The sequence below is a fragment of the Pogona vitticeps genome, chromosome 1, assembly GCF_051106095.1.
Source record: "Pogona vitticeps strain Pit_001003342236 chromosome 1, PviZW2.1, whole genome shotgun sequence".
Taxonomy (NCBI): Eukaryota; Metazoa; Chordata; class Lepidosauria; order Squamata; family Agamidae; genus Pogona; species Pogona vitticeps.
This window is the reverse complement of record NC_135783.1, coordinates 29,291,437-29,348,734: the sequence shown is the minus strand read 5'-3', so window position 1 is coordinate 29,348,734 and position 57,298 is coordinate 29,291,437. Positions and strand designations below refer to the sequence as shown.

The 57,298-nt window shown below is 42.7% G+C and overlaps 1 protein-coding gene across 1 annotated transcript; it reads right to left on the bottom strand.

Annotated features, from left to right (window-relative positions):
- Positions 1-29,919: 29,919 nt before the first annotated feature.
- ATF3 (activating transcription factor 3) lies at positions 29,920-46,416 on the bottom strand. The gene is made up of 4 exons (XM_020794653.3): positions 46,118-46,416; positions 38,668-38,911; positions 37,485-37,592; positions 29,920-35,552 (listed from the first exon to the last, which is right to left on the bottom strand). Exons 2-4 carry the CDS (start codon positions 38,905-38,907, stop codon positions 35,355-35,357), a joined length of 546 nt encoding a protein of 181 aa, XP_020650312.3. The 5' UTR covers positions 38,908-38,911; positions 46,118-46,416; the 3' UTR covers positions 29,920-35,354.
- Positions 46,417-57,298: the final 10,882 nt, after the last annotated feature.

The window sequence follows — 57,298 nt, the reverse complement described above, 5'->3', positions numbered from 1 at the left end:
CAATTGCTCCCTATTGCACCAAGGGTGATCTCTATGAAGAAAACCGACACTGCACTTGCACAAGAGCAGCCCTCACACAAGTAGGTGTTTCAGAGCTTTGAATTTCTGGTTAGAATTCATTTTGCAATGTAGCAGAAGTACAGAGACTCACAGAATAGCTACAAGCTCCCAGACAGCCCACCCCTTTCTCATTAACCGACACTTACAGTCTCAGTATACATTCTGAGACATTAGTAGTAGAAAGAATAAACATTTTTCATCATGTACAGTTGGGAACAGATAATAGTAAACTAACAATCAACTGATTTCCAACAGACAAAAGAAAGGGAAAGAGAAGAGCAAAAAGGTGGGAATCTTTTTGAATTGAGAGTCGGGAAGGAATGATTGATGAGTGTTATATACCGTATTTTTTGCACCATAAGACGCACTTTTCCCCCCTCCAAAAGGGGGGTAGAAACTCTGTGCGTCTTATGGTGCGAAGGTGGTGACTTCGCCCCCACTGGCCCTGTGGGGGGGAGCGTCGCAAGGGTCCGAGGGAGCCTTCCAGGACCCTTGCCAGGCTGCCCCATCCCCCCCATGGGGCCAGCGCAGGCGAAATCGCCAGCTTCCAGGTGGGGGGGAACGTCGCAAGGGTCCTGGAAGGCTTCCCAAGCCTCCAAACACTCCCAGAAGCTGGCGATTTTACCCCCCCTGGCCCCGTGGGGGGGTGGGAGGAGGGTGGCAAGGGTCCAAGGGAGCCTCCCAGGACCCTTGCCAGGCTGCCTCCACCTCCCCACAGGGCCAGCCCTGGCGAAATCGCCAGGTTCTGGGAGTGTTTGGAGGCTTGGGGAGCCTCCAAACACTCCCAGAAGCTGGCGATTTTACCCCCCCCTGGCCCTGTGGGGGGGTAGCGTGGCAAGGGTCCAAGGGAGCCTCCCAGGACCCTTACCAGGCTGCCCCCCCCACGGGGCCAGCCCTGGCGAAATCGCCAGCTCCCAGGACCTTTTGAGAGGCTGGAAAGCTCAAAAGGTCCTGGAAGGTCGCTATTTCGCCCATGCTGGCGCCGGGGGGGGGGGGTAGCGTGACAAGGGTCTGGAAGGCCCCCTCGGACCCTTGCCACGCTACCCCCACCCCCCCAAGGGTCCAGGGGGGGCAAAATCGCCACCTTCTGGGGCTCTTTTGAAGCTTCCCAAGCCTTAAAAGAGCCCAGAAGGTGGCGATTTTGCCCCCTCTGACCCCCGGGGGGGCAGGGTGAGTCTCTAAAGGGTCCTGGAACACACTCTAGAACCCTTTGGAGGCTCACCCTGCCCCCCCACCAGGCTAGAGGGGGCGAAATTGCCACCTTCTGGTGCTCTTCTGAAGCTTTCCAAGCCTCAAAAGAGCCCCAGAAGGTGGTGATTTTGCCCCCTCTGGCCTTCGGGGGGGGGCTGGGTGAGCCTCCAAAGGGTCCTAGGTTGTGTTCCATAAGACAGACCTCTCCATAAGGCTCACCAATTTTTAGGAGAAGAAAACAGATTTTTTTCCTGTTTTCTTCTCCTAAAAATTTGGTGCGTCTTATGGAGAGGTGCGTCTTATGGAGCGAAAAATACGTAGATTGCCAGTCACCCCAGCCCAGAAAGGTCCCTCGCAGCCAAACCAACTACAGGCAGCATGCAAGGTTGAAAGAAACTCCAATAGCAAGGTGATACTGCATGACTGCACTAGTGAGACTTTGCTGTCAATGGAAGATCAATACAATCCTTGCCTATGTATGACTTTTAATCTAGACAATTGTTGAGATTTCTGCTTCTTGGCTGGCTGGCTGGCTTCATTGTTTTTGGTTTTTGCTACCTAGTTATTTCTGAACTGCGGCACTTGAGGTGGCCTGCGTGGGAGGAACTACATGTTTTCAGATAACTTGCAGTAAGCTTTTTACCGTGGGCTATCTGCAAATAGGCACAAAACCACAAGAAGAACACATCCTTGCACTAAAGCAGGATGTGTGGAGCAGCCATGGGCCAGCCAGTTCTGGGAGCCTTCCTAGCTACTTACAGCACCAGGGTTAGGACAGCAGCTAACCCACTTGATATGTGGCAAAAATGGAGCCCCAAGAGCTGCCCATTCCCCAGAAAGATCAGTCTTACTGGCCAGCCAGTGATGTGGTTTTATCCCAAGGGGCAGCTCTAGAAGCTCCATTTTCACCACGTGTCAAGCAGCTGAGGAATTTGTTGCCCCAACTCCCAGCACTGTTGACAGAAGACATACTGCAACTTAAAAAATATATGGATTGGTGCTATTTCTGCAACGACAGAAGTTGCTATGAACCCAACTTAGGTTGAAGAAAGTTTGTAGTTTACATTGTCCTCATAGCAACCCGATGAGGTGGGTTCAACTGAAAAATGACATGTTCAAGGTCATCTCAGCAAAGTTCATAGCCAGGTAAGAATTGGAATCTGGGTGTCTCCCGAGCTCCCAGTCTGATACTGTAACCTCAATGCTACGGTTACTGTTATGAACACTGTGTGCAGTGTAATTAATAGGCCTTGTGCTAACCTTGTACAAATGGCAGCAGTTAGGGTGACCGCCGAAGAATTGATGCTTTTGAATTGTGGTGTTGGAGGAGGCTCTTGAGAGTCCCCTGGACTGCAAGGAGAACAAACCTATCAATTCTAAAGGAAATCAACCCTGAGTGCTCACTGGAAGGACAGATCCTGAAGCTGAGGCGCCAATACTTTGGCCATCTCATGAGAAGAGAAGACTCCTTGGAAAAGACCTTGATGTTAGGAAAGTGTGAAGGCAAGAGGAGAAGGGGACGACAGAGGATGAGATTGTTGGACAGTGTCATCGAAGCTACCAGAATGAATTTGACCCAACTCCGGGAGGCAGTGGAAGATAGGAGGGCCTGCCGTGCTCTGGTCCATGGGGTCACGAAGAGTCGGACATGACTAAACGACGATGAGGGTTTTCCTGTTGCCACATCCGTCCTTGGAGCAGTTTGGGGGTGAGGGTTGGACCACAGAAATCCCTAAATGGCATGGAATTTGTCATCCAAAATTATTTTTTTTCCAAGTTCTGGGATTCAGAGCAATTTTCCAAATGGAAAGAGCTATACTTTTAATGCACTAGTATGATGGTAATGAACATCTCATGTTCTCCATCCCTGTATAATGGAAGAAGAAATTGATAAGTAGGTGTTGCCCTGTGGTCGAGGTTTCCTGCTGGCAGAGAGCCTCTTCCCTTTAAAATAAATACACCAGCCAACCAAGCAACTATTGTTAGAGGCTGCATACCTTAGTGTGGAAAAGCAGGAAAAAATCTACCCCCTCTTGGAAAAGACAAATGCATGGAGGTGTGGGTGGGAAGCCCAAGTGCTATTTGGTTTTCCTGCTTCTCAAGAAGTAGGCTGCAGACCACAGAAGATTACACCAAGTAAAAAATGATTAGTCTAAAAAAGATGTTGCAAGGCTCTTGGTTGGTTTTGCTGAAGAGGGAAAAGAGAAGAGTGGATCAATAGAGTCAGAAGACTGGATGTCAGGACCATCTTGCACAGTCAGAAAAATATAGACCTCTGGTGCAATTGAGTGCATGTCAGTAAGCGTCTTTGTGTTTGGTGGAGCTTAGTCTCGGAAAGGCAGGCAGTTTTGCCGCATCGAATACTTGTAGAGGAGTAAGAACCATTGAATTAACTTCTTAATTCCACAAGCAGAAGATAAGGACAGTAGCAATCTCTTACTCTCATAGCCCAGTGGCGAGTATTGTGAGGCACATTGCTTCTGATCCTGGAATACAACCATCAAGAGCAGTCATAGACACCTTTCTCCTCCATTAATTAAATTAATATCCTTTTAAAGCTATCTAGACTGATGGCTACTTTGCAGACATCTCCCATGGCTGAATAAACATCTGCCTGTATATGTGATTCTGTTAGTTACACATTGTACCAAGTGCTTCATTTGTGGACATCCTATAGTTCATAGAAGGAGATCGGGGGGGGGGGGTAGAGGAAACCAAGGTGTTTTCACCAACTCTAACTTCAGATGATATACTAAGCAAAAAGCAGGCTGTTTTCACCCTCGTTGTAGGGGTTTCAAACTAACTGGGACTTTTAAAAAGAGGATACAGTAATGTTTAAGTATAATAGCTAAGCAGGTGCGGGTAGAGACTCTAGAATTTAACATACTTCTGCTTTCTGTTTACCAGAAATGTTTGCAGTTTGAATCATGCTGTATCAGTTCAACACTACAGCTATGGTGTTAACCAAGGACAAATATATGTTTTAAAATGTGATTTATTATACATTCCACTTTGGACACACCCAACAACTTCCCCAAAGGACTGATACTGTATAGGCTATCAGACATGCCAAAAGCAAGACAAAGTAATCAAAGTGGAAACACATAGAACATACACAAATTCAGTCCCTGCCAGTTGAACAAATATACCTACCACAAGTGCCAGGCCTCCTCTGTAGTAGCCCCTTCTTCATGGAATGCTCTGTTTGTGGAAATGCACCAGGCCCCTTCCTCCCAAATATTCAGGAAACATGTAAGAACGATGCTTTTCATGGAGGCGTTTCAGGATATCCTCCCTTCATAACTATTGATCATTTAGTTTTATTTTGATGATTATAACCTGTATCCTTTATTTTGTCCATGGCCAGTATCTTGATTTTTAGATCTCCTGTTTTGTAATATAGATGTATCTTATTTGATATTTTTGGTTTGGTTGGGGTTTGGCTTTGTATGGTTATTTTACTGCTGGAAAGCACCCAAAGTAGTGGCAAGGCTACTAAATGGTGTGGTATAAAAATATAATAAATAAATAAATAAATAAATAGATAGATAGATAGATAGATAGATAGATAGATAGATAGATAGATAGATAGATAGATAGATAGATAGATAGATAGATAGATAGATAGATAGACAGACAGACAGACAGACAGACAGACAGACAGACAGACAGACAGACAGACAGACAGACAGACAGACAGACAGACAGACAGACAGATAGATAGATAGATAGATAGATAGATAGATAGATAGATAGATAGATAGATAGATAGATAGATAGATACTATGCTATGCTATGCTATGCTATGCTATGCTATGCTATGCTAAGCTATGCTATACTATACTATACTATACAAACAAACAAACAAATACTAGACACTCATGCCAAAAGATTAGCTGTACCTACTATTAATGTTAACATTGTAAATATTGAAAGTAATGATGAAGAACACAAGACAAATTATTGCTGCCTTATTTGCCCTGTTTATTTCAATGGCTGTACTCTAAATACAACTAAGATCTAACCCAATATCTAAAACTTTATGATAATCATTAAAATAATTTGCCTGAATTCTTAGAAATAAAACATTAATGCAGTAACTCTGTTAATGAAACTTTAAAAACCTAATTAGTAATATCTATCTTTTAGTATCAATGTTACTAATACGACTATTACAGCTAAAACCACTTGACACTGACAAAGGAACACAATGACAAGCCAAGCATCTGTATGTGCAAAAAGATACAAGGGGCTTTTTATTGAAGTAAGAAATGGATCAATATGATTAATTGTCATGTAACCGTACAAAGAATAAAAAACATTTATTTACAAACAGTTGCTTGAAATTACAGACTTGCATATGCTGCTTTCTTTACTGCACACATACTTAACAACCAACTGAAGAGATCAACATCAGACAAACAACTGCCTCCAATAGAGGAAAGAGAAAGGAAAGAGAACACTCAGTAGAGAGGCAGGGCTCTCTTTGAATTCAAAAGTTGGAAGGAATGATTGGTTAATATTGGATAATCACCCCAGCCCAGATAAGTCACTCCCAGCCACACAAACCACAGATAGCATGTGAAGCTGCAAATAAAAATTTCTGTTTATATACTAAAACTCTGGCTGATTTCCAGACTCAAAAAGGGGGTTTAGTTCTCAATTTTTAATCAAAAGGGGTGGAAAGGAAAGGAAAGTGTGCTGTTTATATACCACCCCACAGCGCTTAAAGCAACAGCAGCCACTAAAAAGTCCCCTCACTTTCCTAAATTAAGACGCTGAAAAAGAACCCTTGGGAAAAGGCCATCTCAAGACATTCAACTGCCTGAAGAAAAAGATAGTGTCCCTCCCCATTCCACATGTAGATACTCAATGGAGTGGAAACCAAACTTACCTTTCGGTCTGGCATGGTGATAAGGGTCTTCCACCCCATCTGAGGGTAGGAGGACTGGTACAGCCGGAAAGGCTTCCACTGTTGTCCTCTAGCCCTGATACCTGAGGCAGTTGCCCCACGCTGCCTATTAGTCAGGCCTTCCTCTCAGCTAGTATTTTTTTTTCTTATTTCTTTCCATCTTGAATAACTCTATTACTGATGTTTAAATGTTGTTATATTTTATATTGTTATTATATGTGTTGGAAACTGCCAGAGTAGTTGGTTGACTAGATGGGCAGGGTATAAATGCAATAAATAAATAGTAGGGCCACCCTATTTGGGGGTGGGGGGGAACAGGAGAGGCTTTTCATGTGAAAGGCCTTATTCTTGGCACAGGTTTTGCTGCCAAAATGGTTTTTGACATTTCCACCTTCCCTCTGTGTCCTTTTCAGAAATACCTTCAAACAAAGAACATGCCAGTTATTAAAATGTGAATGTCAGAGTTTCTATGCCTCTCGGAAGAGCTTGGACAAGTTAATTAAACAAAACGTTAGACACTGTAGGCATGACCACACAGAAGGCTATTCTGGGCCGATGCAAGCTTCTTTCTTTCTTTCTTTCTTTCTTTCTTTCTTTCTTTCTTTCTTTCTTTCTTTCTTTCTTTCTTTCTTTCTTTCTTTCTTTCTCCTGCCTTTTGCCTTGAAAAGAACCCAAGATGGCTTACATCATTAAAAAGACAACATGTAGAAGCTAAAAACAGTAAGTATACAAATATTTTAGAAAGAATTAAGCAGGTACACATTCAAAACAGTAATAAAATCAATATTAAAACACATTTAAAACAACAGAGCCCAACCATTCATTTAAGAACCCCTCTCAGACTATGAGGGTAAGGGAAAATCTGCCTGAACAGAAAGGTATTTGCCTCACTATGGATAGGGCCAGCCAAGCTTCTTGTGGGAGGGAGTTCCAGAGTCTGGGAGCAGCAACAGAGAAGGCCTACTCCCGTGTCTCCACCAAGCGAACCGGAGGGTGGTGGCACAGAGAGAAAGGTCTCCCCTGACAATCTTATAAGCCCCGGTGGTCTCATGGGGGAGATGCAGTCATTTAGATAGCTTAGACCCAAGTTGTTTAGGGCTTTATAGGTTAAGACCAGTACTTTGAATTGGGCCTGGAAACTGATCAGCAGCCAGTGGAGCTGCTGTAGCAGTTCTCTGTAACTCTATAATCTCTATACTGTGCGCTGGCATTTAAATACTTGCTACAGTTGACACCGAAATGTTTAATCATTCCAGGAAAGTGCACTGCAAGTGTCCAAACAGCGCACAGTTTCCTTGCTCCTTCCTTGCTTCCTTCCATCTCATCCCCAGGAACCATGCACAAGGAAAACATCTGTGGGCGGTATAACAGGTGTTCCCTCAACATCTTTGGTCAGTAGCCTGGCTTGCTTAGATGTGCCCATGCACTGCCTAGCCCAAATCAGAGTGCTGTGAGGGCAAAGGTAGCCCCTAGCACTACGTTGACCTGTCCAGTCAAGGCTGCACAAGACATTCAGTCATCTATACGCACACACATGTTTGATCCTAGTGCAATAAAGATTCAGTGTAGCTACTTAAAAAAAAAAAACAAGAAAATTCTAGAGTGCGGCCAGTCTAATAAGAAACATAACCCACTTTCTTTGCCATACCTAGATGCAAAACATCTTGGTTGGGGCGATGGGGAATGAAAAGTCATCTGAGTTCTGTGGTTGCAGTTTTCAATTGAAGTTTTGGCTTTCATTGGCAGTTTAGCTGTGAACTTCCTGCTTTAGTGCTTCCTTCTTTTGTTACAGCAACTGGTGCCAGTTTAATTTTTTTTCTCTCTCTCCGCCAAGGTACAAATTTCCTGATTTACCTCATTTGAATATTTTTTTTCTGAAGCCAGTGCTTACCCAAGTAAAAATGATACTGTACAAGAAATTAAAGAATCAACATTTTGTTGCCCTTTTAAAAATTTATTTATTTATTTTCTGTACCACCCATCTGGCAACCCAGGCCACTCTGGGCAGTTTACACAGAAGAATAAAACAAAATATAAAGACAAAATAATACAATAACAGGAAAATAATATAAAATAGTTAAGACTATATAGACAAATGAAAATAATATCAGTAAGACATTAAAATAAAATAATGAAAGCATCACAGGGATTGAACATTAGTAAATATCTGGTTATTTAAGCACTGTTGTATCAAGGTATAACAGAGTTCAGGAAGACCTGTCTAAATAAAAATGTTTTTAGTAATCACTTAAAAATTTCCAGTGAAGGCACCAGGCAGATTTCAGACAGGAGAGCATTCCACAATTGCAGGGCTACCCCCGAGAAGATCTGGTTTCTGGACACTGTTTTCTGAGCCTCTCTTAGGATCAAAACTCTCAACCATCCAGCCTGCAAAGATTTTACAGGATGGGCAGATCCGGTCAGAAAGAGGCATACTGCCAGATAATGAGGTCTCAAACTGTTTAGGGCTTTGTATGTTAACACCATTACCTTGAAGCTGGCATGGAAACAAACAGGTAAACCAGCATAGAGCATCCAGGGTGGGGGAGATAAGTTGATGTCTTCTCATCCCACTTAGTAATCTGGCAGTCGAGTTCTGGACCTGGTGAAATCTCCATGACAATACCAAGAGCAGCCCCATGTAGAGAGAATTGCAGTAGTATAATCTCAAGACTACCACTGCATGAACCACCATAGTGAGGGACGTGGCATCAAGGTCGGGACACAGCTGAGCGATCTGCCCTAGATGGAAATAGGCGGTGTGGAGCACATACACTATCCAAGATTCCATTTACAGTGTTGGGTCCTTTGCGGAGTGACCTCCCCAAAAGAAAGGGAAGTGCCCAGACAGGAAACACTAGAGGTGCCCACCCACAGGATTTCCACCTTGTCCGGGTTCAGCATCAGTCTATTATCCCTCATCCACCCCAGCATGGTGTCCAGGCAGCGCTCAAAGGAAAGGACAGTATCCACTGTAGAAGGGTGGAAGGAGAGCTAGAGCCGGGTCTCATCCTCATATTGATGACACGAAGCTCCAAAATTCCTGATGACTTCCCCCAGCAGCCTCATGTAGATATTAAATAGGATTGGGGAGAAGATAAAGCCCTGTGGGACTCCACAACTGATTGTCCACGGAGTGGACAACATCTCCCCAAGCTGTACTCTCTGAGGACGATCCTCCCGCTGATAGGTCAAGGAGGACAAACAATGACATTTTCCCCCTATCAGTCTCCCTCAAAAGGTCACCTTGCAGGGCGACCAATGCCGTCTCCATAGCATGGCCTGAACCCCAACTGGAATGAATTGAGGGCACTGGTCTCCCCCAGAAGCGCCTGAAGCTAATCCGCCCCCACTCTTTCCACCAGCTTGCTCATAAAAGGGACATTGGTGACAAGTTTGCACAACCTGCAGATATGCAAACTATATATTGCACAGCCTCTAGTTCCCTTTAGTGGCCAGTTCTGTTAAAACATATTGGACACATATTTCTGGGGGTTTTAATTTTATTTTTTTAGGCAATGGATAACTGAAACCATGGGTACTGATTCCACAGATACAGCAGTCCTACTGTATATCAGATATGCTATCTGAAATGGATCCCTCCCTAGCCTCATAATAGGAGCCCACCTGTAGGGCCAGATCTATTTTTGATTAACTACTGATGATCATTTTTGGATCACAGCTCCCAGAATACCTCACCTGGCATGGACATACTAGTTGGCTATTTGGGGAACTATGGGCCAAAAAAGTAATTTTGCCTGTCCATGTCTGTAACAGTCTATCATAGCTATGCTTCTGGAGGAGAAATGTTATGTTACCCTTAAATGCTGAAGACCATGACTGTGGATACTGGGTATTAACTAAGTTCTTGAACTACAACTTCTAGAAATCATGGACAATCCTAGAAATCCTGAACAACTGGTGAAGGTTTGGTCCAAGAACATCTGGGGACCTAGGCTGATCTAGAAAACTCTAGATTTTGGAGAAGGGACTCTCTAGACTAGAGAACTCACTTAACCACTGGCATCCAAATTTCCTTTGCCAGTTCCATTTATCTGTTCAGCTGTCCAAGCACAAGAAGATTTTATCTTATCTTAGCGTAGCTTAGCTTAGTCTAGAACTGCAGAGCCGGAAGGGACCCTGTAGATCATTGAGTCCATCCCCTGTCACGGAGGCACAGTGGGGAACTCCCAACCTCTGGCTCCACAGCCAGATGCCTAAACATCTGAGCTACCCAGCAGTTCTTCATTTACATTTAACCATCTTAACCACAGTTTGGAAAAGTATTTTTTTTTCTTAGACTCCCACAGGCCATGTTGGGAAGCTAAGGTTTTCTGAGAGTTGTCATCACAAGGAACTTTTTAAAGCTTCGATCCCAACATGGGGAGGGCAACAATCCTACCTAGCATTCCTTTATTTTTCCCTCTACATCAACCAGCCACAATTCAAATCTTTTCCCTGATTTTAGGCCCTATGTGATTTCCTCAGAAATCTCCCTTGTGTTTCATTAGTCCAGTATCCCGTCATTCCTCTTCTCTAAATGCATCTTCCACCTTTCACTCAAGTCTTGTTTCTGCCCCCTATAGACACAAAATCAGATACCATAATTTACATAAAATTACAATGACCAGAAGCAAATTTGTAAATCCAGCCAGAGTAATCTAGTTGAATCAGTGGGATTTATATAAGTGGAGACAAGGAAAGAGCCTCCCTGAAGAATCTAAACACATTCGGGTTTCCCCTGGGCAAAGACAGGAGGCTGATCATGCCACTCCGTAAGTACCAACATGAGGGGGTATGAACACTATTCACTGGGTGGACCCTAATTGGGACAAGCAGTAGGGTTTTGTCTGTTGTGTAACTCTGGTGGAGAAAAGAGTGACTAGTTGGTCGCTATGCCTCCTCAGTCGGTTTATCCAGGTGCTGTCCCTTCTTATTGTTCTTCATCTTTAAGCCTAACTTCTGGACAAGGAGTTAGATTTCCCTTGAAAAAGACGGTCAGACAGACTAATTTTTGGCAGCTGTTGAAAGACAGGACTGTCCTCTGTGAAGCAAGGCTAGGGTATATTGCCAAACTTTCCACACACAAGACTGGTAACACTGACAAATTTCATCCATTCCTGTAAACAATCAGTTGTCATTCTCTCAGCTTCAAGCAGTGATAAATGCCTTATTAACAAGGAGAGTAGAATATAGGTGAACACCGGATTCCTGTGTTTCAGAGAAAGGTAGAAATTAAATCAGTAAATTTATAAGCAAATACTCTTAAGGAGGTTTGATGTTTGGGGGTTCATAAATCTTAAGGGTTACATAGTGTGTAACACGAAGCACTCAATACTTTAAAACTTCTCAGACAGGGCCGGACTGGCCATCTGGCAGTTCTGGCAAATGCCAGAACGGCCGATGGTCAGAACGGCCGGCACTGGACGTAGCGGCCGAAGCCGAGGAGGGGCAGGGCGCAGAAGGCGGCGGCCAGGCCGGCCAGGGCGGGCAGGACGGCGGCGGCCAGCAGGGCCGGGGCTCACCATCGGGCACCCAGCAGGCGCCCGTACAGGTAGGGTGCCCCGAGGGCCAGGCTGTGCTCCAGCGCCATGGTGCCCAGGCGGCCCACCGTGGCCAGGCCGAAGAAGCTCATGGCGAAGGCGAAGGCCCGGCCGCCCTCGGCCAGTGCCACCAGCGTCAGGCCCCACCCATAGGCCACCAGCACCGCAGGGCTCAGCAGGCAGGTGCCCAACAGGTTGGTCAGCACCAGCGCCAGCAGCAGCACGTGGAAGGACCCCGCTGGCTGGCCCTGACGCCGGCCCCGCCGGCGCGCCACTGCCAGCAGCCCCAGCGCCGCCGTGTTGCCCAGCACCCCGGCCGCGAACATCACCGCTGAGATGGCCGCGCTCTCACCGGGCTGCCAGCAGAGATGCTCCGCCGCCTGGTAGTCCCAGGGTGGCGGTGTTGAGGGCGAGGGCACCACAGAGGCCGCCTCTGGCATTGTCATCGCGGATCCCCCCTCCCCGAAGGCAGCCGCTCGCAGCTGGAGGCTCCAGCCCCTTGCGCCCCAGTGCCGAGGAGCCTGGCGGGCGGGCGGGCAGGCGGACCGTCGCTACTCCCTGGCCCGCCTCTCCGCCTCCGGCCGGCTGCCCCATCGGCGAGAGGCGGGCAGGCGCCCAGCCCAGCCCAGCCGGCTTGGCCCCCGAAGGCGCAAAAAGGCGGCCAGCCCCCCCCCAAAAGCCGGGAAGGAGGCCAAAGAGCCCAGCCTCCGGGGGGGGCGCAGTGGGGCTTTCCCGGATGCCTTTTGCATTTGGGGTTGAGTTTCCAAAAGCAGAGCCATCCTATAATTTCCTGGTGAAAATGCTGCCCTGGGAGACCTTCCAGCCAATCCTTTTCGTTCGGGCGCACGCTCATTCATTCATTTGTTGGTTCGTTCACTCATTCATTCATTCCTTCGTTTAGTCATTCATTTATTCGTTGGTTCATTCATTCATTCCACTCCTGCGCTGGCCATCTGGCTACCAAGGCCACTCCAGGCGGTTCACAACACTGTGAAACAACAGATGATATTTAGAAAAAAAATGAAGAAGCTAAGAGCATACATATGTAAGGCTGTGATTTGTGGATTATAGTTCTGCTTTTAACACCATTTTACCTAGTCAGATGATCTGTCTGTGGGTAAAGGACTTTCTGACAGGCAGGATACAGTCAGTAAGGGTGGGATATTATCATTCTTCTGCCTTGATACTAAATACTGTACAGGAGCTCGCCAGGGTTATGTGTTAAGCCCCTTTCTCTTTTCTCTGTACGGACATGACTCCACCCCATTGTATAACACCAACAATGGAGCCCACAACAGGTGGACCTGTGTCCCCACAGCCCGTGGGCCTGTGTGCTCTAAATGCCAGGGCCGCTTTTTTGGTCCCAGTCCGGCCCTGTTCTCAGATACAGCGTTTTATATAATGATCTTTTCAGACATATGTAAATAGGAAAAAGGCAGTGGGAAAGTTTAGAAAATGCTGAACCCAAATAGGCTGAAGGATTCTTCTTAGCAGGAGCCTATGACCCTTTTATACAAGAATGCCACTGAGCAAAAGTATACAATTCTAATCTATCCTAGGCACAGTTTGGAAAAATTAGCTTATCAGTAACAACTGTCTTTATTATGGACAGTGGTTATGCTGACTGGGGGACTCAGTGGATGTGTGAAATAAGGAAGGAAGGATAGTCTTTAAAGAGATTACCAAAACAATGGGTATTGATGTAAATATGTCTCCAATGACTGCTCTGTTGAATATGGTTAATAATAATTAAAAGGAGAAGAAAAGGAATTGATTATTATTATGATAATTGTGGCAAGGCTGATATTTGCAAAGAACTGGAAAAAAAAGAGGAAAGGCATGAAGAAATGTGGAATATTAATGACAATTAAACCTGTGAAGCCAGGATTAGAAAAGGAATATTGAATATTAATGATTTTAAAGAAATATGGAACTTATTTTTAGCATAAATGTTTGAGAAAGGGAAAGGGTATAAACATGGAGATGAGTCAATATATTTCTGGAGATAAATGGGGTGGTATAAAACAGTAAAAAATGAAAATGAAAACTAGTCACGGAGAAAGCTAGAAATTATTCTGGCAGGTAACACAGAGCTGATCATTGTGCTTTTGTTTATTTTTTGTTTATTCTTTAAATTGATATGTTAATAGTGTCTTGTATATTTGTGGTTTTTTTCCTTGAATATTAGTAAAATTATTTTAAAAGCTAAAAGCAAAAGAAAGGTGTAGCTCAAGCTATGGTTATGAGGGGAAGGGCAGGCGTCTTCCCCTAAGGCCGTACTTCTGTGGCAGGACAGCCATTTGCTGTCCAGACACCTGTCTTGTCCTTCCTCCTTAAAACTGAAACATCGAGTTGCTGGAAAAATGGCTCTGTTTCCCCACCAGAAAATGACTCCTGTTGCTGTGAATCTGATGCAGATTTTGCATGTGGAAATGTCATGTGGTTTCCACAACTATGAGCTGGCATTACTGGATGTGCATGTCACCTTCTCCCACAAATGAACGTGACAAGCATCATGCCAACCTCTGTGGAATTTTTCAAGGTTGCTTAAGGCAAACCCAAGAAGCCGGATGGTGTCAGTGGTCTTCCGCCTTGTTTAACATTAAGTAACGGTTTACAAATCACTCTGATCACCTTTGAAAGGAGCATGGTAGGATTAACTGGTCACATTTATATCCTGCTTTTATTTCAATGGGTGGAATACATGAAGTTTTCCCCTCTCTACCGCTATCCTCACAACAGTCCTAGGAGGTAGGTCATCATGTGTGTCAGAAGCGATGGAGTGGTGCCTTTGGAGTGGAACAATCAGTCAACAGGGAGCTGCTGTTTTGCCCTGGGGACAAATTTGATTGCCATTCCCTGCACTCCCTGATCGAAGTCATTAATAAAAGTGTTGAAGAGTACTGGCTCCAGTGTCAGTGTTTTAGCAGCGGAAATCGCGGTTTTAGCAGAGTGATTCGCAGTCCAGGTAGTCCAGAAATAAGTCACGCACACTCCAGCAGCATTTCCTTCAGCAACGTGTATTTACAGCAGTCTGGCAGCATAACGTGTAAAAATGATCCTCAAGCAGGAACATACAATTGACTGTACAACTCACACATATATACATATACAGGACCAATCAGATCACATGCTGCATCATCCCTGAGTTGCATCAGCACTGCTGAGTCATCCTGACTCAGTTTTAACACACTTGATCATTATGGCTTCTCATTAATACACTCCATTCTGCTCAGGCCTGTAATTTTCCTTGACACCCAGGACTGAGCCCTGAGGTATCCCACTTGTTACCTCCTCCCAATTTGAGAGGGAGCCATTAATCATCACCTTCTGAGTACAATTCTGTAACCAACTGTGTATCCACCTGACAGTTGTTCTATCCAGCCCACACCTAGTTAGCTTGCTAATCAGAATATTGTGGTGTACTTTGTCAAAAGCTTTGCTAAAGTCAAGATATACAACTTCCCTCTGTCTTTCAGGGAGGTTAGGTAAAAGGTAAAGGTTCCCCTTGACTTTTAGTCCAGTCATGTCCGACTCTAGGGGACGGTGCTCATCCCCGTTTCCAAGCTGTAGAGTCAGCATTTGTCTGAAGACAGTTTCCGTGGTCACGTGGCCAGCACAACTAGACACAGAATGCTGTTACCTTCCCACTGTGGTGTACCTATTTATCTACTTGCTTTTTTACATGCTTTCGAACTGCTAGGTTGGCAGGAGCTGCGACAAGTGACAGGAGCTCACTCCGTTGCGTGGATTCAATCTTCCGACCTCGCAGCACAGAAGCTTCTGCAGTTTAACCAGCAGTGCCACCATGTCCCTTCAGGGAGGTTACCCAATAAAAAAATGAGATCAGATTAATCTGCAAGGATGTGTTCTTGACAAAGCCATGTTGGCTTCTCGTTACTGATGCATTGTTTCCTAGGTGCTTCCATAGTGACTGCTTTACAGTCAGTTCCAGAATTTTCCCTGGGATTGATGCCAGGCTGACTGGGGTGTAGTTCCCAGGTTCCTCTTCTATGCCCTTTTTGAAGATAGTGACAACATTAGTCTTCCTCCAATCCTCTGGTACTCACCCATTTCCCATGATTTCCAAAAAATAATGGACAGTGGTTCTGAAAGTTCTTCAGTCAGTTCCTTCAATACTCTTGGATGCAGTTCATCTGGCCCTGGAGATTTGAACTTATTCCTTGATTATTTATCAATCTCCAGCTTCACTCTTGTCCCAACCACTTGCACTTCACATTTGTCTGGAGGGTCATAGTTTGTCCTTTGGGAAAAGACTGAGCTAAAATTGAGCACTTTTGCGTTTTCTTTGCCATCTGTTGTCATTTTTCCATCTCCATTGAGTAACTGAGCCCCTCGCTTAGTCAAATTCCTCTCCAGACAATTAGGTTGGAGGAAACAGTTCTGTTATTCTGCCACCACAACAAGAAAGTCAGATGTCTACTAGGGCTGGGGACCCATCCTTGCTTTTGCTGTGAACTGCACAACAATCTGGTTTTATAGTAAATTGAAAGCTGAAGGCACTGTATCAAAACAAATAAGCAAGGCAGTGAGATGGACTCAGAAAGAAACAACTGGTCAAAATAATTAAGCAGACATTTTTCTGAACACGTTTGCTCTTTTCACCACAAAGGATGACATGACAAGATTTAAGGTAGCAGCATGATAGGGGAAAGCATATAATTTGATGCGTAGTGTCCTCTAGTGGCATCTGTAAACAGCTGGGGGAGCCATGAATGAAGCACTGTGGGTGTGAGAAAAATGAGCTCATTTTACTTTGAACTAATCTCCAGCAAGGCAGTGAAAGAAACCACATGTTTCTGCATATGTGTATATTTCTGCACACGGACCATTTCCTCAGAACTGCCTGTTTTCGCAAACTGGAATTGTGGAGTTTAAGGGAATCAGCAAATATTTCCTTGAATCAGGATTCCTCTGATTCCTTTATTAGAGGGGCAGGTGTCTGACTTTATGAAATTTGGAACTGGAAATTTGTTTATGACATATTGATTCTGAACTGGATATTTGCTTATTCACATATTGATTCTTTAATCCCCATGCCTTATTACAGTCTTTTAATTTGACAGTCATTCTCAACTGAGCCATAAAGGTGGGCAGAAATTTCAAATGAATGAAAGAAATACATAGCTTAGCAATACTAAACTCAATGCACTTAAGACAGCTCATTATCAAACTGCTATCTGTTTGTTTTGTTGTATCCTGCCTTTCCACACGGACTGAGTTTAAAACCAATGAAATGCAGCTTAGCCGTAGTAGTAGATCAATATGAGCCAAGACTGACACAAAACTGAGGTAGAAGAAATCAGAAAAGGAGCACAGGAAGGAGGGGAAATTACAGGGGTGAAGAACTGTGGGGACCAGTTTTCATGCAACACCAAATTATTGTTTAGAGCTGCTCAGTAGACTCGTCATGGTGTCCAGGCTTTGGTGGGAGAGGAATGAGGAGATCAACAAAGACATATAATTAGAGATGGGAGCATTTGTATTCATATACGAATACCCCCATCTCTACACATAATACAGGGAGAAATTAATTCTAAAGTATTGGTGGATATATTTTCTGTTACAGATAAATTATTACTTTCTGTACCTTGCTGTTGCTACGTGCCATCAAGTTGCCTCTGAATTACTGCAACCATATGAATGAGTGGCCTGTAAAATTAACACACCTGCTTAGCTCCTAAAACCATGTCTTCCTTTTTTTGAGTCAATTGATGGTCTTCTTTTCTTGCCCTCTCCACCTTTTCCTAGCATTATTGTCTTTTGCAACTAGTTTTTTCTCCTCATACTACTCAGAATAGATATGAGTGGACTTTTGTCTTTTTCAACTCCAATTCAAGTTGTAATGGCTTGGGAATTGGCACACATTTCTAGCAGAGCTTAGAAAAATTGCTTGTTTAGACTATAACTCACAGAATCTACCACACTTCAAAGCCACACTGGTGACAGGAAGGTCTGAGAGTTGTAATACAAAAGATAAACTTTTCCATACTCTGAATTCTGTGAATTCATAACTGTAAAAAAACTCTGTATCTGGGAAATGGGAATATCATTAATTCCATTGATGCAGGCCTTTTCTGATCTAAATTCTGATCTGAATCAGAATTTAACATTTGCTTTCTGTCTTCATATTTGGAAAATAAGAAGTTCAACAATAAAAAAATTAGTGTTGAAGAAAGTGCAAATGACGTACTCAGCCATCTAGGTCCTGGTTTTGAATACAGTACTTAATTCTTAAAAATCTCAGGAGTTTTCTAGATGATACATTGTTTCTTGTTGCTTAGTGGAGATTCAAGGATTTATCAGGACTTACATCCTTATTGTTAACTGTACAGCACTAGCAGCTTGAAGGTGTATAGCCCTACCCACTAGCACTTCCCCAATGTCCAACAACCTTCTGCTGTTGCTGATTATAAGTGATGTGTCTCTCTCTGAGTGTTTCTTTGCTGCTGTTGTTGCACTGGTGTTCAGAAAGTGCCACAGAGCTAAATTCCAACCCATCCCAATATAGGGGCACAAAAAAATAAAATTTGGGAGGAACAAAGTCCCTTGGTGCAGTGTTCAAACTGCAATACTGCAGTCAAGCCTCTGCTTAGAACCTAAATTCAATCCCAATTATTTCAAGGTAGCCATCCTTCCATCCTTCTTAGGTTCAGGTTGACTCATCCTTCCATCCTTCCTAGGTCTGTAAAATGAGTACCTATAATTTGCATAATTATATTGTAAACCACCCAGAAAGTGCTCTAAGCATTATGAGGTGGTATGTGAGTTGAAACAACAACTGCTTCAGGAGCTTGTTCAAAAAAATGACACAAAGCAAGAGAAAAGTGTCACAGGACGGGTGCATTTTGATTTCATGTATAAATGATAGAGACTTTAATTCATATTGAATTTCCCATGGGAATGGCAGAAGGAGAGCACAAAGGATCAAAGAGACTCCAAGGCTGTGAATCTGAAATTCCCATCCCTGTGATATGTTAATCCTGTCAAATGAACAGGGAAGGTAGCTGGCTATTGTAGCCTGGGGGAAAACATTGACAGTTTTGCAGTTCAAAAGATCCTTAGTTCAGATACCTGTGTCTGAATTCACACCTGAAAACTCTTTGATCCAGAGAACAAAGGTTTCAGGGAAGACTTAAGGAGGAGGAGGAGGAGGAGGAGGGAAGAGGAGGAAAAGACAGAAAGAGACAAGAGAAGGGAGGTATGGGAGCAAGCATGTTTTAGTCCCAACAAAGTAATTGTACCTTATAAAGGAAGACTTGAAGGGTAATGTAAGAGTTAGATTGTCACAATCATTTCCTCATGACAAACCATTGTATTATGTTCTGTGTGCCTTGATATCTTGCTTGTTCAGGGACCATAGCTTGTTTATGTAGCTTTCCTTGATATTTCTGCAACCCAAGCACCTCTGGCTCTGACAGATGTAACTTTATGTTTATTTTAATGTTCATGTCTTTATTTTCTTTTAATAAAGCTTTTAGTTAGACTCTCTGGCCTGGATACTGCATGTTTCAAAGAACTTCAGGCTAACTAAATCCTTGCCAGACCTCCTCCGTTAACTACCTAAATGCTTCTAGGTATATAAAGAGAACTCCGTACTCTAATTCATAGGGGGAAAGTAGCAGCATCTACTGGGAAGCAGTGTCTCCCCAGCTCTGGAGCCTTAGTAAAAGGTCCATATACTAGGACACCTTGCAAGGGTTTCCCCGCCTTGAAGGTAAAGCTGCTAGTCTCTGGCGGTTCCATTGGGTAAAGTCTCAGAGAAAACAGCTCCTAACCTGTCACAGAAAGGCACATAATTTAGATCTTGGGGAATGTTCGAATAAGTGGTCGACCAGACCAGATGGGTGGGATCTAAATCAAATAAATAAATAAATAAATAAATAAATAAATAAATAAATAAATAAATAAATAAATAAATACAAACAAACAAACAAACAAACAAACAAACAAACAAACAAACAAACAAACAAACAAACAGCATTCAGGCCAACCATTAAGGTGAAAGAGATGCTGCATCTGGAAGAATACTTACACGGAATTCCTGTACATTCTTTAATACCTTTTGTATCTTACATAATGTTTACATGGCTGGCAATTACAACATACTTTAGTTTATGCTAAGAATAGCCTCACTAAACAGCTATTTCAACCTCCTCTTGATGTTCTTTATTGCACTATTTTCCTTCAGAAATCAGAACTTGAGAAACATTTTGGGGGGGGACTACAGCTCTCAGAATCCCTCCTGCTTGGAGGGTTCTGGGTACTCAAGTGCAAAAACATAACTTTTCCAAACTCTGTTTGAAACCAATGGCTTCCCATACCGGAGCTTTTTTATTTTCGAATGACTTCACGTCTTGAACGGATAGACCATACAGGTTTAGCAGCTGTTTCTCTTAAAAGTTTCATGATTCGGTATTTTATGTCTCTGGCAGTAATTCTGCATTAATTGCAAAGAACATTTTGACCCTTGGGAATTATGCATCAAAATACGGTACTTCAATTTACAGATATTGAACTTTTGGCTAACCTGACATCATACAGATCACGAGACGATGAGTGTCCCATTTTATTCCACAAATGTGGATTTTTATGACCATGAGTCAGAGAAACAGAATTGCCTTTCCCTCCAATAAACTGAGGGTAATCCATCTTCCTATATAGCATATTGCCATGGTAACCTTGGTAGTGTTACTAGGATGACCTAATAACATTAAGGGAGCCTTTGAAGACAGGAATTTATTCCCAAAAAACTTTGAGTGTAAGCCCAGTTGCACTAAATGGAAACACTTCTGAACAGACATACATAAGATTGCACTACTATTTCAACCTTCTGCAACCCAGCAATTTAGTGGTTCCCAACCTTGGGTAACCCAGGAGTTATTGGTCTGCAATTCCCAGAAGCCTTCACCACAAGCTGTACTGGCCGGGGTTTCTGGGAGTTGCAGTCCTGGGCTACCCAAGGCTGAGAACTACTGCTAGTTGAAGATGCAATGGGCTGCAGTGCACATAATTCCCAACTAGTATGATTGTTGATGGGTACAATCATGGGAACTGTACCCTAGCACAACTGAAGGTTGCTGGTTTGGGAATAGCTTGTAAAAATATCATGTACTGTAATATTCAAAGTGTTGGATCTGGTAGGATATGTGAACTGATATTGACTGCAGTTGGATATCCCTTCTTGTCTGCACACTTTATTGTATTTGGCATGTTCCCCTAGCTGCCAGTATAGCATTGTTGTTTAGTCGTTAAGTCGTGTCTGACTTTTCGTGACCCCATGGACCAGAGCATGCCAAGCCCTCCTGTCTTACACTGCCTCCCAGAGTTTGGTCAAATTCATGTTGGTAGCTTCAGTGACACTGTCCAACCATCTCGTCCTCTGTCATCCCCTTCTCCTCTTGCCTTCACACTTTCCCAACATCAGGGGCTTTTCCAGGAAGTCTTCTCTTTCCATGAGATGGCCAAAGTATTGGAGCCTCAGCATCAGGATCTGTCTTTCCAGTGAGCACTCAGGGTTGATTTCCTTCAGAATGGATAGGTTTGTTCTCTTTGCAGTCCAGGGGACTCTCAAGAGTCTCCTCCAGCACCAGTATAGCATAGGATGACTGCATTGAAGCTGGTGTATTAATTGAGGCTGGAGGGCTGTCTGGGGAAAAGGGAACAAGGAAATCCCCTTCTACCAGCCCAGCTGCACATGACTAATTCAAAAACCAACAGATAATCTCAAAGCAGTACACTGCTTCTGGACAGTAAGTAATACTGTGTTACTTATGAATATGATGGGAATTACTTCTCAGAAGACACATATAACTCATTTTACACACTAGCACGCTTATGCTCAAAATCCTACAAGGTAGGCTTCAGCAGTATGTGGACCGAAAACTCCCAGAAGTTCAAGATAGATTTCGAAGGGGCAAAGGAACTAGAGACCAAATTTCTAACATGCACTGGATTATGGAGAAACCCAGAGAGTTCCAGAAAAAACATCTACTTCTGCTTCATTGACTATGCAAAAGCCTTTTACTGTGTGGACCACAGCAAACTATGGCAAGTCCTTAAAGAAATGGGAGTGCCTGACCACCTTGTCTATCTCCTGAGAAACCTATATGTGGGTCAGGAAGCAACAGTTAGAACTGGATATGGAACAACTGATTGGTTCAAAATTGGGAAAGGAGTACAACAAGACTGTATATTGTCCTCCGGCTTATTTAACTTATATGCAAAATACATCATGCGGAAGGCTGGACTGGAGGAATCCCAAGCCAGAATTAAGATTGCCGGAAGAAATATCAACAAACTCCGATATGCAGATGATACCACTCTGATGGCAGAAAGTGAGGAGGAATTAAAGAAGCTTGTAATGAGGGTGAAAGAGGAGAGTACAAAAGTGGTCTGAAGCTCAACATAAAAAAAACTAAGATCATGGCCGCTGGTCCCATCACCTCCTGCAAATAGAAGGGGAAGAGATGGAGGCAGTGAGAGATTTTACTTTCTTGGGCTCCATGATCACTGCAGATGGTGACAGCAGCCACAAAATTAAAAGATGCCTGCTTTTTAAGACAGCATCTTAAAAAGCAGCGACATCATCTTGCCGACAAAGGCCCGCATAGTCAAAGCTGTGGCATTTCCAGTAGCAATGTATGGAAGTGAGAGCTGGACCATAAAGAATGCTGACTGCCGAAGAATGGATGCTTTTGAATTGCAGTGCTGGAGGAGACTCTTGAGAGTCCCCTGGACTGCAAGGAGATGAAACCTATCAATTCTAAAGGAAATTAAACCTGAGTGCCCACTGGAATGATAGATCCTGAAACTGAGGCTTCAATACTTTGGCTATCTTATGAGAAGAGAAAACTCCATGCAGAATACCCTAATGTCATCGAAGCTACCAACATTGACCAAACTCCGGGAGGCAGTGGAAGACAGGAAGGCCTGGCATGCTCTGGTCCATGGAGTCATGAAGAGTCAGACATGACTAACGAATAAACAACAACAACAGACACATATAAAAGGAAGGTGCAGCAGGGTTTCCCAGGGAGTAGACCGGGCCTACCGGGGGAAGCCCTCCCCTGGTAGGCCCGGTCTACCTGGCTTTCCCGGGCAGTAGACCAGGCCTACCGGGGGAAGCCCTCCCCTGGTAGGCCCGGTCCACCGTGGGAAAGCCTGCATCGGTGAGGGGGGACCTCCGGAGGCCTTCCCCGCCGCCATGGGAGGCCTCTCGGAGGTCCCCCGCCACCGCTGCTGCACTATCGGTGGTGGTGGGGACCTCTGAGAGGCCTCAGATGGTGGCAGGGAAGGCCTCCGGAGGTCCCCCGCCACCGCTGCTGCTGCTGGGAGCCGAGCAGTAGTGGTGGCGGGGGACCTCTGGATGCTTTCCAGGGCTTCTCCGCCACCATGGGAGGCCTCTTGGAGGTCCCCCCCATTGCTAATCGTGCTTCGGAGGCACTATTGGCATAGGAGGGGTCCTCCAAGATGCCCCCCCCAAGGCAGCGGAGAAGCCCTGGAAAGCATCTGGAGATTGGTGGCCTACAGACTGGAAGGGGGAGGCGGGGAAAGCGCCAAATTTGAATTTGGGTCTTTCCCCGCCTCCCTCTTCTGGTCCGTAGGTTGATTCTACGGCCACAAGTCGAAGTGAAACTTTGCGGCCGGAGAAGTATGTACGTCGAAAAGTTCGTAAGTGGAGCCATGCTTAAGTCGAGACTCCACTGTATATGAGACGTTCAAGGAGTGTTTTACAGCAGTGGTCCCCAAACTTTTTGACACCAGGGACCGATTTAGTTGAAGACCATTCTTCCAAGGACTGGGGGAGGGGTACTTGTTATTCAGGAGGTTGTTGGAGGATAGCTTTGAATCCAGCTCATAAAGGAAATGATGAGCAGGAGCAGGAGATGAGCTGCATTTGAAGCTCTGCCTCCTGTTAGATCAGCAGCAGCTTAGAACCTAATAGGAGCACACTGACAAGAGGTGGAGTTTTGCTCTCCGCTCATCTGTCTCAGCAGCCCGGTCCTTGTAAGGCCATGGACCACGACCAGTCTGTGACCTGAGGATTGGGGACCCCTGTTTTACAGGGACAGGGACTCATGAGACTCCGAAGAGCTGGACTCAGACTTGGGATTCACACCCGAAGACTTGCCAAAATCCTTGGTGTTCTACCATCACTATCCTTCCATGAATGTTCATGTCTGACTGGGAACTTAAACCCAGGTCCTCTGAGTCCTAGTCCAACACTATTTACTACACCGCACTAGCTCTATGCCATCACTCCCAGAAAAAGCATATTATTTAGATATTGATGTCTATCATTAATATATGTATATATTGACCATTACCTCTCTCCTTTTTAAAAACTGCATCGTGATACAAGGGTACTTCCCAATAGCCAGCCTCTGCACATTCCATCGCTTTCTCTCACAGCCATAACTGGGCAGGGAGCCAAGTACATTGCTTTGTCGTTCGTTTTTCACAAGTTTTACATAAAGTTTATAACTTTACCAAGGCGATTGCTCAATGGGGCAGTTTTGCTATCCAGGAATTTAGAAACATTTGCTTCTTCCACTTCTTCTTCTTTTTTCCACTCTGCTCTCTTTGCCTCACAAATCAGTTCCAGATGCAAGAGGGTGATGGCAAAGAAACCAGCCCTGTGTCCTTTTGGCGATACTCCTCATCAGCCTAGCTATGAAAGGAGACAGGGATGAAGGGTAGTCCTTCCTCAAAGCAGGGTTGGGGTGAGTGTCCGTTGAGGCTGGTGGGGCTGGGAAGAAAACCCGATGAGAGGAAGGGGATGGATATTCATGCACAAATGCACACACTCAAACACGTGCAGGCAGGCAAGCAGGCATTCATAGGTACACATGTACTTCTCTGAGGGAAGCTGTCAGAGCCTGTGGATAAGGAGGCAGGCAGGAGCGGGGTCAGGCTTGGGACAGCCGGAGGTGGGTCCATGTGCCATTCAATGCAATGGACTCATCATCACTGCCTCAAAACACAACATGTACAAAACTGTTGTGGGCCTCCTGAAAGGAGCCGTGCTTTTGCCAGACGGCTCCAGAGGGCTGAAAATATACCTGTGAAGCAACACTTAGCCCTGTTAACATTAAAGCAAATGCAGAGCAGGAATGACGTATTTATCTATTCATTTCTTCGGTGATGCCAGAAGTACATTTTACGAGACACCACTGCCAAAAGAAAATGACTTCTCCGTGCCAGCTTCTTCCTCTGTAAAATGTGGTAAAACTTTCCTCAAGATTTGATGCCATCACAATGTGTTTCCCTGCCAGCAGCACCAAGCATAAGAAAGAAGGGGTGCAAAATGGTCTGTGATATAAAAGCATTTAAATTAGAAACCACAATTTCCTTCCCACCACCATCTTCTGAGAACCAGAGGCAGAGACTTTTTGAGTCACAGCCCCTTTGTTGTGGGATGCCCTTCCAGGGGAATCTTTCTTGGCTCCCCCATCACTATTAACCTCTTGCTTCTTGGTGATATATAAACCTGCTTCCCTAAGAGAAGTACATTGTTGTTGTTTAGTAGTTTAGTTGTGTCTGACTCTTCGTGACCCCATGAACCAGAGCACGCCAGGCCCTCCTATCTTCCACTGCCTCCCATAGTTCTGACAATTTCATGTTGGTTGCTTCGCAGACACTGTCCAGCCATCTCATCCTCTGTCGTCCCCTTCTCCTCTTGCTGTCACACTTTCCTAACATCAAGGTCTTTTCCAAGGAGTCTTCTCTTCTCATCAGATGGCCAAAATACTGGAGCCTCAGCTTCAGGATCTGTCCTTCCAGTGAGCACTCAGGGTTGATTTCCTCCGGAATGGATAGATTTGATCTCCTTGCAGTCCAGGGGACTCTCAGGAGCCTCCTCCAGCACCACAATTCAAAGGCATCTATTCTTCGGTGGTCTGCTTTCTTTATGGTCCAGCTCTCACTTCCATACGTCATGACAGGAAAAACCTTAGCTTTGACTATTCAGACTTTTGTTGGCAAGGTGATGTCTCTGCTTTTTAAAATGCTGTCAAGGTTTGTCATTGCTTTCCTCCCGAGTAGCAGGTGTCTTTTAATTTCGTGGCTGCTGTCTCCATCTGCAGTGATCATAGAGCCCAAGAAAGTAAAATCTGTCACTACCTCCATATCTTCCCCTTCAATCTCTGACTCTCTGACTTTCTCCATAATCCAGCGCATGTTAGCAATTTGGTCTCTAGTTCCTCTGCCCCTTCGGAATCCAGCTTGTACTTCTGGGAGTTCTCGGTCCACATACTGCTGAAGCCTACCTTGTAGGATTTTGAGCATAACCTTGCTAGCATGGGAAATGAGTGCAATTGTACAGTAGTTGGAGCATTCTTTGGCACTGCCTTTCTTTGGGATTGGGATGTAGACTGATCTTTTCCAATCCTCTGGCCACTGTTGAGTTTTCCAAACTTGCTGGCATATTGAATGTAGCACCTTAACAGCATCATCTTTTAAGATTTTATATAGTTCAACTGGAATGTCATCACCTCCACTGGACTTGTTGTTAGCCAGGCTTTCTAAGGCCCACTTGACTTCACTCTCCAGGATGTCTGGCTCAAGGTCAGCAACTATATTGTCTGGGTTGTCTGGGATATCCAAATCTTTCTGATATAATTCCTCTGTGTATTCTTGCCACCTGTTCTTGATTTCTTCTGCTTCTGTTAGGTCCCTCCCATTTTTGTCCTTTATCATGTCCATCTTTGCAGAAAATGTTCCTCTAATATCTCCAATTTTCCTGAACAGATCTCTGGTTTTTCCTTTTCTGTTATTTTCCTCTATGTCTTTGCACTGTTCATTTAAGAAGGCCTCATGTCTCTCCTTGTTATTCTTTGGAAGTCAGCATTCAATTTTCTGTAACTTTCCCTATCTCCCTTGCATTTTCTTTCCATTCTCTTCTCTGCTATTTGTAAGGCCTTGTTGGACAGCCACTTTGCTTTCTTGCATTTCCTTTTCTTTGGGATGGTTTTTGTTGCTGCCTCCTGTACAATGTTAGCAGCCTCCATCCATAATTCTTCAGGCACTCTGTCCACCAAATCTAGTTCCTTAAATCTGTTCTTCACTTCCACTGAGTATTCATAAGGGATTTGGTTTAGATTATACCTTAGCCAGTGTTTTTTCTGCCTTCTTCAGTTTAAGCTTGAGTTTTGCTATAAGAAGCTGATGATCAGAGCTCCAGGTCTCCGGCTGCAGAGAATATAATAAATCTGATGTCAGTATTGCCCATCTAGTGATGTCCATGTGTAGAGTCGCCTCTTGTGTTGTTGGAAAAAAGTGTTTGTGATTACCAGCTTGTTCTCTTGACAAAACTCTATTAGCTTTTGGCCTGCTTCATTTTGAACTCCAAGGCCAAACTTACCCGTTGTTTCTTTCAATTCTTGACTTCCTACTTTAGCATTCCAGTCCTCTATAATGAGAAGAACGTCTTTCTTTGGTGTCAGTTCTAGAAGGTGTTGTAAGTCTTCATAGAATTGGTCAATTTCACCCTATTCAGCATCAGTGGTTGGTGCATAAACTTGGATGACTGTGATTTTGAAAGGTCTGCCTTGGATTTGTATTGAAATCATTCTATCATTTTTGCAATTGTATCCCAGAACAGCTTTTCCTGCTCTTTTGTTGACTATGAAGGCTACTCCATTCCTTCTATGGGATTTTTGCCCACAATAGTAGATATGATAATCATCTGGGCTGAACTCGCCCATTCCTGACCGTTTTAGTTCACTGATGCCCAGGATGTCGATGTTTATTCTTGCCATCTCCTGTTTGACCACCTCCAGCTTCCCAAGGTTCATAGATCTTACATTCCAGGTTCCTATGCAGTATTTTTCTTTGCAGCATTGGACTTTCCTTTCACTTCCAGGCACATCCACAGCTGAGTTTCCTTTCGGCTTTGGCACAACCGCTTCATTAGCTCCGGAGCTACTTGTACTTGTCCTCCGCTCTTCCTCAGTAGCATGTTGGACGTCTTTCAACCTGCGGGGCCCATCTTCCAGCGTCATGTCTTTTAGCCTTTTGTTTCTGATCATGGGGCGTTCTTGGCAAAGATACTGGAGTGGCATTGCCATTTCCTACTCCAGGTGGATTGCATTTAGTTGGAACTCTCCACTATATCCTGTCCGTCTTGGGTGTCCCTGCACGGCATAGCTCATAGCTTCTCTGAGTTACTCAAGCCCCTTTGCCACGACAAGGCAGCAATCCATGAAGGGAAGTACAGCACCCAGTAATTCCAAATGATTAATCATTTGGTGAGGATGGCAACTGTGGTCCAAAATGCTAGTAAAAACCACACTGGGGAATCATTTCTTCTTGCTGCCATAATGGCTTCCTTATTTCTGGGGTTGGGGATGGAGTGGAGAGAAAGGGAAGATGAATTCTGGTTGTTTCACTTGGTTTTTAGCTACCTTGAATTTTCTTGTTCAAAAATTCATGTTTTTGAAATAAACATGATAATTCCAGCCTTTGGGCTCCTCTATATTAAGGAGAGGAAGATTTCAGCCAAGAGATGCAATCGTTTTCCTATCTCTTGCCTTTCCATTTTCATGTTAAAATGTGAATTTAGGTCAATTTAGGAGGGGGGAAATGTAATAATAAGCTATTTTAAAATCCATTGAATAAACGTAAGGATACTTTCATCTTGAATATGACAGTGTTCATCAGCAATGACAGGGAGAGTGACCTGGCCACCATTGGGGGCTAGAGCCAGAGCCAGAAATAGTTGTGCAAAGTGTCAAGGAAGTTGCAGAGTGAGGAGCTTCTCCAGGTTTCCCAAGTTCTCCAGTTTTAGTGGAACAAAGACTCGGACAACATAGTTCCCATCACCAAAGTCTATTTACAAACGGACAAGAACAAATAGACAAACTGGCAGCATCTCTCCGTCTGAATAAATGAACTCTCAGAGCAGTTGAGTTCAGGATAGCATAGACTCTCAGACTGAACCAAACTGTCCATGTATCCATCCATACATTAGCTTCTTGCATCATCTGCCTACACAGCATGATTCTTCATTTTTTCCTCATTAATTGCACCTGCTGTGCTTGACCTTTACCACACATCTATTTGTGTTAATAAATTCTAGCTGTATTGCAATATCAAAACCTCGACACAAAGCTCCTAAGAGGCTCTTCAAATTTTAATTACGACACATGAAAGAATGTGGCCACTGTTTTCCTTAGAAGAAAAAGAGATATGAGATATAAATGTATTTTTCACTCTGTTATGTAGAAATTGAGAAGATAGAGGCAATGTGCAAATTTACAGATACAATTTAAGTTTATGAGGAGTGGGAAAAGATGTTCTGCATAGTGCTGTATGATGTTGAATGATTCAAAACAGCTGATTGGGAGCCAAATCCAGATAATAAGCTATACTGACATCAATCATCAGTAGGGGATGGGGGAAGACATGATATTGTTGTCCTACACGAATTTGGTTACCTGTTCGCTTGCAATTACTCAAGGATCCCTACCTCACTCTTTTTGAGAAAAGGGGGGGGGGTTATATCTGCACTGATACAACCAAAATTAATAGTACCATCTCTAGACCATCCTTCTCCATCCTCATGCCCTCTATAGGTTTTGATACAGCTGCCATCTTATTCTGCTACAAAAGCCAAGGACGACGTTAGCTGGAGATCATGGGTGTTGTGGTCCAAAACATCAAGTTCAAGAAGGTTCTCAGTCTTAGATTCTCTAGTTTTTGGGACCTTCAGCTCCCAGAATCCTTGATCATTGGCCATACCGGCTAGGACTTTTGTGTTCTGAAGCCCCAAACATCTGGAGAACCGAAGCCTGAGAGCCACAGTTCTAAAAGATTAAACAGAAAATACTAATTGTAAAAAATCTAATTAATCCTAGCATAGGAGGAACCATGTCCTTTGATATCAGCTAAGCAACTTCTTGGTATGTGACATAAAATCATTTCCATATTATTCATTCTAAACGTAGGATGCATCTTGAAGCAACATTACAGGGAAAGACAAAAGCAGATCAGGTAAAGGGAGATGATTGTAATACACCATAGGGAATGTTGGCATAATGTTAACGTTTACATTAGCATGGGGATAAAGGTCATGCAATGAATTTGGATAATAGACAGTATTGTAGTTAGGACAGATGTAAAAACACTGCCTAGGGATTTTGACTGTTGGCTTTCTGGATAAGGTCAATTAAGTCACACAGGAGAAAAATGTATTAGTATTTTTTTTATTATTAAAGTATCAAAACATAAAACTTAATAGAAAACAAATTGCCTTGACTGCATTATTACACATTCAGAATAAGAATAGGTACAGAAACCCATGCAGTTCTCCCATTCAGTAGATCTCCCAACCAGCTTCACATCTGATACCTGACCATAAAGATGTCTGCTTGCACCCAGTTTAACAGGGTGGATGGGTGGGAATTCCACTATTTCCTGTCATACTTCCTGTAAGTGCAGGTGGACACAATGAAGCCGACTGGAATTCTCCCTGCAACAGTTCTATCAGAGTACAAGAATCTTCTTGGACCACCAGATGTTGATGTTTTCCACCTGCCATCACCTCTAACAACTTGACATAGTAGATGACAAGGGAGTTGTAGTAAAACAACATCTGAAGACCCATGGTTGGGAACCACTGCTCTGGACTTCAGTACATTGCTCCTCAAGCAATGCAATGATATACCATCATATGAACCAGCTTGAGGTATCTGCATACATACCACACACACACATACACACATATAAAAAGCAGCCTCAGCTGGACAAAGATTATCCATGACAAAAGTAGCGGTGCCATTTGGCATGCTAGTTAACAGCATGTGCTTCAAGCAGCAGCAGCCACAGCAGCATGACGCCTGCGTCATTTCAATAAGATATAGAAGAGCAATTAAAAAAAACTCTCAGAAAGAATTTTGCTATGAGCTTTAACAAAAGTCTGTCTGTATGATAATATCATACAATACAACAGTGTCACAGCCCATTTTATAATGTTTATTTGAGGGGGGTTGCTTTTGGAAGCCTGTAAAATATACATGAACAAAGCTGAGGGTACTTTGATACAACAGGCACCACCTCTAGGTATAGTATCTGGCTAGTGTTAACGGCCCCTTCTACCCCTGGACTAGGGCCTGAATCCCAAGCAGTCTTTCTACTCATAAAAAGTCTGATTCACAGCTCAGTGGAGCACCTCACAAACTCAACCCAAGAATGCTCTTCCACTGACAGAAAATTGTACATAATCATTAAAGCAGTGATAGGGTGACCAGTTACAAATGAAAAAAGAAAGACATGTCACCAAAAAAGTCAACCCTGCTCCCCAAAAATGACAAAGTAGAGCATAGATTCAAGTAAAGGGACGTGGTGGCGCTGCGGGTTAAACTGCTGAAGCCTCTGTGCTGCAAGGTCAGAAGACCAGCAGTCGTAAGATCGAATCCACACAATGGAGTGGGCTCCCCGTCGCTTGTCCCAGCTACTGCCAACCTAACAGTTTGAAAGCATGTAAAAATGCGAGTAGATAAATAGGTACCACCTCAGTGGGAAGGTAACAGCATTCCGTGTCTAGTTGCGCTGGCCACGTGACCACAGAAACTGTCTTCGGACAAACACTAGCTCAATGGCTTGGAAACGGGGATGAGCACTGCACCCTAGAGTTGGACACAACTGGACTAAATGTCAAGGGGAACCTTTACCTTAGAGCATAAATTCAAATAAAATGTGAATACTGTATGCTCCATTAGATGCAAACCTAGAAGCACATCTCTCTTCAGTAGGCAGTATTTACAACAGGTGACCCATGTGCCCGCTTAGCCTAATACCCAGGAACTATCCAGCTCTTCTTTCTCAAGGTTCTTCACCTTTAAAATGGACCTGGATGGAATAATCCTTCAAGGAGAGGACTCTCCTTTGTAAAAGACAATAGATGGTCATCCTAGCAATAGATGTGATCCATTAGAACACCATGAAAACTCCTGCTAATGTCTACAGAACAGTGCCAGCTCCTACTTTCCTTCCATGGAGAGTTCCTTGAATCCAATCAGTCATATTCACAAGAAAAGGCAGTTGTGATGGACTCAGTGATAGAAACCCAATCCACATTCTTTCAAGAAAGTTATTACCAGCAAATTGCACATCTCATAACAAATAATCTCCCCTCCATCATTTTAAATTGCACAATGAACACCACGGCCATCAAGAAGGAGTCCAAGATGACACGAGGACAAGTTTACACAAGTGGCAAAGTGGATTTACTTTGCAGGAAGAAAAATCACTCTCACACGAGACAGAAATTGGCCCATTTCCTTCCATTTTAGTTACATTGATTCTACATTGGAAACACATATTGGACATTAGAATATATCCAGATTTGTTGAAAGCTTATTCAGTTGTTCTGTTGCAGAATGTAAAAAATCAAAAAAAGATAAAACAGGCAGCAGGCTCAAAGGTACTAGTCAGAAACTAAGAGTCTGAATTTCAGATGCTACTTTTGTAAGTTTTGTGGATATGTGGAAGTGTGTGTGTTTTAAAACAATGCAGAATGGTTGGCTCAAGGATTTTGCTCTGTGCCTTCCTCTGCTTGCTGCATTCATTGTTTTGCTATATAGTTCAGCAAATACATTCCCATGTAATAAAATAAAAACACTGTATAATAACACTGAAAAAAAGCTAGGCACAAGTGGGGGGAATTCTTCTTCAATTCCAAATTGGTATATAGAAATCCAATGTATCAGAATAAAAATATTGAGCCACCTTCTTCAGATTTTATAGTTAAGTGTTCTAATCCTGAGTGGTGTTAGCTGAAACATAGGTGGGAGGATGGACCAGAGGAGCTTTTCATTAACACGGAGCTAGAGTAATAAATAAATATATTTTAACTTTCTAGAGTTTGAAATCTGAAATTTCAACTTTTCAAAATTCTGCCAGCTTCAGATTAACTCCTGATTTAATTTTTTTTTTCAAGGTGCATTTTTAAAGTGCAAAACATACAAACTAAAAAAGATCATTTCTTAAATCAGTGGTTTGTCACACTGAAGCATTGATTATGAATATAGCATTTAATACCAGCTGTAGCAACCTACATGCATTTTTCAGGATTAAGTTGTCCATTCTCTTTATTCTCTCTGTTTAGGGATATTGATGATATTTGTACAGGAATGTCTGCATTCCAGTTCTTACACCTTAAATGCGAGAAGTACCCAGCAGGTTTATTGGCTGAGAAGGCATTGCTATCTGAAATCCCCTACCTCCACAAGATACAATCTAATTACCCTTAACATCATGATGATTAGAGGGTTCTGAAAGATTGCTCTGATACTAGTGGCCAAAGCTGTAGGGGCCTTGCCTCACACTGTAGCACAGCTGGAAAGGTTATCTATACAGAGATATCTATATGTCAGCCTTCTTTAATCTAGCATCCTAGGTTTGATGTCAAGTGTAGTTCATTGCATTTGCAAAGCCCCTTGCTAGGGAAGGTAGTTATCAGGAATAAGAAAGGGATCCTAGCTGAATGTCAGAGCATATACAGTACTGTGCTTGAATGCTAAAGACCCCAGATTTAATGTCAACTTAAAGAAGAATGGGAAACAGCAGGTCTGGATCAAGTGCATAGATTGCAAGGTTCAGAACAGGATGTATGTAATGCATAATTCTCTGGCTGACAAGCTAACAGACACAATGGTCAGGGATGTTTTAGGCATTAGAAGTCTGGACTTGGTACATGGATTAAGACCATTTACCTATGGCAGTCTTTTCCACCTCTATGATTCTACCAGCCAACAGAACCAACAGCACTTTAACAGAAGGTTAATGTGAAGACTAGCATTGACTCTATCCAACTAAATAAAAGTGCTGATGTCCCTTTTTTTAAAAACAACAACAACACTTAACAGTAAGGAATACCCATACTAGTTTTCAATGGGGCTCCTATGCCTTTAAGCAGATTTAGTGTGTATGGGAGACACAGGAACAGGCCGAGATGACCAACAAGACTCCCAGAATCATAGATGGGTGCCCTGCCTACTCTATAATTCAGTGATTTCATGATTCAGAAATTAATATACCAGAGAAGCTATGTCTCTTCCCAGTCTTATGGTGCCATCAGACACCATAACGATATAGTTCACATTTTAGACCGTTCATGGCACGTTCCAATGGGAGTTATTTTCCAGTGACCAGATGATGTTCAGGAAATCATGAACTGGCCCGGCCTTGCTCTGTGCCCAAGTTGGACCTTTTTGGTTCAGTGGCAGGGGTCTTTTGTTTTGTTTTGTTTTGAGCTGGACTGTAGTGATTCCTGTATGTGCAGAAGGATCACTTTAAGGCAGATTGCATCTAGAGAAGCGACCCTTCCCAGCATGATCAAACAAAATCCTATATTGCCATCTGATTGCAGCCTAAATCTAACAGCCAAACCGACTACATGTACTGTAGTTGACTTTCTGTGCAATTATCCAAAAACAAACAAACAAACAAAAAACCACCAAAAGGTATCTCCCTTTTACACTAGTAAGAAGCTAACAGACTGCCTTGCTGACTTGATAATCTCCTTCCCTAGTAAAGTTATGAAGTTAGTCATTGGCCAATTCTGTGTATATATGACAACACATATACAGTAATTAATATCAGTAAATGCACAGCCACAATGGTTTCTTGCTCAGAAAAATAGTGATGCCAAGGAACTATTTGCAAGCTGAGGGTCGGAGATATGCCAAACCACAAACCAAAGAGCGCCTTGAATTTCACGTCTCTGTTGGTCATGTCCTTGGTTTGTACACTGTAAGGTTCCTTTGAATACTGCACATATGACTCATGACTTGGGTTCTCAAAGGGGGAATACCCCTTATTAAAAGAAACCTGTGGAAAGGCATACCATCTTCATTTGGTAAATTCAGACGTGGTTCAATAAACGTTTCCGCAAGGAACTAATGCCTGCCGTATCATCCTCCAACTCGCCGGTAACATGAGTCATCAAAAAACCCACGGAAGGGTTTCTGTGGAAAACAGCAATAATAAAAAAGCCAAGCATGGCGCTCAGTTGAGAACATTGCACTAGGTTGTAGAAACATTGTAATTCCCCCTGTTATTGTGCAATGCCTTTCAGAACTGCAGGCAGCATCCTGAAAGTTGCAAACCTCTCTCTTTTTTTGAAAGTACAAGGTTCAACAGAGAGAAACAACACTACTCCATCTACACTTCCTCTCCAGCTCAAAGATGAGCAGGACTCTCGTACAGCCTGATAGTCCATTGGATGTGTGTCTCTTTCCAAATCCTAGTATTCTACCAGAAATAACTCAAGTGCAAGAACTGGATGCCAACAGGGCTTAACAAGTCTTTAGCAGTCATGAGTACAACTTCTAGGAATAGCAACTATGGCAGATACTTAAACATGAAGCAGAGGCAGTGGCCTCTCTTCAACTCCGTTGAGTCTTTTCAGGAGTGAGAATCACAGCAAAGCTAACACAGTCTCTTCCTCTTCCTCTTCTTCGCAACATGTCACCTCCTCTGCCTTGTCGTGACTAACAGGAGGCCACAAATACCAAGATAGCTTCTCTATGGCTTCTGGCGTAGGGTGCTATGTTTGCGGGGGAGGGGTTCATTTGCTGATGTTTATCGGCCTGCGCTATCGAACATTATCTGCTCACTGTCACTTAGCCTTGCAAGGTTCCTTCTTTGATTTGTTGAATAAAGAGATTCCTCTCATCTTCTGGCGTCCGACCATTCTGGGCTCGGACGATACATGTAGGCCTGTGGAGGTTCAGCATGTAGATCAAGTGCTGTTTCTCATTCTTCAGCTCCTCGATCTGCGCCTTCAGGTCTGCATTGATTGTTTCCAGTTTTTCTGATTCCTGGTTATAGCAAAAGAATGCAAATTGTAAATTGGGTGAAATTCATGTTATCCAAACATTTGCCTGATTCTTTTCCTAATTATCAAACTTATCCATTATTCATGGGTTTTGATGATTTCCCCCCAGTAGATTTTTATTATTTCTATGTTCTATTATTGTACATTATTTTGTTCATTTTCATTGTAAATCACTTTGGGATGATAGAAGCATCTGTTACATCAGCTTCACTGGCTGCTGAACTGTTTCTGGGCACAACTCTTAAGTTCTGGTTTTAACTTATAAAGTTGTAAATAGCTTAGGTCCCACACTCTAGAACTCCCTCCCACAGGAGTCCACACTGGCCCCATCTTTGCTGACCTCCCGGAAGCAGATAAAGACCTTTCTTTTCAGGCAGGCTTTTCCTTAGTGAATAATACCTCAGGGATAAATTTTGCTTATAAATCTTTGTGTGTTTTTTAATATTTTTATCTAACATTTTTAATATAGTATTATTAAATATTCTTTAATATTTAAATAATTCACTATTTTAAACTTTTAATATTGTGTTTTTATTGATGGAAACCACCTTGATAACTTTTTAAGGAGAAAGGTGAGGTAAAAATATTTTAAATACATAAAAAAAGCTGGATGGAAATGTTCAGAAATGAATATTAACCAGGTATTTCTGGACCTGAAAGACAGGAGGAAGGAAAGAGGGAGAGAGGCATTCAGGATTCACCCTACCTATTCCTCAGGCATTTGATTTGATAATTTTCTTTTCATGCAAATTTGCTATTGTCATTATATATTGTAGCAATGTTAATTTAACACTTACAATACATTTACTGTATATCCAACTGAATTATACAGAGAGATTTTGCTTTAATACAAAAGGACAGCAAAAGTGAATTTTACAAGAATTAGCTTCAATCATTAATCACCAGTCAATCATAGAACAAAAGGACCATCAAGTTATAATTCTGAGATGTAATGATTCTCTGTGCAACCCTGAAAGATCTACTGTACTTCCTTTTCCATTTCTGATTGATTACGATTCTTATTCACTTCCTGGTCATCTTCCAACCTTTGTCATGCCCTCAGCCTCAAACCCCTTCCCTCCATGCAGCCCAGATTATTTAAATATCCGAAATAACCAAAGCTTTTTCAGAACAATCATCCAGCCACTGTGGTCAGCAGGAATCAAAAAATTAATATTCCCAAGCGCTGTTGCACTGTCCAGATGTGCAATGTTCCTGTTCCAATCTCTGACGTGGTTTCCCCTATTGTCCCGCATCCCCTTTTAAACCCCGCCCCCCAGGGACTTTCTACCCATATTTTCCCAATGTATTTCTTCCATTGCTCCAGCTCAGCAACTCCCCTCCTAAATTTAGACATAGAAAGTTACTTCTATCAGATATTATTAGAATTCAAAGATTCAACTAGGTCTGCAGTCCACTTTTGAGCATATCTCTGTGTGTATGTGTGAGAGTGGATGAGTGAATTTCCCCCCCTTTCCTAGTAATTTCTTGAAATTAGACCAAGCCGAAACACAAGAATGGCAATCTAAGGGCCAAAATCACATTGACATTTAGGCTTCAATAAGTGAAGTGGTGGATGGATCCAGTACCTTGTTCATGAGTTGCAGTTTGCTGCTAAGACTTAGGCAGCTTTCCTTAGGTAAAGGTGAGTTGTCAATAAGATTCTAGCCAATGAAAACTGGACCCGCTTCTTAGGTCTCACTGAAAGTCAAAAGCTATACCTGCTTTAACCATCATTAACACAGAGAAGAACAGGAGCAGTATTCAGTAGCTTGGCCCTAGCTCTACTTTATGATCAGTTCAGATCAGAAAAGTTCAAAGCCACTTGTCAGGGTAATTCTAACTGAAGGGCCTCTTTATCCACTATCTTGTCTTCCTTGTCCAAATACCGATGAAAAGAACTCCATAAACTTACTTTCTGCAGACATTCAGTTTTTTCCTTCTTTTTATTCCGACATTTTGCTGCAGCAATCTTGTTTCTTTCCCTCCGTCGTCTTTTCCTCTCGTCTTCCACCGGTGCAGACTAGCAAAACGCAAACAGGTGAAGGCAGTCATCAGCAAAAGGCAGAAGCTTTGTCACTATGCCACCTACCAATATGACAACTAATGATACAATGATCCTTGCCTAGACTTCTGAACAATTAACAAAACTATTCACCAGTCAACTATCAACTCAGCATTATACAAGGCATGTTGCTAGATGGAAGCTATCTGGCATATTTCACACACAGCTCAAAACACTGCATTTTAAAAGGAGTTTGTTATGATGCTTGTTACCTCAGGCAGGTATCATCATTGCTCTGATCATGCAAGTAATTCATTGGCTGAAATCCTGTTGTCTGGCACAGAAAGTCACAACTAGAGTACAGGCATTGAATCGATGGAGTTTATAGAGTTGACTACTCTAGTTGCAATGTACTATGCTAACCAAAAGGATTTCAGGCATTGTGTTGCATTTTATTAATGCATATTTATCTGGCTTAACACTACCCACACTTAGGCTACAACCCTATGCCTACTGGATACACAACAGTTTCCTACATTTAGTAAAGCTTAGCACATTCATCAAGATGAAGGGACATGATAGTCACGTTTAAATATTTGAAAGGATGTCATATTGAAGAGGGGGCAGGTTTATTTTCCAGGGCTCCAGAGACTAGGACATGGAGCGATGGTTTCAAACTACAGGAAAAGAGATTCCATCTGAACATTAGGAAGAACTTCCTGACAGTCAGAGCTGTTCAGCAGTGGAATAGGCTGCCTCGAACGTTGATGGAGTCTCCTTTTTCGGAGGTTTTTAAGCAGAGGCTGGATAGCCATCTGTTGGGAGTACTTTGATGGATGTTCCAGCATGGTGGGAGGTTGGACTGGATGGCCTCAGTGGTTTCTTCCCACTCTATGACTCTAAGATTGTTTCCAAGAGACTATGCTGTATAGGCTCTATTAACTGTTATAACACTAGACCATTGGCCATCTGGCCATTCTAGATGGGAAATTATGCCCCCAAACATCTGCAGTGCACACTTGCCTTTCCCTGGATACCATTACTGAACACAGAAGTGTTTCTTTTATTTTTGCTTTCTTTTAAAGAGAAGTACCTCTGCTTTTAAAATGGATATTTCACTGGGCCGATTGGAAACCACAACCGTGTCCAGCGTGGAGGGCATCCTGTGGGACAGGCACTTATTCTGAATGGCAAATCTTAACTCTTCTTTCACCAGTGGAGTGAGATTTGTGAAGTCTTCAAAAATCAGTGAGCCTGGAGGGGACAAGCATGGAACGATGGCAGATGCGCTGACTTCGGAAGCAGACACCTGGCCCGGGTGCTGGAGCATCATTTTGCTGAAAGAAAAGGGAGGGTCAGAATCAGTCTTTCTGGTAACAAGGCAAACATATCTGTGCAAAACACAGTTTATTCTCAGCTGACACCTAATTCATAAAATGCAACATGGAATTATGGGAATCATACCGATAGGAGAGTTATACACATAAACGTGGAAAGAGTCATTAAATGCAACTAGGAATGACCATTTATACAGAGGTATTTCTTGTTTGTTCTAATGTGAGCCAGTATTACCTTCTAGTATTTATGGCTATCCGATTTATGACCAAGTACTCATGAAGTGTGAAAAACAGTACATTGAAAGAAATGATGCAAAGTGTTGTGGCTAGTTCAGTTATCTGGCTGTGGAGTCAGAGGTTGGGAGCTTGATTCTCCACGGAGCCTCCTTGACAGGGGCTAGATTCAGTGATCCATAGAGCTCTGCAGCTCTAAGACTATTAAAGTTGCATCACATTTTATGCCACTATCCCACCACAATTTGAACTGTGCCACCTGCATTGATTAAGTCATCTTCCAATAATGCTAAGGATCAGCAACAGAAATGGTCACATGCTTAGGTTGCTCGCAAATATCAAGCGTAGTATATATGTGTCCCAACGCTCAAGAAGGTTATCATTCAGAAGTAACAAGATTATTTTGCTCACAACTGTCCCACCATGTGAATCTTTGATGAGTGCCATCTCTTTTCATGGGATTATGTTGCGCTTTTTACATCCACACAACACATGGCGTTCAGTGTACTTTCTCATATTGTCACACTGAAATCAGCCCACTCCTTCAATCTCTGTTGAGGAGATCACAAATGTTGTGTTCAGACGAATGCAGCATTGCCTTACGTAGATCACAGGAAATTCCATTTTATTAAAAGAAGCAATAAAAGTCTGCAAAACGTCATTAGTGCAAATCTACAGTTAGCTTCACAGAGATAAACCAGTTACTTCCTTTGGGCATCCACAGATCAAAGTGAAGCTATTACGTTGTCATACTAGACTTCACATATATTATATTTTTTTTGTAATCACAGCTCCAGGTGGTGGTGAAAAGTCAGACAAGTCTAATTATGATCAGCCACACCAGCATAAATAACATATTTTTACACTGCTGCATTTGAGAGTGTAAATTTTACTTTTAAAAAATTCCATTTTATTATGCCCTTGTTCTATGGTAAGAATAATTGAAACTGTTCTAGTGCTACAAAACTTTATAGCTGCCTTATCGCTCCAGAATGTAAAAGAAAATACTTGGAGGAGGAATTACTATGCAACGTACATATAACTTGTCATGTTTGTTACTCATATGAACATTTTTGCTATATTCATCCAAAAATATGCACACCATAATATATGAACACATGGGAAACTCAGGGCCAATCACGTCTGCAAAATGCAAATATAGGGCAATCTATACAGAACCTTTATATTAAATTCTCCAGAGAGGGATTTTCCAGGTAAGAATTTTAGAGGTGAAAAGCCATTGGTTATCAGACAGAAGATTGCCTGGAACTGTTCTTTCTGTAGATCTTGAGAAACTTGAGTACTTTTGCTTAGAAACCCCCTAACTCATGAGTTGCAGCTCAATACGCTGATATCTTTTAATTCTTTCAAAGAACAGAAGATATTCCACTCTAGCCAACACAAAGGCCTCTGGTTTTTAAGTTTATCATTTACCTTTAGCACAAATTTACAAGAGATAGCTGCGTGCATTAACCACCACCTCAAAATAATTCCCTAATTCTACATGGGGAACCCAGTTTAATCCATTTAATTTTTAAGTGGATTAAACTGCTTTCATAGCCTGAAGGGCTAGGAACTTGCTCTTTTAAAAAGTCCTGAGAAAGTTGGGATTGTCAGGATGCTGATATTTATGGATAGTTAATCTAAAGTTTGGGGAAGTTACCCTTTGGGACTATGGATCCAAGAATCCATGAGTCAGCATGGTCGTTGTGTGAATTCTATGAGTCCTAGCCAAAAGGTAACTGGTAATTATGTTAGCGCAAATCATAATGACTTAGTTTTAATACACTTGTTCATTATGGCTTCTTTATTAATATACACCATTTCTGCTCAGGCCTGTAATTTTCCTTGACAAATTAGATGCAGAGAAGGCAGATACTGTACATAGGCACTATTTAAGCCATGGTCCAGAGGCATCCCATGCCAATTCAGGAAATCCCATGGCCCATGCTGGCACCAACGCTGGCATCAACACAAAATTCTAAGAGCTGGAGGAATGATCAAGACTTCATTACACCAGAGAAACAGCTGAGAATGCTGGCAGCCAGATCAGCACTTTGAAGAGAAGAAATACAGCTTTGAGCCATAGCAACACTTTCCCAAGAACAGCATTGCTACTGATACCCATTTTCAACCCTGTTTCAGAGGCCTGACTCCATAGGCTTTTCCCTCCACCACTGAGCAACCATCATGAGATGTAGAACATCTTCCACATCTGGGTATAGAACTCCCAAAACTTGCCCCTTGCATGTTGATGCATTCCCATGAGTGCAATTTGACTCAATGTCTCATTGCTACTTTGCCCTCTCTCTTCTGATGAGATGAGAATGTTTGACCTTTCTTGTGAGGGACTAGATCCAGGGATAATGATTGCCCACTAGTTATCTAAGAAATCTTCATAACTTAATAAGCAGGAGTAGTATACTAGTTTTCTCCTACCTAAGCTCAATGCTTTCCATAGTATCCACCACAGTTTATCCATTGGTCTTCACAAATTTCAGTGGTCCTGTGTTTTACTGTCTGTTTGTTGGGCGATTCTAGGAGTTGTATTCCAGAACCTCCATTTTCTAAGCTCTTCTCCAACTATGTTGGTCCATAGCCAAGAAATGCAAAGTGCCCTAGCCCTCTTCAAGGCAATTCAGCAGAAGGATGCTGAATACCTTAGAATCTCCAGACACTTCAGCTTGTTCGGTGAATGATGCAAGATGGCTGCAATGCCATGCATTTACATATGATCAGTTAGTGGCACGCCTACAGCAACAAACAGCATGACAGAGAGCCAAGTAGCAGTCAGTAACTCTCACTGAAAAGATCTGACAAAGCTTCCTAATGTTGTATCCGCGAAGGCTTTAACTGTCGGGATCTAACTTTGCTACTCCTGTCCTCTGAAGGCGCCGGCCACAGAGACTGGTGAAACATTAGGAAGAACATGGCCAAAGAGTCCGAAAAACCCACAACAACCTTCCTAATGTTGCTTTCAGTGGCTAAGACTCTAATCAGGGCAGGAGCCCCAGTAAAACTCTCCTCCCCATAATGAAGAATGCGTGTTACAAATCAAAAAGCCATTGCTACAAAAACTGAGCTACGCTTATATGTAAGGAAATAGCTCAAGTATATGAACATTGGCTATTTATCATCATCATCTGTTCAGCACTTAACATGTAATTTCAACTAAAAAAAAACCCTCATCCGTCCAGACCAGTATGGTCAGCTACAGCATTCCTCAAGCTGGTATATTCCAAATGTATCAGGCCACAACTCCCAATGACCATCCCAGCTGGGGGATGATGGGGTTTGTAGTCCTATTAATCCAGAGGGCTAGTTGAGGTCTACTTGGACTGGCAGCAGCTGTTTAAGGTGCCAAATAAGCCAACCCTCCCCAGTCCAGCTGCCTCAGGCTTTTCAGTTAGAAACTGTATGTCGAAGAATACATGGCTGCATTGTGACTGTCTGTCCATCTCCTTCATCCATTTTTTACACGTTTACTGGAGGACTGCCTGCTGGTTATAGTAGTATTCTGAGCAACAGGAGATAAATTAGTTTGCAGTTCTTTCAAGCTGGGCTAATTTGCCCACATACAGTAAAACTAGGGTAAAATTGAACTTCTTCAGAGGCCAACCCACCTAAATATGCCTGATGCACACCAGCAAACATTCATAGGCAAAATAAGTTCTTCCCCACATTCTCTGGGCCTGCATTTTATAATTATCCTCTAATAACCCCATACAGAAGAAGCCCAAGAAGTGGGTAAAATGTTGCACTAGGATTCAAAATCCTAAGCACAAATCTCCCTTTGAATCTCATTAGGGTGTGGCAGTGGTAAACCACTTCTTGAGCATCTTCCACAATTCAAAAATCAATTGTCATGGAGTGGTGGCTAGCTGTTGGACAGAAAGAAAAGAGACTGGAGTATTCTGAAAGAAATCATGACCATTTGGCATTCAGAGCAGGAGACTCTGTGTTGCAACATGTTATTGCAGATACTAATTGTGTTACATTTTAACATTCATGGCTCACATTTCTTATTGTGACCCACAAAACTATTACTCCTGAAAACACTCTCAAAGGCTAAAGCTAGGCCTGGGGATGAGTCAGAAACCACACTCTTCAAAAAGTTGGCTCACTTTCAGTATAACTTTTTTTTGGCATTAAGAGCTTCACCTTTGACTTTAAAATAGAGCAGGCCGACCTGACCCTTCCCTATGTCTTTCTCTTCAATTCTTTCCCTTTTCAAAAATCTAACACCAAAGGTCATTTGGGTCTGATAAACTGACTTCCATGGGCATTTTCTTTGAAAATGTTCTCCTCTTTCCTGCTGATGCAACTGTGTTAAACCACAGAAGTTTAAACTCCCACAGCTTGAAAAGTCATTCAGGTTGGGAACCAACTTGAACTGAACTTCACCTTTCAGGATTCCTAAACCTGCCATAAGGTGCTTTCAAAATGGCCAACTGCTGAAACTATTAAGAAACTAATAATGAATCTGAAACTACCCTCCGTCATCCATTTCCCAAAGTTTGCCCAATCAAGCTGGGCTAAAAATTGTTTATTCCAGGGTCTGGAAAAGACTACAACACCCAGCATGGCTTTTGCTGGGGGATTTGGGGAGTTGTTGTCCAAACAAGTTAACATTTCCAGGGCTGTGTTTTATCTACTGCTTTTACTTACTTATTAGATGTGAAAGAGCTAATTCAGTAATACTCCTTCCTAATAATTTCTTTGGATTGGATCCAGCCTTTATCAGAACAGATTTACTAAACTCAGAGAGACTTCAGTTCAATCATGACTTCATTAATTTCATTAGGATTACTCTAAGTATGATTAAACCGTGCTTTGCTCTGTACAAAGGTGTTATGATCCATGCAGACTCACACTGATATTAAATTGCTAAAGTGCTATAATACTGCCCTTTTTTCTTTGTTAACTTGTTCCTCGCAGTTTCTCTTGTTTCCTACATCCAATAATATCTAAGGGAATTGGTCTGCAATGCTATATGCAAAGAGAAAATCTACAGAAGTCAGGGGAAGCTACCTCTGTGTAAACGTGCTACAGAGCATTGAGCTTTGTATGTGTGTGTGTTGTGAGAAATATATTACTACTACTACTAAACTATCCTAGAAACAAATTTACAATAGTAGGAATATTACTATTGTAATATTAATAATATTACTATTGTAATATTACTAATATTATGACATTCCATTTAAGATTTACTACCAAGGAGGATGTAAATGTTCTCCCTCCCTTCACACAGAAGATCCTTCATTTAAAAACAAGCCATTCCTTGTTAGCCAATATTCATCTTCATTTATTATGTATCTCTGGTTAACAGCCCGGAAAGCCACTGAAGTCTCACACACCCCAAAGTCCCAAACACCATCTGCAAGTGCCAGAGTCCTGAAATAGCCCGATCGATCTCTTGTAAGCCGATCCTGTATTAAACCACTTGTATTTCTAAAACAGCTGCCCTGCTTTATCTACCGCTAGATACAGGAAAGTAAAACGTGATCTAGGGGTAAGATCTCCCGGTGTCATGCGCAGTAAATCGCCAAGGATTTCTGACCTCCACCGCTTTATCAAAGTGTCAACATGACTTCCCCTCCCTCTTCTTGAATTCCCCCTCCCCGAAAATTAGGCTGCTGAAATGGGAAGGGGATAGATTGTAGTGAACCGGAGTGGACGTTTATGCAGCCGTGTCCCATGAAATCGATTCAATTCTGATACGCAAAACCAGTTTCTGGACCCCGAAATCCTTAATCCTAAGTGTGTGTCTTTTGTACCTGAATCTCAAGCTAAAATAAGCAAATACAGTCGATTCGAGTCCCCTTCCAAGTCGGAGCGCTCCCGCTTTTGCTGCCTGAGTGAGAAAACCGAACTGCCGGTCCGCTTCGCAAGCATCCTACCAAGCGCCGGAGGGAGCCTCTCCTTTCCCCACTGCGCCCCCCACCGGTAGCCGGCGGGATCGCTCTTCTCGGGTGAAGGGGGCGAAAAGTTAAACTTTTGCGTCTTTTCCGCCAACTCGCCCCATTCCACAACTTACGGTAAGTGATATAACCATTTGATTCTTATCACCGACCGAGAAGTTTTCGATAGAGCTGTGGAAAATGACAGCGATAGCGATGAGCTGAAGATGAATCGCAAACAGAACTGCTCTACACGGCGGGGTTTTTGTTTTGTTTGTTTGCAGTGCCAGTGATAAGGATCTGCAGCTTTCACAACGCAACCGCTTCTCACTTTCTCTTTCTTTTGGGGCAGGGGGAAAGGTTCCCCGTCCCCTCTCCCAAGAGACCGCGCGCGATCGGCGACCGCCAAAGCAACAAGACGGCAACCGCAACCACTTTCCTCGCCGAGGAAGACACGGAGCGGCGGGATCTAGCGCTGAGGTGGGTTCGCTCAGCGATCGCCGCTCAGAACAGCTTTCGGATGAATGGACTTTTACTTTCAGTTAGATGTTGTGTATGCGTGTGTGTGTTGCGGGGAGGCGTACAGTTTGAATTAGGCTCTCGCCAGACTCCCGGTTACGAGCCGAAATCCATTCACTATCTTCGGAACAGAAACTTTCCCGCCCCACCCCAAAAAGAAGACCACATTCCGAACACGGCCGAAGAGCCCGAAAAACCCACAACAGCCCGAAGACCGAATGGCTCGTTTTCGGAGACGGCGAGGGCAGAAGAGGTGGAAAAACCGGCACGCCCTTACCTAGAGACGCGTCGCTCGAGTCTGAAATCCAACTGGTCGAGCAGACTCCTTGGATCAACTGCTGAATGGTAAACCAACAGGGACGGACATCCCATTGGGTCTACTCTTAGTCGAGGGTCGCAACCGGATTTAGCCCACTTTTCCGCGCCGCGCATCCTGGGGACCCCTTTCCCCCGACCCAGACTCTCTCTCTCTCTCTCTCTCTCTCTCTCACACACACACACACACACACACACACACACACACACAGACACGGGCGTCCGGCTGCCTTACCTGATCCTTCCTTCTTGTCCCACTCTGTTCTGAGTTTCTTTCGTTCTTTCCAGTGTTTGGAAAGCGGGAACGCGACACCGACCAAACGCACACCGGGGGGAAAACCTCCCCGACACAAAGAGAGTTTTGAGAGGCAAAAGTTCAAAATGATGGAGAAGAGGGATCTTCGTCCCGACGATCTCGGGAAAGCCGGACGGGGCTCGTCGCTCTCCGGAGTTGACTTGGCGCGGCGACGGCGAGCGCCGGAGCAACCTGGCCAGGCGCGCGTCTTCGAACCTCTGGCTCCCGGCACGGTTGCATCACCCCCTTTATATAGCCCGGCGGGCAGCGTTGCTATTTGCCCTGGCCGCGAGTCCGGGGCTGATGTCATGCCACTTAATAGCTTCTTCCGCGCGCGAAAAGGGTAGGCGGCAGGGGCGTGGCCAGGGCTTCTCCGGGGGCGGAGCGGCGGGGTGATGCAAGGCTTCCCCGGGTTCGGCGCGGGGCCGGGGCCGCGCGTGCGCGCAGCTCACGTTCCATCCAGAAGCCGGCGGGGCGCGCGTGCGCGGGTTCGCTCGGCCGGCTGCCTGCCTGCCTCGCTGGCGAGCTTGGGCTGGCGGCCAGATGTGAGCTCCCTTGGAGGCGGCGGCGGCGGCATGGCCTCTCGCTGAGCCAATGGTGCCCAAGCCAGCGCATGACTCCAGATCCCTGGCATCCCGCGGGCCAAGCCCTTGCCGAGCCGGCGGGTGGAGGTGCTGGCCACGGGCAAAAGAAAAGGAAAAAAAAAGGGGGGGGGAATCGCTTCGGGTTTATTTTACAAGAGTTTGTTCTTCATCGGAGAACAAGGGCGGGAGTTCCTTGGGGGGGTGCTTTGCCACTTCGTTTTAAAAGGCGCGCGGGGGGGCAGATCGTGGGTGCCCCGTCCTCTTTGGGGGACTCGATGCGGGTAGATCGAAACGATCGGAGGCAGATGCCGAGCTCCCTCACTCTGCCCCGCACTCAGCACAGTCTATCTGCTGGCCAGGACACCCGGCAGCGTCTCCACGTAAAGATCCATCAGACTTGGAAACATTACTCCTTTTTCAGAAGGCAGCTCCTATGATTTTCCCCAGTCGACAAGGACCACGGCTTGCCTCTGATCCTTCCCCCTCTTTCTGCCCGCACGTTTCGGGCTCATCAAGGACACGACACATGTTTTCTTTTTACGTCACGCCCGTGAAAAAAGGAGACCCCCCCCCGTGCCTTCCCACGGCTAGAAGAAAAAAAAGGAAACGAGAGAAAAACAAACCGACCACAGGAAACCCAACGCAACCCACCTTTTGCTCCTCCAAAATTCTGCTCGATTCCTTTCCGGCTCGCTTATTTTTTTTTATTTTATTTTGCCAGATTGCAGGCGCCTTTCTTCACCTCAGTCCAAATGCGCCAGTTTGCCACACACCCCATTTGCTCCCCAAAAGTTGACTCTCTTACGCGGCTCTGTTTCGCTACGGCAACTTGCGAAGAGAGCCGTAGAAGTTCTCTTGAAAGCAGCCGGGCTTTGCCTCCAGAGCCAACAAAACCCGCTTTTGAGGCGGGAATCCAGAGATGGGAGAGAACCCCGGGGTAACCTATGTTTCGATAGTACAGTGTGTTCCTTCCCCGAAGATCCCTCGAGGAGATCTCCGGAACCCCCCGATGCTTTATTTGACAGGGGGCTGGGTGGGATTCTCCTCCGATCCCCAGGCGCACAAGTAATACCCTTCCTCATTCCGCCTCGCCCCCCTTCCTCATTCCACCTGGAAAATACACCGGTTTGCCCCACCAGGCTGCCCGCAGGCGCCGGCTTTGACGCGCTTCCGTCCGGGCGCAAAGGAGAGCGCAGGCAGGACGGAGCGCGCTCCCGGCTGCCTCGCCTTCCCTCCTCGCCCCAGGGCAGAAGAAGACCGGGCGAGAGGAGCGCGGCACAGGCTTGGCCGCCCTTCTCCGCGTCTGCTTCAAGCCAGGTTTACTCCCGAGTAAGCCTGCTGAGCACCTTCGCCTTCAAACGCGAAGAACTGTCGCTGTTTCCCGACACTGTACGTGCCCTTGTGTATATATATCATTCTTATGAGGTGTTGGAGGTGTCGCGAATAAGGAGGCGCACAAAACAATTTTAAATGGAGCGGACAGGTATGGCCCCACCTGTTCCCAAGGCACTGGGATAAGAGATCGCTGGCTGATGGCCTCCGAAGTGAGCCCGTCTCAAGCTCGCGGAAGGTGTTGAGGAGTTTGCTTTTGTTTTAATTAGGAAGAAAACAACAACGACAACAACAACGCTGCTTGGTGCAAAAAAAAAAAAAAAAAAAAAAACCAAACACCCCACATACATAAAATTAAACATTTGATATCCAGAACTTGTTTTTGAAGATGTGAAATGGACAGTGAATGAAATGCCCTATAATGTAAAACTGGGGACATGAAGCGGTTGTCTTTGTTACTTTTTGTTGTTGTTGTTAAACGGCCAAGGGTGACAATTTTGTAATGGCTGAATGTAAATTACCCAGATGTGACAATAGATCCAGAGCTAAGTGCTGCCCTCTCCACCAGAAAACACATTTAGGCGGGATGCAGTCTCAGGTGAGGTTTAGAGCAGATCCATTGAAATTAGGGTTAGGATTACTAATTGGAACTAGCGTATATCCCATCGAATCCAGTTGATCTATGCTAAGCATGAGTAACTCCGGGTGTAGCCTGTTCAGTACAAGCAAGTTCTCTGAGGAAACTTGGGTTTATAGGATTACCTCCAATCGGTTAAAATCCAGGGCTACTGAATCCCATCATTTCTAGTTGCAGATTAGCTCGTGGTAGAGCTCCAGTGGAAATCTGCAGCTGGTTTCACGACTTGTGTTGAGAATTGTGTTGGCAAATTTGATTTACCTGAAATGACAGACTTGTTGGGGGAGTTTGAAAACAAGATGTTTCATGGGGCCAGAGTTCCTCTTCTTTGCATATAATCAACAAGAGAAACCCAGAGAGCAACTTGAATTATTATGGTTGGACTTGATTTACTGAAATAATCTCTTTCAACACCATAAGAATAGGACAGGTGATGTTTTGTATTCAACATATTTAAATGACAGTAGCAGGGCAGAGTTTGACGTGTGATTGTTAAAGGTTTGTTTTATAATAATAATAATTTTAGAGCTGCAGAGCTGGAAGGGACCCAACGGATCATTGAGTTCAGCCCCTGTCAAGGAGGCATGGTGGGGAACAGAACACCCAGCCTCTGGCTCTGCCTAAACCACTAAGCTATCCAGCAGTTTATTTATTATTATTTATTTTATTTTATTAGATTTATACCCCACCCATCTAGACCAAAGGTCTACTATTAGTTTAGCTTCTGTGTTACAAACAATGAATGTTTGTATGATGAATAACAAAATAATATTTTGTAAAATTTTTTTAAAAAAATTAAAGACGGTCGGTGACCTTCTTTCAGTATGCACCCTTAAATCCAGACTCCAGGGGACAGGGCACCCTCCATTGCAATCATCATGTAGTAATTCTATGAATTAATGGCCTCCAAAGGGTTTTCCAATTAACAGCCCTGCTCTGGTCTTGTGAATGAAAAGCTGTAACTGCCTTTACTGGGTCAAAATAAAAGTGCAGAAGCAGAGTTATAGATGAACGTTAAGAAAATAAAAATAACAACACAGAAGAGTCACATAACTTCCATTCTGACAGCAAGGAAATCCCAACTATTAAGGATTTCCTATGTTCTGGTTCAGTCATCGATGAAAATGTAGTCAAGAAACCAGAAGAACTGATAGTTTATTTATTTAAAATATTTCTATGCCAACTTTCTTCCCAAAACAACCTAAGGTGGCTTACATCACTAAAACAGTATTTAAAAGCTAAAACAGTAAGTATACAGTTAGGAAAGACCATCAAGTATAAGGGCATGTCGCAGCAGACCAAGGCCAAACCTATCCATATTATAGTACTGTATTCCCAAACTCAATTTACATAAAACCCATTCTGGCACCATATAATCTGCTACCCAAGGAGAAGAAAGTTTCAATCCCAATAATTATCTAATATCAAAGTATATGACTGGATCTTGATTATAGAGTGTGTTTCCACTAAAAATCACTTTTTAGCCATGCCTTCTATTCTCTGATGAGAATGTGAAATCTGCACTTTAGAATATATCTTTGAAGACTCTCAGACTGCACATTACAATATACACTGGATTTTAATATATACTGAATTTTAAAATGACTCTTCTGTTTTTCATCACTCTCCACTAATACCATTCACACATGCATACCCAGACAGAGGTTTCACCTCACAGTTTGTAAGATGATGTATGAGGGTAAAACTCCCCCTGCAACAAAGATCTACCTCCAGAGTTGTTCTAACAACAGCCTTGTGTGGCTTAGCCACCTATCAACCCTATCTTCAGAATGTTGATCACTTTCCAAATGACCTTTAAATTAAGCAAAAGACCAGCTAATGACACCCATCAATCACAGTGACACATCTCCCTCTTATCACAACAATACACCCACAACAAAAAAACACGCTGATCACCACAAAAACCCATCTCCTGAAAAGGACAAAAGCTAATCCCACAGCTATAAATACTCAACTATCCAAACAAACTGCACCAGAACACAGACAGAGTTCTGACTCCTGTCTTCTGAAGATGCCAGCCACAGATACTGGCGAAACATTAGGAAGAACAACCTTCAGAACACAGCCAAAGGGCCCAAAAAACCCACAACAACCATCGCGGCCTTTAAATTATTAATTTTGCATTTTCCATTTTAAAAAAAAAACCCTATGGTCATTGCTTTGTTCTGCTGCTAAAGCATCACTTGGAGGGACATGACTTCATATAACAGAATCGTCTCAGGTTGCCAAACCTCCTATATTATATCACCTTCTGTATTATTATTATTATTATTATTATTATTATTATTATTATTATTATTATTATTATTATTATTATTATTATTATTATTATTATTATTATTATTATCATCATCATCATCATCATCATCATCATCATCATCATCATCATCATCATCATCATCATCATCATCATCAGTAGTAGTATCATTATCATTATTTCCATTGCAACATCTTTAGTTTTGAAAACACTATGAGCGTCTTCTAGTTTAAGAGTAGTCAAATTGTATAGATGTCCTTTAATAATGGCTTTTAATGCACTTTAACGTAAAAATTTGTCTAATTGTGTTTTGACATTATAATGTGTTTTTTTTATTTGCACATGTTTTTAAATCATCCTGTGAGACACCTTGAGCTCCAGTGAGAAAGGCACATAAATAATTCAGATAAGTAAATAAACGAATAGCATTGCATAATTGTTTGCGCTGTTGGTTCTAGAAAATGCCATCAAACTACGTCTATGGTATCTTATAAAATTTTGTGTTGAGATGACCATTATAGAAATTTTCTCTATTGGGAAGAATGGAAAGATAAAATAAATCTCTTGAGTTTTCATTGCTCATGTACTTCTTTTAGCGCTTTCACCAGTTATTTCTGACCATCTGTTCGAAATAAGGAAAAATGTATGTGTAGTATAATTAGTTTTATATTACATCTAGCTGAAACTAAATAGCCATTTCATTTTGCACAAGCAAAGAGTTCTGCAGACTGATTGATTTCAACATGTATAACACCCCATAGTGCATGCACTCTTGAGATGGTTCACAATACGTCAAATCACATCTTTGCTCTCCGTCTGCAAGCAGGGGAAATCTTTTCTCTTTCAGCAGACTTTCTCTGAGTGACTGGCTGCCTGAGTGGGGTTTTTAAACAGATGGTTTTGCCTTTCTGCTTTGAATGTGTTTTCGGTGCTGCTTTTGTTTACTATTTTTTTAGTATGTTGTTTTTTTTTAGTATGCCATTTGTTTGATCCCTTTTAGTATTTGTCTACTTAGTGTTTTTAGCTTTAAATATTGTCTTTTAATGATGTAAGTTGCCTGGGGTCCTTTTTAAGGAGAAAATTGGGATAAATATTAAATAAATAATATATTTAAGTAAATAATAAATAAATATACTGATAATACAAAATGCAATGCAACAAATAGCATAAAATATATAAAATCCCGTCACTAGTTAGAATTAGTCTACTAACTAATTCTAAATACTTATATATAATTAATTCTAACTACTAATATATAACAGAAAGCTTGCTAATCAAAGATACTATATTGCTTCTTTTTTACATTTCTCAGCTAGCCCCGTAGTCCTAAAAACCCCTTCCACTTGATTAATCTGCCAATGCACCCTGATTTCCATGGAATACACCTATAAATAAATAGGCTACTCAAGTCTCAATCCTATACATTCTATCTAAGAAACGATTTCCACTAAATTAAGCGAGATTTAATTCCAGGTCAACTTGCAAAAGGACGGTTGTGCTGCTACAAGGTCAGTCATACTTATCATTTCTTATTTCTGAGAATGACTAAAGAGCTTATTCTTTAAAAAGCCAACGTTATTTATTATACAGGCCCAAGAAATGAAACAGAAGAAGCCTGAGTACATTCGGTTTCTAAAGCCACTATCCAAAGCAGCTGGAAGGATTTCCCTCAAGTGCATTGAGATTTTTAATTGACAGGAGCAAGAAAGAAAGACTTCTTTGTCTGCATCTGAGAGAACTGCTGGTAGTCAAAGTGGGCAATACTGGGCTAGACGTCTAGCTAAGAGCTTGGAGAAGTTACATTTTTGGACTACAATCTTCCAGAATTGCCTGGCTGGAGCATTTTATGCATTGTAGCTTTTTTTAAAAGAAAAAAATATTCCATGCATTTGTTCAAACTATACAATATAGTTTCAGTTCATACTTTCTGTTCTGTTGACACATGTTGACTCAACATTGGTAAACCTTCTGGTGGAACAAACTTTTTTTTTCTTGAAGGGCTCTCTGTAGGTTATCAAACTTAAAGACATGGGGATTTGTCTTCTGTTGTGTCATAGCAATCATGTATCTAGTCCAGTATTGCCTGTGTCAACTGGAATTGCTCTTCATGGATTCAGACCCTCACTAGAGATGCCAGAGATTCTGCTCACAAAGCATTAGCCCTATTGCTAACCAAAATTAGTAGTGAAAGCTTGGCTTTCCTATGTTGTCTTGTTCCATTGCATGAAGATGGTCCCATTAAACTAAACAGCAGTACAACATTGCCAATCTACTATTTAAAAAGATAATAAAAGAAGTGAGTTAATTTCAAGGGGCGTAGGGGTTCTGCAAATAACAGTTTCCGGCACTCTGCATCTGTGACTCTTTTACAGCTCCATAATATGGTAGAACCTGATCATCCATAAGAAGAACAGACTGCCACATGTTTTGAACTAGTATATAAAGAAAAAGGCACTTGGCCCTGGAGAATGTAGAGAAAGGGCCATCCCTGCTCTAGAGTAAATGAAAATAAAAACAATCAAGAGATAGTTGACTAGTGGTGGCCACAAATGGAGCATGCAATGCACAACTGCAAAGAAATGCATTAACACTGGGTTGTGGTGAAAGTTTTCGTTGGAACCATTTTAAATACTAGTGCATGAGAGAACAAGAAAAAGGCTCTGTGATCCCCAAGATTACACAACTATAACAGTGGGTGAAACCTTTTATTGGACCACTATAAAATAAAATGAATTACAAGCTTTCATGGAGAAAATTCCACTTCTTCAGGCTCAACACAACTCCTTCATAGATAATGCAGGAAAAAAAATTGTAGACAAGCATCCAAAAAAGAGATGGTATGTATCTCTGAGAGTTGGTGTCCGTCCTCTTGAGGCTGTGGTCTCAAGCTTCCTTGCAACATGATTTGGAATTTTTACTCCCCTCTATTAGGACCAAATCTCTCTCTTTCTGTGAAGATTCTCAGGTCAGAATTATCTGGAAGTTGAGTCATGACATATATCAGGGGTCTTCTACCAACTCTCCTCAGACTGAAGAAGCTACTTTGATGAGTAGTGAAAAGTTTCAACCGAATAAGTGGTCCAGTTGCCATGGCTCAACTTGCAATATACCTTGAGCTGATTCTACAAGTCTGCAGCTTCATCTTGGACTTCACTTGCTGGCCAATTTGTTTTTTTTTGATTTCTCTGTGCTTTTCCCGTGCCTTGCCATACATCCTGCAATCCTGAGCTATAGGAAGAATCTTAAAGGACCCATCAACGTTCTAGTGGTTTAATAAAGGTATTCGCCACTCTTACTTTTGGACTTTATTTAAGAACCCCTTTTTTAAAAAGCTCAAAGCAGATTCAGATAAAAGCAGGTACAGATAATAGACAAAGAGGTTAGATAATGCTAAAGCATGTTTAAACAATTTAATAATAGTATTCAAGTGCTGTTGACTTAAAAGGAGTTTAATAACTCACTTTTTAAAATAAGTTTCAATGTACTGTAGGGCTGTCTTTCTAGAGGTTGTTAAAATAATCACAGAGGGGCTTTGAAGGCTGCATTTGAAACATACTAGGGCATAAGTCCCATCAAGTAGTATAGACTTTACAAGCAAAGCATTGCACTGTAAATGTTGTATAACACTGAACTAATGCGCAGTGACACTATTATGACATGACTAAAATAAAAACATTAGGTCCATGACTTCAAATATTGCTGATTACATGAGTGATCAGGAAAAAGAAACAGAAATAAATGAGTGCAAAATAGCTATGGACTTTCCTTTAAAATTATGATGTAGTAAGAAATAAAATCCTGGTTAGAATTTATCAAGAAATAGTAATTTTCTCGGACTAGCAGGTGAACTTTACAGGATGGGTAACAAGGGCATAATGAAGTTACATTTCAAAGATAATGTGAAGAGTGAAAACAAAGTTACTTAATTTGTATAATTAGTATAATTGTATAACTTTTAAAGTGGTTTTAAAAGTGACTTTTAAAAGGGAATTTTTACAGATTGAGAGAATTTTTGATGAGATGTTACTAATCTGAAGGACTGCTGCTCCCTCCAAAAGGAAACAAGAAGTAACATGCAATAGAAGAATTATTACATAGGATAACTTTATTATGGTCAAGGACCAGCAAGTAGAAGAATTATTTATTTTGTAGGGGTGGACACTGTAAGAATAAAGCCAATTGTGTAATTTTTTCAAACAGTATTTTACGAAAATTACTTTTCAGAAGGAACCTTCTGGACTCTGCATTTCCTCTTTAATAGATTTCTCTCTATATTTGCAATTTTGTTTAAACCCAAAGGCATTTGAACTTTTTAGACTACAGTAGAGGGTCTTCTTACATAGGAGGAAACTGCACTAAATAGAGCAAATTGCACTTTTGAATAAAAACACTTAGGAGTCTTTTGAGTACGTAATCCATTTTCAGATTGCTTAAAATAATGAAGTACATAAATAAGATCTCTGCAACTTTCTCAAATATACCAAATTGTACAACTTATATTCTAACTTTAAAATTATATATTTTATATTCGTAAAGAAGAAACAAAGTCTAAGTATGTTAAGGAAGCAAATTCCCAGAGAAATAGTTGTCTGTAGTCGATTATAGCAAAAACAATAAAGCATCTAAAAAGACCAGTAAATTTTATTTGGTGCAAACTTCCACACACTGCAGTTCACTTTTGTAGGTAAGGTGCCTCTGAAATTATGAAATCTTTTGCTAAACAAAACTTGTATTTATGGTGCCACAAGACTCCTTGTTGGCTTTATGACAAGAAAGTAAATATTTCAATTTCCCCTCTATTTTATATTTTTTCCCACTGGGAAAAAAAAAGCTTTCCTTGGTGCCTCGCTGTTTCTGGAAATGTGCTATCTTTTACAGTGAAGTTCTATGTATGTCTACTCAGAAGTAAGGACTATGGAACTCAGTGAGGCTTGGTTTCAGGTAAAAGATTGTGGGATTCCAGCATTAAGATCTGGAAGATAAAACTGGGGTTGTTAGCTGTCATGGTAGACCAGAGAAGGAAAACAAAAGAAGAATTATTTCTAAGGAAGTGGTCTTTATTTGTGCAGCCTGGGAACAGCAAAATCCAAACACAGGCTTTGTTAAAAAACCTTATGATTTATTTGTAACTATATCCAAAATACTGTGTCATTATATAAGATTTATCTGTGGCTTATACAATAATGGGCAGGGGGAGGTCCATTAAAAATAGAATTTAGAGATGGAAATAACTGGCTTCCCTCTAAGATAAAGCTATTGAGATAGGTCCAAAAATACTGTGTTTCTGAATGAAAGATGCTGATGTTCTTGACATGTAATCTTGAAAGAAGACATAGAGGATCTCCGTTCTCATCCCCACAGAGCCAGGCATTCTTGGGTGACCTTGACCCAGTTACACACTCAGAACCTAACCTACCTCAGAGGGTAGTCATGAGCCAAAACTGGGGAGAAATCAGAGAGCCATATGTTCTGCCCTGAGCTAACTGGAGAAGAGGGACACACATTTAGCTAAAAAATAAAATAAAATAAATAGCTTAAAGCAACCTTGCTACTGTTGTTGTTGCTTATTCATTAAGTCACGTCTGACTCTTCGTGACCCCATGGACCAGAGCACACCAGGCCCTCCTGTCTTCCACTGCCTCCCGGAGCTGGATCAAATTCATGTTTGTAGCTTTGATGACACTGTCCAGCCATCTCATCCTCTGTCGTCCCCTTCTCCTCTTGCCTTCACACTTTTCCAACATCAGGGTCATTTCCAGGGAGTTTTCTCTTCTCATTAGATGGCCAAAGTATTGAAGCCTCAGCTTCAGGATCTGTCCTTCCAGTGAGCACTCAGGGTTGATTTCCACCAGAATTGATAGATTTGATCTCCTCACAGTCCAGGGGACTCTCAAGAGTCTCCTCCAGCACCACAATTCAAGAGCATCAATTCTTTGGCGGTCAGCCTTCTTTATGGTCCAGCTCTCACTTCCATATATCACCACTGGAAAAACCATAGCTTTAACTATGCGGACCTTTGTCGGCAAGGTGATGTCTCTGCTTTTTAAGATGCTGTATAGGTTTGTCATCGCTTTCCTCCCAAGAAGCAGGTGCCTTTTAATTTCATGGCTGCTGTCACCATCTGCAGTGATCATGGAGCCCAAGAAAGTAAAATCTCTCACTGCCTCCATCTCTTCCCCTTCTATTTGCCAGCAGGTGATGGGACCAGTGGCCATGATCTTAGGTTTTTTTGTTTTTTGTTTTGGATGTTGAGCTTCAGACCACTTTTGCACTCTCCTCTTTCACCCTCA

Excerpts from the sequence above, each read along its gene's own strand:
- ATF3 (XM_020794653.3), bottom strand. The coding sequence starts at position 38,907 with ATGATGCTCCAGCACCCGGGCCAGGTGTCTGCTTCCGAAGTCAGCGCA. Across the intron at positions 37,593-38,667 it reads TATCCATTTTAAAAGCAGAG|TCTGCACCGGTGGAAGACGA; the intron begins GTACTTCTCTTT and ends GCGTTTTGCTAG. Across the intron at positions 35,553-37,484 it reads AAACTGAATGTCTGCAGAAA|GAATCAGAAAAACTGGAAAC; the intron begins GTAAGTTTATGG and ends TGCTATAACCAG.